This window comes from Macadamia integrifolia, unplaced genomic scaffold (genome assembly GCF_013358625.1).
Source record: "Macadamia integrifolia cultivar HAES 741 unplaced genomic scaffold, SCU_Mint_v3 scaffold1814, whole genome shotgun sequence".
Lineage (NCBI taxonomy): Eukaryota > Viridiplantae > Streptophyta > Magnoliopsida > Proteales > Proteaceae > Macadamia > Macadamia integrifolia.
In genome coordinates, this window is record NW_024868365.1 from 69,339 (window position 1) to 140,504 (window position 71,166).

At 41.3% G+C, this 71,166-nt stretch overlaps 2 non-coding genes across 2 annotated transcripts; one reads left to right on the forward strand and one right to left on the reverse strand.

Annotated features, from left to right (window-relative positions):
* The first annotated feature begins 48,386 nt into the window (after nucleotides 1–48,386).
* LOC122064906 lies at nucleotides 48,387–48,493 on the forward strand. The gene has a single exon (XR_006135859.1). It is a non-coding gene; the product is annotated as a small nucleolar RNA R71 (small nucleolar RNA).
* Nucleotides 48,494–60,594: 12,101 nt separating this feature from the next.
* LOC122064905 lies at nucleotides 60,595–60,701 on the reverse strand. The gene has a single exon (XR_006135858.1). It is a non-coding gene; the product is annotated as a small nucleolar RNA R71 (small nucleolar RNA).
* Nucleotides 60,702–71,166: the final 10,465 nt, after the last annotated feature.

Below are 71,166 nucleotides of genomic sequence, written 5' to 3' on the forward strand. Positions count from 1 at the left end.
GTATTGGTGGACAATATAGTAGGACATGCCTTGTTATCATTTATGGATGGGTTCTCAAGATATAACCAAGTAAGTATGCACCTAGACGATCGTGAGAAGATAGCCTTCACCACTCCATGGGGGACTTATTATTATAAGGTGATGCCTTTTGGGCTAAAGAATGCTAGGCAACTTATCAAAAAGCAGCGACAACCATATTGCATAACATGATGAACAAAGATGTGGAAGTCTATGTGGATGACATGATAATGAAGTCAAAAGATCGATAGGGGCATATTCCCACACTAAGGCGATTCTTTGAAAGGATCAAGAAGTATCAGCTAAAATTGAAACCTCAGAAGTGTGTATTCGAGGCACCAACAGGAAAATTGTTGGGTTTCTTGTGAGTGAAAGAGACATTGAAGTTGTCCCTATCAAGATCGAGGCAATTCAGGAGATGCCCACTCCTCAGACTGAGAAGCAAATACGAGGATTTTTGGGTCACATCCAGTATATCAACAGATTCATAGCTTTGTTGACTACAATTTGTGAACCAATTTTCAAACTACTGAAGAAAGATCAACCCACAGAATGGAATAACCAATGCCAACAAGCTTTTGACAAGATCAAAGGATACCTCATGAACCCACCAGTATTGACACCACCAATGGAAGGAGAGCCACTTCTGTTGTACTTATTAGTGGGAGAATATTCCATGGGCTCATTGCTAGCATAAAAAGAGACAGAAAAGTGGGCAGAGCATGCCATATATTACCTTAACAAGAAATTCCTAGAGTATGAGACCTGATACACATCTTTAGAAAGAACTTGTGCCGCATTGATTTGGGCAACAAAAAGGTTACAACACTACATGGTAGCTTATCCAGTACATTTAATCTCCAGAATGGATCCAATCAAGTACCTCTTTGAGAAATCAGCCCTAACTAGAAGAATGGCTCGTTGATTACTTTTGTTATCAGAGTTTGACATCACCTATATTACTCAGAAGTCTATCAAGGGGCAAGTTATAGCCGATTATTTGGTTGTACACTCCATGGAAGATGGAAGGGCCCTAGATGATACCTTTCCCGATGAAGAGATCACAGCAATAGAAGAAGAAGACATAGCTAATGAATGGCAATTATTCTTTAATGGAGTGGCTAATCTAAAGGGGTGTGGTGCAGGAATATTACTTGTCACTCCTGACGGCCTTTATTTGCCTTCATCATTTCGCCTCGATTTCTCCTGTACCAACAACATTGCTGAATATGAAGCTTGTGCTTTGGGACTAGAAATGACCTTGACTATTGAAGTGAAAAGGATCAAGGTGTATGGAGATTCATCCATTGTCATTTGTTAGACAAAGGGAAAGTGGAAGACTAGAGATGAAAAGTTGAATCCATATCAAGAACATCTAGAATAGGTGGTTGAAAACTTTGAGAAGATCTCGTTCGAATACTTCCAGAGAGATAATAATAGGTTTTCTGATGCCCTTGCAACATTGGCTTACATGGTAGAATGCAACCCTATGGCTAGGGTTCGACCGTTCTTGGTGGAACAAAGAAGCTGGTCCATTTATCAGAACTTGGTGAACTCCCTCACTACGGATGGTCAGTCTTGGTTCGCTCAAGGAAAGGAAGTACCTAGTTGAAGCAATTGAAAGTGGAAAGAAATTTTTGAGAAGATATGCCACCCAGTTTATCCTTTAGGAAGATTTATTGTACAAAAGATCCTACGAAGGAATACAGTTGTTGTGTGTGGATGAAGAACAAGCTACAAATATCATAAACAAAATTCATGAAGGTCTCTGTGTACCCCACATAAATGCTAAGATGTTATCTAAGAAGATCTTTAGGCTGGGATATTACTGGAACACAATGGAAGCGGACTGTGTGGACTTTGTCAAGAAATACCACAAGTGTTAGATATTTGCTAACATCATACATATCCCACTAATGGAGTTACATTCACTCAGTTCTCCATGGCCATTTTCTACTTGGGGCATTGATATCATAGAGAAAGTTAACCCCAAATCATGGTCACAAGTTCATCTTGGTAGCCATTGATTATTTCACCAAGTGGGTCAAAGCTCAGTTATATGTGGTCCTCACATCTGCTAAGGTAGCCAAATTCATCCAAGAAAATATCATTTCTCGATATGGAGTACGTCAAGAATTGATATTGGATCAGGGATCCCACTTCTGGGGAAAAACTGATAAGATCTGTGCAAAGTTCGATATCAAAAGGCTCTACCACTTACATGCCACAGACCAATGGGGTAGTAGAAGTAGCCAACAAAATCATCAAAGTCATCCTATAAAATAGCAGAAAAATATAAGGGTTGGGTGTATAAGTTACCCCTTGCCTTGTGGGCATATCAGACCTCTGTACGATCCTCGACAGGGGCAACTCCGTTCTCTTTGGTGTATGGGGTTGAAGTGGTGCTACCCGTAGAAATCTTAGTACCATCATTAAGAGTACTCTAGGATAGTCAGCTACTTAAAGGAGAATGGGTGAAGGCCAGACATGACGAGCTTAACTTCCTCGATGAAAGGTGTATGAAGGCCATAGATAATCTAAAGAAATATCAACTAAGAATGGCAAGGGCCTTCAACAAGAGTGTAAAGCCCCGTCACGTAAAAAAAAGTGAACTTTTTCTTAAAGAACAAAGAGCCCCAATTCAGGACCCAAGGGAAAAATTCAGGCCCAACTGGAGCGGCCCATTCACTGTCAAAGAAATTCTACTAAGCAAAGCTGTAAGACTTCTAGACCACAATGGTGAAGAAGTGCCTGGACTGGTCAACATGGATCAAATCAAGAGATACTATATCTAAAAGGGTGAATAGCCTGAACTATGTCAGACATAATTCCTTTCGAGGGATACGTAGGCAACTTGATATGTACACATGCGGTCTCAACCATCTAAAGGCATAAATTGGTTATTCGATTAATAATCAAAGTATCTTAAAAGATCATCATAGTTTGTGTACCCCAAGAATTGCCATCTATCATGCAAGGCCATTAGGTATTTTTCATTCACCTACGATCCATCAAACTCTTATCCTGGATTTCATCCCCCAAAAGAAAATCGCCACCCGACACTAGTTTATCAAGGCCAGTTTATCCCCCATCCTTGATTAGTCGAAGAAAAAAAAAGAGCTTGATGCAACAGTGTTAAAGGCTTGGTTGTGCCAGTGGTTAATGAGTAATGTTTTGATAAATCGTTACATCTTTTGTTTGTTATGGTTGCAAGAAAAGTCATGGGTTTGTTGGATGAAACATTAAGAAAATGGACCTTGGACATAAACATGAAGGCACCAGGATTGTTGGAATCTATGAATTTTTCAATGCTTGGTTGGATTGGGTGTGTAAAATTATATCACCAATTGCTCTGACAAGTGCCTCGGCTTTGGGATGCTACTCTGCATGTATTTTGGTTTGGATTAGTTAAAATCTGCCCAACTCTCGAAGAATTCCAAGTTTGTATGCTATTTCCACCCAAATGTAGGTTATTCCAACCATCTTTGAATAAAGATTACTCAGAGGAAATTTAGGACTTCCTCGGATGGAAAGAGGAAGAAGTGAAGCAATTTGTTAGATATGGGAAGATTTTTATTCTGAAGGTGGCCCAGATCTTCGCCCAATACCTATCAATGGGTGGAATTCATCAACAAAGATTATAAGATGCTTAACTACTTTCCATGATAGCTCGCTATGTTCTCCAAAAACCCGGGCGTGGTGCACCGCTTGTTCTGATTGGAGTAGTAAAACAGTTGAAGAAAAGGGGTGACATTGTCCCTATGGTTCTTGCAGAAACATTCAAGAGATTCGATGACATGAACCATGGCCATAGATTTGGACTAGATCATTATCAAGGGAGTCCTGCTTTTTTTCAAATTTGGCTCCTTGAGAAACTGAAGTTAACTAAGCCATTAAAAGAAGGCCCACTCGGAGCTCTTTGCTACCAGGATAAGAGGGAAGTTCTAGAATTTAACCTTATTATTGACTAGGAGAAGTACCTGGAGGAAAGGACTGTGTAAGATATTGCATGGAGATTCCCAGGGAGGCCACAAGAATATTTTCTGAAGAAGACCCCTAGCTACAATTATGTCAGGTTGATGGGATTGACTCACACATCCTTTTATTTGCCTACGTATATCAGTCGACAATATGGGCTCAAGGCAATGGACCCAGAGGACTTAGTGAATTTTTACCCACCCCAAGAGTTGTCTCCCCACCTTGTTACTTACCTATCTTATCTATGGTAGGGAAGTTGTTCCCCTCCCATGTAATTCGCTTGGTAATAGAATGAGAAAATATTTGGACTTTCGTGTTATCCCGATTATTCTAATTTTGACTTGAGTTACGGAATTGACTATACCTAAACATTTCAAACAAAAACCAAAAGAAAAGATTCTCTTTGTGTCAAAGATAGACTTTTATTCATAAGATGCCAAAATAAAATGATGAACGAACAAGGGGGAGGAAAAAAGAAAAAGAAAAAATGTGCTTATGTTTACACTTGCAGGAGCTGCAAGAACAGGTCTCTAAGAAGCAAAGTCATCATCTGAACCTTACTCTAAATCATCCTCGTGGAATACCGGGGAACTCGTGGTTGCCAGTCCAATATTCTCTAGCCTCTGGGTCAAATCCTTAATCAGTGCCTGCTACTGGGCATTATCCTGCTGGTAGGAGTTAACTTGGCTCTCCAAGGCAACAATTCTTTCATCCTAAGAAATATAGGAGAGGGTCAAGAAGAAGAATGATGAAAGAAGAAGGGAAAAAAGAAAAGAAAGAGGTAGAAAATACCTTGGCGACCATCGCCTCACACAAGCCATGATGCATCCTCCTGATCTCATAATAGACCTATAGTGACACCTAAGAAAGAGCATATTGGCCAAAGGAGGACGAAAGTCAATTGAGGGATGGTCAGATACTCAGATAGTCATAAGGAATGGGCAGCCCAAGAGAAGCATCTACATTTGTTCTCTATTCCAAAAGATGAGGGAGGCTAGGATTAGCTGCGTTAGGATAGCCCCAACTTGGGAAGCCATAGAAAGGGATGGTGGCTATTGTAATACCCTACTTCTTAAACCTGGTCTGATTACACGGTTGACCCGGTTTAACCATGCAGGACCCAAACCGGAGAGAGTTAGAGTGGGTTCCTTATGGACTATGATGGCAAGGGTGACCTTAAACACCGGATGGCCCAACAAGTCTGAGCCAGTGCCAAAAGAGACGGGTGTACCCAAGCCGTGTACATACACCTATCATAAGGCCATGTACGGATAAAGCAGGTACGTAGCCGTATATTAAGGCGCATACGTATATTACATCGTATGCCAAGAGTGAGATTCGTGCCGAGGGCCGAATCCTGTTAAAATCCCAAGTTTTGGCGGACAGGTGGGCGGACAGGTGGGCGCATCCACCCACCTGAGTGACCCACCCGTGTGAATTACTTAGTTATTTAAGAAGTATATATATAGCATTTATGATTTTCTTTTCTTTTCTCATTTATGACACTCGGACATTGGTGAGAAGAGTAAAGAGGAGAGAGAAAAGAAAGGAAAGAAGAGGAGAAGAGAAGGAAGAGGAAGAAGAGATGGATGTCAAAGGTGCCGAGGCTTGATCTTCCCATTCCGATGCGGGAAGAGTGATCTCCAACACTAGATCCACGTTTAGAGGTGAGCAAAGGTTGGGGTCCTTAAACTTTCACCTTACCCAAGTAAAACCCTTGATTTGGGTAGGGTTTCTTGAGATCTTGTAAATCCCCCTTGAAATGATGAATCTAAGGTTTAATAGATGATTTATGTGTTGATTTTGAAGGATTCGAAGAAGTATTTACAAGGTTGGAGAAGCATTGTGGATTTGAAGTGATTTTGGGGTTTTGAAGGTGTTCTTGAGCAAAGAAGGTAAGATGGCTTTCCATTCCTTAAATCTAACCTAGATATAGGTTAGAACCATCTTATGAGACCTTGAATGTGTGAAGAATGGGTTTGAAAAAGCCCCATTTGAATCCCCAAAGGTTGGGAAAAGTTTGGGAAGAAACAGCAGGTTTCCCACCAAGACCGGTGGGCAAGACTGGTGGGCCATCTGGCCCGCCTGTGGGCACCCGCCTGAGAGGGCAGGGCCCTCGGGCACAACCGGCGGGCCAGACCGACGGGCCGATCGGTGGGCCACCCTGCCCGCCGGTCTTAGCAGGGCCTCGGGCCCAACCGACAGGCCAAATCGATGGGGTAATCGGCGGGCCGACCTACCCGCCGGTCCAGACCGATGGGTCTGACAGGTCGGCTGTCCGACCCACCCGAGAGGCTCTGAATGTGATTTTTACGTCCAATTGGACCCAAATCAGACGTGTGACCTTCTTTGAGGATTCTAAACATGATCTTGTCATTGGATCATGTTAATCTTAATCCCAAAATGGTGAAATACTAACCCCGCTCACTCATGATAGGTTCACCAAATCCCACGCTTCTCGCATCGGATCTCACCCGTACCGAGCGTGAGTCCTTGTACACTACAAGTAAGTGGGGAGAGGATGTTTGGCCTTGTTTAGGCATTGTTTGACATTCACTTAATCGTATCTAGTCTAGCCATGCCATCATGAAAATGCTATGTAGATTAGTCATCCTCATATTGTTATGCATGGGTGTTGTGTTTACTTTCTAAATGCCAAGTGATGATATGCTTATGTGATGAATGTTGACATCATTGTGCATGATGCATTAATAGACTAGATGCCATAGTTAGCTTGGAAATGAGTGCATTGGTGGCCCGTGGTATGGGACGCGGTGGTACTATGCAATCGTACTATTGTCATATAGGAGCATGCGGTTTAGGATTATCACCTTCCCGTGCTACGACCCTTCCCAACAGGGGTTAAGGTGTTGGGTTACCATTTGGGGGGAAGTAGTGGTAGCGGTTGTCGGGTCACTGTGGCCGTTAGACATTACGCCCGGCTGGTCATTAGGACAGTCGGCAACTCCGATGATATATTCAAGAGGGCCAATCGTACTGCTTTTAAATTGCTGGAGTCAGCACCTTTAATTTTTGTCATTTATTTTATGTTGAGAGTTGGTGGTCGGCATGTTTTATTTTTCTGAGTACTCACAGTGGGCCTTCTCCGACAGCCCAATGGGCGTATCGCGGGATGGAGTTCGTGGCTCGTACCCAAAGTATACGCGCACTGTGGTTGTAGTAGCACTAAACCAAAGACTTAGTAATGTTGCTTAGGTGGATGTGATTTAAAATGTATTGCATAGCATATAGTGCATATGGTTGTGATTTTTTGTGTGGACTGCTGTGTGGTCCATCTTTCCACTTACTGAGCTAGTGAGCTCATCCCATGTGTGCACCTCTTTTAGATGATTTTGTAGGTCATCCATCTGAAGAGATCGGGGCGGGTCCCATAGTTGAGTTCCCTGAAGAGGACTGGTGGGCCCCTGGGGAGTTAGAGCACGACACTGATTGCTCGTGCGAGAGTTGTGCTGTGGGATCGCAGTTCTGATGCTGAGCTGAGCTCCACTTTTGATGCCGAGCCGAGCTCTACCTTGTGAAGCCGAGCTGGGCTCAACCTTTGATACCGAGCTGAGCTCTAGGCTTTGATACTGAACCGAGCTGTATACTCTGATTTTTGATGATTTCTTTTATGTACTTGATACGTGAATTGTACTCTTATTTGTGTAAATATCATGCCTTCATACCCACATGTATTTAACTATTGTATCACAATTCGGGTATCAAGTGTTATGGGAATATTCATAGGTAAACCAAGTCTTCCGCTAAACTGATAAGCTCTTTCTTTGTTGTGGGTATGTTGTGGTCGAATACTATATTAGATGATCCTGGCAGGTTTGGGTTAACCGGTGTTAACCCGATCATTGGCCCGGTTCTGTGTGAACGGGGTGTGACAACGGTGGTATCAGAGCGTGATGCTCTGCTCCACTCACAGCATACCATTAGAATCCCGTAGAATCTATAATGGAAAAATGGGATTGGGTTAATGTAAAAGCTTTAAAGAGTTAAAAGCCAAAGAAAGAAAGGAGTAAAGATAGTTGCATTTAGATATTGCATTCATGGCATGCATGAGAGTAGATAAAAGGTAAATTAAATTGGTGTCATAACCCATCGAGTACAGAGTTTAACAAAATTTCGGCAGCATAACGGCGTAAAATGAGATTTCCAAAAATTTTCACACAAACACCTGATAAACAACAGATATATATAATATAACAATGATCACAAATTTACAAAGACACCACAACTAAATTACACAAGTCATCACACATACGAATTCACCATAAAAACCACTATCAAAGTACATTATCCCATAAATAAGTCCAGTTACAGAGCAAGTACAGAGAATGAGAAAAGAAAGGAAAAAATACAATAGGATAGATAACATGGAACAAATGAGAAGCTGGTGTGGACGAGCTAAGTCCTCACTGATCATCGTCATCGTCGTCTATGATTACTACGTTCGCCGGAGGTCTAGAGTTGGCGTTGAGGCGATGGTCGTAGTAGTCAAACCTCGAGTTCACCAGTCGTACCTCCCTCCGAAGTCGGCCAAAATCTACTGAGATGGCATTGGCCGTGGTGTCCAAATCCTGGCCCAGTTTGAGGAAGGAATCCTCCAAGGTAGCCTGCCTCTCCAGGATACATTCCTCCCTGGAAGCACTCTCGTCCAGCCTTCTTAGCAGCTGATCTTGGCCATCCTTCAAGCCCTCATGGTGGACATCATGCCCTCAAAATCATATGCACCACTCTCAGGTGGTGGGGCTCTATGCTGTGGGGCCGCAGCTCTGGTGAAGCCAGGGTCGGTACCTCTCGAATCTTGAGGCACCTCCTCAGGAATGTCCTCATCCACCAAATCATCATCCTCATCCTGAGGAACATAGTCCTCATCCTCCTCACTGAACTCCTCCTCCATGGGAACATCCTCCATAGGGGCAGCTCTCCTATCCCTACCTCTCTGAGCTCCTGCTCTTTGAGGTGTATCCATAAGGGTGTGGAGACCCATCCTCAAGAGGGTACCCCTGTCGAACTTGTTCGCCAGAGTCTTCCCCTCCTCGCCACTCAGGTCCACTCCAAAGAACTCAAAGATCCTAGTGAGGATCCTGCCATATGGGAATCCTCCATCCTCGGGGTGAGAAGTGTGGTGCTCCATGGTCTTGAGGATGACATAGGGTAAGCACAAGTGCTCATCACCTCCCTCTAAAGCCTTATAGATGCTGAAGGCTAAAAAGGCTGCCATGACGCCCATCTGGTTCCGGTGACCTCCTCTGGGGAGCAAGTTGAACTGGACTAGTCGGGCAAATACTTGAACCTCTGGGAAAAAGGATGTCTCGGACTCTGGATGGGCACTGCTGCGACAGATGGTCTCGTAGATGTAGTCTGGTGTCTCCAAACTCATGAATGGGCCCAGGGGCTTACTCCTGGGAGGACTGTAGTAACGGTGCCCAGCTGTAGAGGTGCCCAAAATGCTGGCCAAGGTGTCCACGGTCAGCTGGATGTCCACCCCCTTCACCATGCTGACTATAGCATACTCCCTGTACCGATAGGAAACCTCCAGGTTACACTAGAATCTACGAACCAGCTGCTCGTAGCACGAACGATCTACCTGGAGGATGGACTGCCAGCCCAGTGCTGTAAACCTCTCCCGGAGCTGAACCTTGTGGAAGTCATCGACTACCACGATCTTCTCCATCATCACCGACCTCTTCAGGAAGGCCGGCCAGTTGGTTACTGCCTTTGAACTGTGGAAGAGCTCCTCATCGTAGTCAGAAGGATCAAACCGGGCAGGTCTGGGTCTCCCTGTGCGAGGGGATGGAGAACTAGTCCCCACACTCTTCCCCTTAGAAGCGGTGATCTTACGCCGAGTGCCAGAGGATGCGGGCTCCTTGCCTTTGCGAGATGACATCTTGGCAAGAAAAGAGGAAAGCAGGGTGAGTAAAGAAAAAAAAAAAGAGAATAACAAAGCGAATAAAAAGAGGGGTGAGCAAGAGGAAGCCCCAAAACTCAATTTTCACAAAACAAAAAAGTGACAAGATAGAGAGTAGGGCAAAACAACAAGGTAACAAGAGGCATATAAGGCATGACAATTAAGGAAGTAGAAAACCCTAATTCTCAAGGTGAAAGTCCAAGCTAAGAAAAAGTGCAAAAGACTCACAACAGAGAAAGCATGAAGCTTACATGTTCATGGATGAAATGCCGTCAATCTACCAATTAGAATATGCAAAAACATCTACTACTATGCTATTGAGGTCCACAAATATCAAAGAATGTAAAGAAAATCAAAGAAAACCTAACACAAAAGATGGATTTTCATGGGAAGAAATGGGATTTCACACATAAGGTACTTTCTATGATCTCTACAGTATGTTAAGTACAAATCAAGCATAATGCATCGCAATTGAGTCATTAATTGGGGAAAAAGAGCAAGAAATGAAGAAATCCCCAAATTTGAGAAAAACTAGGGCACGGTTGGGGTTTTTCTCAAAATGGAGAAGTAAATCCTAGAAACTAGAAATAAATCACATAGAGAACATCAAAATCATATGAAATCACTATTCTATGGAAAGAATCATGGAAAGGAAGTGAGAATTAAGACAACTCATGAGTTGTCTGAGAAGAAAAGAGGAAGAAAAGAGGAAGAAACTTAATTGGAAGTGGAGGAGTTGAATCTTCTCAAAAATCGCCGGGTTGTTGAGTGGGATCGCGAGTGGAAGTGTCAAGGAGACCTCCAAAATCGCCTGGGAGAGAGAGAGAGAGAGAGAGAGAGAGAGAGAGGAAGAAAAGGAGGAACAGAGCTTAAGTGCCCTGTTCGCGATTTAACACTCGGTTAGGACCGGCGGGTCGACCGGTGGGCCATCCTGCCCACCGGTGTCAGCCCGCTGGTTGAAGTTTTGGACCAGCGGGCCGACCGACGGGCCAACCTGCCCGCCGGTGTCACCCGCCGGTTGAGTAAAAAACTTAAAAAAAAGATGGAATTTTTTTTTATTGTTATTATGGTTATTATTAATATACTTATTATGATTATTGTTATTATTCTTATAATGATATGTTATGGTCGAGTGGGACCATTGTCATACTTGTTGGAGCACTAACCCTGTATTTTTGAAATCAAGTTGCGGGTAGTTGCAAACTATCATACACTATGATACCCTACGTGTTGGCATATAATTATGTGCCGATATCAATTCTATGGTGTTTAACCAATGTGATGTATGATATGCTCCAGGTGCAGGGATACGATGGTACGTACTAGATCCGGTAGCCATGCCCGAGGTACCCCGCGTGGTCCTCGTCCGGTCGGTCGACCACCGAATCCCAGGAGGTCCCGCTCTGTGGGGCAAACCTCACCTCCACCACATCCAGAGACCCTTGATCAGGGTGGGGCACATGGGGACCCACCTATGACTACACTCTCGGACCCTCCATCGGTTATTACTCCGGGGGATGTTGCTACCATAATTCAGCAGTCACAACAGGCTTTTCAGCAACAAATGCTTCAGCAATAACAAGCATTTATGACTGCTATTCAGTAACAATTGGACTTTTCTCAATCGGGTCAACCTCCCCGGATACTTACTCCCCAGGACCCGCCTGTAGGGTCTGGAACGGGGCCACAAGTGGGAGATACACCTCCAATTCCACCATTCAGTATTCCTCAGTATGGGATGCCCCCTCCATACTCTTACTATCCGGCTTATGCTCCTAACTTCCCGCCGACGAATAATACGTCAAAGGTAGTGGAGTCATTCAAGAGGAACTTACCACCTGTATTCTCTAAGGTGGGGAGTGATCCTCTGGAACCGAACCAATGGATCCAAGAATTAGAGAAGATATTTGAGGTGCTTGAGTGCACGGATGAACAGAAACTCATTTGTACTGGGTTGCAACTTAAGAAGGAGGCAAATTCTTGGTGGCAAGCCTCCAAGCCCATATTGTTGGCTGCCCATCCAGAACCCACTTGGGAGCAGTTCAAGGAGTTGTTCTTGGACAACCACTATCCTCGCAGCTTCAGAGACCGCAAGGAGACTGAGTTCATGGCCTTAACTCAAGGAGGTAAGACTGTCCTTGAGTACCAACAACAATTCGAGAGTTTGTTCCATTTTGCCCCAAGGCATATAAGGACAGCTGAAGAGAAGGCTGCGAGATTCCTAAAAGGCCTAAAAGCATCCATTGGGTCTGTACTTGAGGTCTTGGATTTGACTGACTATGGCCAGATTGTGCAGAAGGCCAAGACCATGGAGGATAAGCAAAAGGGAGAACAATCCCTCACCCCTGGACTGTGGAAGAGAACAAACCCATTTCTGGATATGGGAAACTCCTCCAAGGCATACCGCGGATCGTACAGTTCTGGGCCTATGTATAGGCAGCCCTATAGGCCATCTGGCTACCCTCCTAGACGAGCTGGTGGTTCGGGCTCCACATCTTTTCGCCCGAACACTAGTGCGACACCTACAGTTCCAAGGCCGCCCCGACCTCCATCTTCAACGGGTCAAGTGCAGAGGGGCCCCACCCCAGTTCTGACATCTCAGATTCGTTGCTTTAACTGCCATTCATATGGGCACTACGCAAAAGACTGTCGGGTCAGACCAGCCTTGCCCTCCAATCAGCCCTTGGCGTACCGACCTCCCTTAACTCGGGGAAGTCAACCGCAGGGAAGGATGCATGCTCTATCAGCTGAGGAAGCTGAGGCCAGTACAAAAGTAGTAGCAGGTACATTTTAAATTAAGAATTTCCTTATGTTAAATAATGATGACTTGCTGAAATTATATGCATTGTTACACTAGGTGTCCTAGGCATACCAGCCTACGTTTTATTCGATTCAGGAGCTACTCCTTCATTTGCATCTAAGAGATTTGCAGAGAAACTTGGGATGCCACCCTAGATCCTGGATCACGAAAAGGTTGTTAGTATGCCTACTGGTAAAGTTACACAGTTGAAGGAGGTGTATGAGCTGGGCCCAGTGGAAATTAGTGGGAAGAACTTTGATGCACAACTCATTAAGTTCAATATGCAAAATTTTGATGTTATACTAGGTATGGATTGGTTGTCGGCTCATCGAGCTAATATGATGTGTGCTGAAAAGCTGATTAGGATGACAGATGACGAAGGGAAAGAATTGGTATACCGAGCAGATAAAATGAAACGGGGGAGGAAGGTCCTTGTCTCCGCTCTTCAAGCGATAAAGTTGTTGGAAGACGGCTGTCAGGGCTACTTAGCATCGGTACTTGATGTTGATGCCAGGATTACACCTCTAGAAGAGGTAAAGGTGGTTAAAGAGTTTTCCGACGTCTTCCCAGATGATCTGATGCATTTACCACCTGATAGAGAGTTGGAGTTTGCCATAGATTTGACTCTTGGAGCAGCTCCAGTATCTAAGGCTCTATACAGGATGGCACTAGCTGAATTGAAGGAGTTGCAGATGCAGTTGCAGGAATTATTGGAAAAGGGGTTTATTCGCCCAAGTGTTTCACCTTGGGGTACCCCAGTATTGTTTGTCAAGAAGAAAGATGGCAGTTTGCGTATGTTCATTGATTACCGGGAGTTGAATAAGCTAACCATTAAGAACCGGTATCCATTGCCACGCATTGATCATTTATTTGACCAACTGCAGGGTGCAAGGGTATTTTCAAAGATAGACCTTAGATCAGGCTATTATCAGCTCAAGATAAAGAGCAACGACATCCCCAAGACAGCATTTAGGACTCGGTATGGTCACTATGATTTCCTAGTGTTATCTTTTGGGCTAACCAATGCACCGGCAGCATTCATGGATTTAATGAATCGAGTATTTTAGGATGTACTCGATAAATGAGTAATTATTTTTATTGATGAAATCTTGATCTACTCCAAGACCGAAGAGGAGCACACTCAACACTTGAGAATGGTGTTACAGAGGTTGAGAGAACAACAGTTGTTTGCCAAATACAGCAAATGTGAATTCTGGCTTGAGCAAGTTGGATTCCTGGGGCACGTAGTGTCAAAGGCCGGAATCAAAGTGGATCCTGATAAGGTGAAAGCAGTAGTAGAATGGGAAAGCCCTAAGAATGTCACTGAAATTAGAAGCTTCTTGGGTTTGGCTGGATATTACTGGCGCTTCATTGAAAATTTTGCTCGAATCTCAGCGCCAATGACTAAATTGACCAAAAAGGGTGTGAAATTCGACTGGGCAGAGGAATGTGTGAAGAGTTTCCAAGAATTGAAGAAGAGGTTGGTGTCAGCCCCTGTGTTGACCATCCCTGAAGGCACAAGTGGAATGACAGTCTACACTGATGCTTCCAAAGTTGGGTTGGGTTGTGTTCTCATGCAACGCGGAAAGGTAATAGCGTATGCATCCCGATAACTAAAGGAGTATGAGAAGAACTACCCCACTCATGACTTAGAACTAACCGCAGTCATTTTTGCCCTTAAGATTTGGCGACATTATTTGTATGGGGAGAAGTGTGAGATATATAGTGATCACAAAAGCCTTAAGTACTTTTTCACCCAAAAGGATTTGAACATGAGGTAGAGGAGATGGCTTGAGCTCATGAAGGATTATGACTGCGACATTCAGTATCATCCCGGCAAAGCTAATGTAGTAGCAGATGCGTTGAGTCGGAAGGCACAGACTGTGTCACTCTCATGCTTAGCAGTCAGCCCACCACTCATACAAGAGGCGACGCTAATAGATGAAGCTCTCTTATATGAAGGAGCAACCTTAGAATTGGAACGTCAACCAGAAAACCTTAAATGGTTAACTGTATCCTTGACGGCTCTACAGGTGCATCCGACTATTAGGCAAGAGGTAATAATGAAACAACCTTTGGATCCTGAATTGCAATGGATTAGAGTTAAGGTTCAAGATCAAACAATGAACGACCCAGATTTTGTTTTAGCCGGTGATGGGGCATTGATGTTTCGAGGCAGATTGTGTGTACCCAATGATTTGGATATACAAGACAAGATAGTGCGAGAGGCACATAACTCCGAGTACTCACTCCACCCGGGAAGTACAAAGATATACAAAGACCTCAAACAAAATTACTGGTGGCCAAGCATGAAAGTCACAATAGCTCTATATGTGGCGATTTGTCTCACATGCCAAAAAGTAAAAGCTGCGAGGCATCGACCTTATGGTACTCTTCAACCACTCCCAGTACCATAATGGAAGTGGGAAAGGATTACAATGGACTTCGTCACCGGAGTACCATGTACACCTAAGGGGATGGACACGATATGGGTGATCGTTGATCGGCTTACTAAGACTGCTCAATTCATTCCCATCAAGACCAAGTTCTCTATGGCCAAACTAGCACAACTTTGCATGGACAACATAGTGCGCTTACATGGAGTTCCAGTGAGCATTGTATCAGATAGGGACCCAAGGTTCACTTCCAGATTTTGGAAAAGCTTCCAGCGTGCCTTAGGATCACAGTTGAATTTGAATACTGGTTTCCACCCACAGACTGATGGTCAGTCGGAGCGAACCATACAGATATTAAAAGACATGCTCAGGGCATGTACAATGGAAATGTGTGATAGTTGGGAAGAATATATACCCCTTATGGAGTTTGCCTATAACAACAGTTACCAAGCTACAATTGGGATGGCTTCGTATGAGGCATTATATGGCAGGAAGTACAGAACTCCTTTGTATTGGGATGAGGTAGGTGAACGTCGAATGTTAGGACCTGAAATGATACAGATGACATGTGACAAGGTCGACGTTATTCGAAAACAAATTAAAGCAGCTCAGTCTCGTCAAAAGAGCTATGCAGACACCCGCAGAAAAGATATCGAATTTCAGCCAGGAGAAAAGGTATTTCTCAAGATCTCTCCTACTAAAGGGTTGCAAAGGTTTCACAAAAAGGGAAAGTTGAGCCTAAGATACATTGGCCCATTTGAGATCTTAGCCCGGGTTGGCTCAGTAGCCTACATGCTTGCTCTGCTGCCTTCACTCAGGGATGTTCATAACGTATTTCATGTATCCATGCTGAAGCGATACGTTCATGATCCCTCTCATGTATTACCCGTGGAACCAGAATACCTAGAAGCTAACATGACCTATACAGAGCAGCCGGCTGAAATTTTAGACCGAAAGGTGAAGACCCTTTGCAACCGCTCCATTTCCTATGTAAAAGTGCGATGGGCTAATTATTCACTTGAAGAAGCATCTTGGAAGAAAGATGATGAAATCCAAGCCAAGTACCCTCATCTCTTTGAACAACCAGGTATACCAATTTCGAGGACGAAATTTTCAGAAAGGGGGGGGGGTAAATGTAATACCCTACTTCTTAAACCCGGTCTGATTACACGGTTGACCCGGTTTAACCATGCAGGACCCGAACCGGAGAGAGTTAGAGCGGGTTCCTTATGGACTATGATGGCAAGGGTGACCTTAAACACCGGCTGGCCCGACAAGTCCGATCCAGTGCCAGAAGAGACGGGTGTACCCAAGCTGTGTACATGCACCTATCATAAGGTCATGTACGGATAAAGTAGGTATGTAGCCGTATATTAAGACGCATACGTATATTACATCGTATGCCAAGAGTGAGATTCGTGCCGAGGGCCGAATTCTGTTAAAATCCCAAGTTTTGGCTCTCAGGTGGGCGGATAGGTGAGCGCATCCACCCACCTGAGTGACCCACCCATCTGAATTACTTAGTTATTTAAGAAGTATATATAGCATTTATTTCCCTTTTTCTTTTCTCATTTATGACACTCGTACGTTGGTGAGAAGAGTAAAGAGGAGAGAGAAAAGAAAGGAAAGAAGAAGAGAAGAGAAGGAAGAGGAAGGAGAGATGGATTTCAGCGGCGCCGAGGCTTGATCTTCCCATTCCGACACCGGAAGANTTTTCTTTTCTCATTTATGACACTCGGACGTTGGTGAGAAGAGTAAAGAGGAGAGAGAAAAGAAAGGAAAGAAGAGGAGAAGACAAGGAAGAGGAAGAAGAGATGGATGTCAATGGCGCCGAGGCTTGATCTTCCCATTTCGACGCCGGAAGAGTGATCTCCAACACTAGATCTACGTTTAGAGGTGAGCAAAGGTTGGGTTCCTTAAACTTTCACCATACCCAAGTAAAACCCTTGATTTGGGTAGGGTTTCTTGAGATCTTGTAAATCCCCCTTGAAATGATGAATCTAAGGTTTAATAGATGATTTATGTGTTGATCTTGAAGGATTTGAAGAAGTATTTACAAGGTTGGAGAAGCATTGTGGATTTGAAGTGATTTTGGAGTCTTAAAGGTGTTCTTGAGCAAAGAAGGTAAGATGGCTTCCCATTCCTTAAATCTAACCTAGATCTAGGTTAGAACCATCTTATGAGACCTTGAATGTGTGAAGAATGGGTTTGGAAAAGCCCTATTTGAATCCCCAAAGGTTGGGAGAAGTTTGGGAAGAAATAGCAGGTTTCCTGCCAAGACCGGTGGGCCATCTGGCCCGCCTATGGGCACCCGCCTGAGAGGGCAGGGCCTTCGGGCCCAACCGGTGGGCCAAACCAGTGGGCCACCCTACCCGCCAGTCTTAGAAGGGCCTCGAGCCCAACCAATGGGCCAACCGATGGGCCGACCTACCCGTCGGTCCAGACTGGTGGGTCAGACAGGTGGGCTGTTCGACCCACCCGAGAGGCTCCGAATGTGATTTTTACGTCCAGTTGGACCCAAAATGAACGTGTGACCTTCTTTTAGGATTCTAAACATGATCTTGTCATTGGATTGTATTAATATTGATTCCAAAGTGGTGAAATACTGACCTCGCTCACTCATGATAGGTTCACCAAATCCTACACTTCTCGCACCGGATCTCACCCGTACTGGGCGTGAATCCTTGTACACTACAAGTAAGTGGGGAGAGGACGTTTGGCCTTGTTCCAAGGCATTGTTTGGCATTCATTTAATTGTATCTAGTCTAGTCATGCCATCAGTAAAATGCTATGTGGATTAGTCATCCTCACATGGTTATGCGTGGGTGTTGTGTTTATTTTCTAAATGCCAAGTGATAATATGCTTCTGTGATGAATGTTGACATCATTGTGCATGATGCATTAATAGACTAGATGTCATTGTCGGCTTGGAAATGAGTGCATTGGTAGCCCGTGGTCTGGGACACGGTGGCACTATGCAATCATACTATTATCATATAGGAGCATGCGGTTTAGGATTATCATCTACCCGTCCTACGACCCTTCCCAACAGGGGTTAAGGTGTTGGGTTACCATTTGGGGGGAAGTAGTGATCACGATTTTTGGGTCACTGTGGCGGTTAGACATTACGCCCGGCTGGTCAATAGGACAATCGGTAACCCCGATGGTATATTCAAGAGGGCCAATCGTGCTGCTTTTAAATTGCTGGAGTCAGCACCTTTAATTTTTGTCATTTATTTTATGTTGAGAGCTGGTGGTCGGCATGTTTTATTTTCTTGAGTACTCACGGTGGGCCTTCTCCGACAGCCCTATGGGCGTATCGGGGGATGGAGTTCATAGCTCGTACCCGGAGTATACGCGCACTATGGTTGTAGTAGCACTAAACCAAAGACTTAGTAATGTTGCTTAGGTGGATGTGATTTAAAATGAATTGCATAGCATATAGTGCATATGGTTGTGATTGTTGCGTGGACTGTGGTGTGGTCCATCTTTCCACTTACTGAGCTAGTGAGTTCATCCCACGTGTGCACCTCTTCTAGATGATTTTGCAGGGCATCAGCCAGATGAGCATGGGGCGGGTCCCACGGTCGAGTTCCCTGAAGAGGACTGGTGGGCCCCTGAGGAGTTAGAGCACGGCACTGATTGCTCGTGTGAGAGTTGTGCTGCGGGACCGCAGTTCTGATGCCGAGTTGAGCTCCACTTTTGATGCCGAGTTGAGCTCTACCTATTGAAGCCAAGCTGGGCTCAACCTTTGATACCGAGCTGAGCTCTAGTTTTTGATACCGAGCCGAGCTGTATACTCTATTTTTGATGATTTCTTTTATGTACTTGATATGTGAATTGTGCTCTTATTGTGTAAATATCATGCCTTCGGGCCCACATGTATATAGCTATTGTGTCACAATTTGGGTATCAAGTATTATGGGAATAGTCACAGGTAAACCAAGTCTTCTACTGAACTGATAAGCTCTTTCTTAGTTGTGTGTATGCTGTGGTGGAATACTGCATCAGATGATCCTGGCAGGTTTGGGTTAACCGTTGTTAACCCGGTCACTGGCCCAGTTCTGTGTGAACGGGGTGTGACACTTAGCTTCTTTAGTTTTCCATTTTCCCTATGTTTGACATATGACAATAGATGAATCTCTATAAACCTTGGTCCTTTTAACCCCAATGGTCAGGGCCGATTCCAGTCATAAAGCACAAGCTTCATACTTAGAAATGTTGTTGGCACATGGGAAGTCAAGGTGGAATGACAAAGGTAAATAAAGAGCGTCAGGAGTGACAAGCAATACTCCAGCACGACGCCCCTTTTGATTGGTTGCTCCATCAAAGAATAATTGGCATTCATTAACTGTATCTTCTTCCTCTATCGTTGCGATTCCTTCATCGAAAAAGGCATCATCCAAGGATCTTCCATCTTCTATGGGGTGAGCAGCCAAATGATCAGCTATGGCTTGGTCCTTGATAGATTTCTGAGTAACATAGGTGATATCAAACTCTGATAGAAAAAGTAACCAATGGGTCATCCTTCCTGTTAAGGTCGGTTTCTCGAAGAGATATTTGATAGGATCCATCTTTGAGATCAAGTCCACCGGATAGGAAACCATATAGTGTCGTAACCTTTTAGTTGCCAAAATCAATGCAACGCAAGTTCTTTCCAAATATATGTATCAGGTCTCATATTCTAGAAACTTCTTGCTGAGGTAATATATAGCATGTTCTGCCTCCTTTTCTTTTTTCCTTTTGTGCTAGCAAAGAGCCCATGGAATATTCTACCACGGACAGGTACAATAGAAGTGGTGCTCCTTCCACCGGCAGTGTCAATATTGGTGAGTTCATCAGGTATCCCTTAACCTTGTCAAAAGCTTGCTAGCATTGGTCATTCCATTCCATTGGTTGATCCTTTTTCAACAGCTTGAAAATTGGTTCACAGATTGTAGTCAACTAAGCTATGAATCTGCTAATATATTGGATGTGACCCAAAAATCCTCGTAGTTGCTTCTTAGTCTGAGGCGTGGGCATTTCCTAAATTTCTTTGATCTTGATAGAGTCGACTTCAATGCCTCTTTCACTCACTAAGAAGCCTAACAACTTTCCCACCGTTGCCCCAAATACACACTTATGAGGGTTCAACTTCTGCTGATACTTCTTGATTCTTTCGAAGAATTGCCTTAGTGCGGGAATATGCCCCTGCCGATCTTTTGACTTTGCTATCATGTCGTCTACATAAACTTCCACGTCTTTGTTCATCATGTCATGTAATATGGCCATGGCTGCTCTTTGATAAGTTGCCCCGGCATTCTTCAGTCCAAAAGGCATCACCTTGTAACAATAGGTTCACCATGTAGTGGTCGAGGCTGTTTTCCCATGATCCTCTGGGTGCATGCTTATTTGATTGTATCCCGAGAATCCATCCATGAATGATAACAAAGCATGTCCTGCCATATTATCCACCAATATGTCAATGTGAGGTAATGGGAAATCATCCTTAGGGCTTACTTTGTTAAGATCTCGGAAGTCTATGTACCTTTCCATCTTTCTTCGCTATTAGTACAATATTGGCCAACCATTGGGGGTCCTTCACCACTTGTAGGAACACTACATTCTATTGCTTCACAACTTCTTCTCTGATCTTCTCACTCCATTCTGGCCTCATTCTTCGGAGCTTCTGTTTTATCGATTTTGCCCCAGGGTAAGTTGGTAATCGATGCTGCATAATATTAGGGTTGATACCAAGCATATCCTCATAAGACCAAGCAAAGACCTCGGTGAATTCCTTCAGAAGATTACTCATCCATTCTACTTCTTGATCATCAAGGGTAGTGCTAAGTTTTACCTCTCGAAGGCATTGGTCGGTTCCTAGATTAATAACCCGAGTATCCTCACGGATGTGTTAGGCTTTCTTTGGTTTGTATTGTTTAATTAATTCTTGATATTTATTAAGATCATCATCGGAAAAAGGAGGCATGTCATACTTGGAATCAGAAATTTCATTCATGAAAGAAGGAGTAACATACTCGACATACAAGGACTCTGGACTCTTCTCAAGTGGGGAAATTGACACATAATCATAAACAACAGACTCCACTACAGACTCGATAACTGGCTTGATGATTTCACTAGGGGTAATCACACTGGTTGACTCAGAAACATTAGCAAACTTGAAGTTTTCCCCAATGCTTGTCTAGTTCAGAAGTGGTTCAGTGGCTTGATAGATGAGGAGGCGTGGCAAAGGGCCTTCTTCGCCTTCAGAGAAAGTTACTGCTATTTCTTTAGTGGCGCAATGATTCCTCTACACAGGTGCCTGCTTCTTCATGAATACCAGCTGATCAATCTCATGCTCTCAGAAGCCAAACTTCCTCAGGGGTGAAGATCGATGGAGACTTCTCAATCCTTTTTCTATGAAGTCTATCTTTTCGAGCCTATTAAGGGATGCCATCCTTGTACCTTGGTCACATCTTTGACCACCTTCACGAGCCTTCCCATTGTAGTTGGTTAGGGCTCAGTACATACAAACCATCATCCTCTGTGCTCTCCTCTATTTTGCATACTCACTTCTTCCTCTAAAAGGATGGGGCTTGAGCTCATGAAACTCTCGGGTTCTTGGCTCTTGTAGGAGGGAGCAAATTAAGCTGTTCAAATTAATAGAAAGCGGCATACTCCAGGTGAGCCTTATCTTCTTCTCCCATTCTCTCTTCATGAGAACTTGAGGACTAGGTGCCTTCTTTGATTGGATCAATGTTGTAGGATCATCAAAGGAAGATCTAATCTCAATCAGTGCAATTTTTGCTATCCAAGTGATGCAACTGTCTTGGTCACCTTCATTAACTAGCATTTTCTGTTGTTCCACTTTATGAGTCACCCAATCGAACTCATCTTGGAAGAAAATTTTAAGTCCTGGTTGCATCTTGGTGGTGGTTTCATCAAACCCCGGCTCTACATTCCTATAAAGGTGAAATCATCTCCTTCCATAAAGTATCCATTGAGGTAGGGTAGTAAGTGATGGAGATCTTCCTAGTCATCCTCAGTACTTTCTGCCCTTTGACAGTTGAGGAGTGTACCCGAGATCATTCTTTCCATTGTTCACTGTCAAACTAGGCTGTTTGAGAACTCCTTAGTGATATTTTCCCAGTCCCATGCCTGAAAAATACTGCATGTACTTCATCATCTGATTCACTGGCAAACTCCAGATGGCTTCATAGTTAGCTGGGATTTTCTCCTTTGGAGCTTCTTTGGCAATGGCTGTGCAAGTGGTGTCTATTTCAAAACCACTTAGTTGCACCTCCTGGTCTTATTCTTCTCCATTTTCAATGTTGGCCAAAGTGTTAACCACTTCAGGATCTCCGGCCACTAAGACCACCTTCCCCTCATGAATGAACTTCATTTTTTGATGGAGACTAGAGGACACCGCCTTCTCAGGATGCAACCAAGGCCTTCCTAAGAGCATGTTAAAAGCTACCCTTAGATCAATGACTTGGAAATCAACATCAAACTTCACTGGGCCAATCTTTACAACAAGGGTAATGATGCCAAGGATCTTCCTCTTGGTATTATCGTATGCCCTTATGGTTTGGGTGGTTGGCCTCATTTCTTCAAAGTTGACACCGATACTCTTTGCTAATCTCAATGGCAGCACATTCAAAGCGGATCCATTGTCAATAAGAACCTGGGGAACTACTTTGTCAAGGCATTCAATTGTAATGTGGAGAGCCCGATTGTGTTACATTTCCCTAAGAAGCTCATAATTTGAGAATATCAGGGACTGCACCGCATATGTTGCTCCTACTATATGTTCGAGGTGTGTTGGATTTATCTCGATCAACACTTGCACATTAATGAGAGACCTCAAGACTGCTTCACGGTATGAAGGAGACACCATCAACAATCCCCAAATGGAGATATTTGCCTGGGATTTCTTGAGTTGAGCCAATACTGGGTTCTTTGGCTCTTTCTTTACGCTATTAGTTCCGACTTTATTAGCCCTTGGTTGCTCTACTGCTAGAGCCTTGCCCTTGTAGTCTTTCCCACTTCTAGTTTCCATCACGTTGATTTGTTTTTTCACAATAATCTTGGTGGGATAACTATCTTCATTATCACTATTGGTTAGGGTGATTATCCCCACCATAGAATCATCGTCTTTTGATTTCCTTCCCTGCTTGGGGTGGGAAGTCAAGGACCTCCACAAATATCCACCACCTTGGCTCATAGCTTCTTGACTGCATTGGAGAGCTATTAGAATGCAGCATCTACCGCCTCTACGATTGTGTTATCTGGTCCTGTTTCTTCCAGATCATCCAATTGCTCCCAGTAGTAAAGATCACTGACGGTTACTTCCCCTAACATTTTGTCAATTTCTTCTACCCTTTCTTGCATTCTCAATGTGTTGGAATACACTTCACACAATTTTTCTTCCAACTCAAATGTGGAGTATTGTTCATCCATGTAAACTTACGTCAGCTCTCTAGATTCCCCCTCATTTTCTAAATCTGATGTAGAATCATCTCCCTCTATGGATATGGAAGGGTAAATGCTATTTGTTGGATCAGTATTAGGTCATCATTGCCAATGGCGTAGACTAAGAAACATATTGGATGTCTGTTGAGTAATATTCTAACTTATCATCATAATCATTGTACCAAGGCCCTTGGTAGTCATCCCAGTCTGGATACCCATCATCCTCTTAAGAATCAGAGTCATCTCCATTATTCTCATCTTCATTTTCATCCTCATCATCATCGTCATCATCCTCTTCTTTGTTGATTTCACTCCCACTTGATTCTTCATCAGATTCCTCAGAGCCATCAAATTCTCCAACATCCAAACACTCGTAGTATTCAGAGTGTATGGATTGGAAGATTTCCATAGGATTGGTCCTATAATTATTGGCTCAAAGTTAGACCAGTCCTGACTCATCATCCTCTGTGTCACTCCCTATGTGGATTAAGGAAGTTTATTCTTTGATATGCTCCCCTATAGCCAATGTGGTTACTGCTCTAAGATGATTAGCTGTAATCTCTTCAATTACCTCTGGATTATCTTTTTAAGTTACAGTAGGATAAATTAGAGAAGTGGGATAACTCTCCTTGTCTTCCCCCAATGCATTTACTGACCTTGTTGATGAAGTCATCTTTGGAGAATCTGGTAGTGCAAGCATATCCTTCCAATCATACCTATCCGTCCATCCTTCTTTTGGGTTATACACCGAACCTTGAGAATGGGATTGGTATGAGGGTGTTGAGGGATATAAAGTGGGATGGTATGAAGATGATGTAATGTGAGAGGTAGGATATGAAGATTGGGGGTGATAGGATGAAGAGGTTCCTCCACTTTGATGGTGGGGGAAAGGTTGATGATATGGCAGAGGTTGATAATGTGGTGGAGGCTGGTAATGCGGTGTGATGGATTCTTCTGATGAGGAGGGATGGATGGGGGGCACCTGATCTTCTGACTCTTCCTCTGATGATTCTCTTTTTCTGGGGGTTCTTATGACTCTAACCCTTTGACTCATGATTTTCCTATAAGCGTAGGCATTTATATGATTCTTCCAAGGTCTAGGTACAATGAGTTGAGTAGGGTCATTCTCTGCAGTTTCTTCATCCAGATTGTTCACATGATCAGGGAGTGGATTGGTATTGACATTGGGAGGTTGTTTGATCTTGACCTCAATGGTTCCATTGTCTACCATATCCTGAATTGCATGCTATAAACCCAAACATTTGTCAGTATTGTGCCCCTTTTAAGTGTGATAGGCACAATACTCATGATCCCTATACCAAGCTGGAGGAGGATTACTAATCACTCTTGGAGCCACTATCCCTAGCAATTCTTGCTTCTTTAACATCTCATATATGGCTATTATGGGCATTCCCAGATTAGAAAACTATCTTCTTGGGCGAGGAACCTTTTGGGCAGGTGCATCTATTTGTATTATGAAGGGTTGTGAAGAAGTGGCTGGTGAGACTGACTGTTGAACTACACTCATCATATTAGTTTCCAAACCCTTTCCCCATCTGACTCAGGTGTTCTTACTCGCATCTTGGGAGGATCCTTGATATTGAGCCTCTCTCAGAATTCTGTACTCCACCCATGTGTTGGTGGCTATCAAGGCATCAAAAGTTTACAAATGTTGATAGTAAAGAACATCATAATAGGAATTTGACAAATTCTCTATTAACATTTCTACCTGCTCTACTTTTGAAGGCCTATCTGCCATCTTGGCAGCCTTGTCTCTCAACTTCATCAAGAAGGTGGTGAATCCTTCTTTAGGTTGCTGCCTCAATGTCTTAAGCTCCCCGACGTTTCACATCCACATCAATATTGTAGGAGTACTGTTTGGTGAAGGCCTTCACCACCGTCACCCAATTCTGAGTTTGTGATGACTCCAACTGTGTGAGCCACCTTAGTGCTGGTCCCAATAGGGTTAATATGAAGGCTTTTCCCATCTGGTTATCTGCAAGTTGCCATGACTTGGCGATGTTGAGGAAGACCTTGAGATGAGCCTTGGGGTCTCCTAACCCATCAAACCTATCAGTCTGCCACTTGAATTTTTCTAGAATTCTTGCTCTAGAGAAGAAACTCATTTCCTCAGAATCCACTACTTGGCCTTCTGAGCCTTTTCCTGCTTGAATCATGTTCTCCAGCTTCTTTAACTGCTCTCTGAGCTTCTTTTCTTTCTCCGTATCTAGAGATTCAAAGCAGACGTATGCTGCAAATTCCTCTTCTTTATCTTCGATCACTACCCTAGGAGGAAGGGCCTTGGAATAGGCCCCTCATTGACCATTCAGGTGCATAGGTGAAGATCCTCTCTGACCGATTGGCTAGACATGCTTTGTTTCCCCTGAGTCAACTCAGGAAGAATTTCCACGATGACCTATAGTTCTATTATGGTCTACATCTCCTGTTGTCAGTGCCAGCTCATTCTTGGGATCAACTCTGGGAGGGTTCTAAAGTGTATGCAATATCTGAGCTATCCCTCTTTTGACTTCATCCATTCCTGTTTGCAAGGTCTCCACAGGACAGATCCAGGCTTGTTCGGGTGTTTCTATATTGGGTGGATCAATTCTTACTGGGCTATAATCACCTGGTAGTAGACAATCTTGAAGAGATGATGGAGGTGATTCTGGAATTAGGCAAGTCAACCGATTATACTAACGCGTCCAAAGGGTCTGTGACGAATACTTGAGGTGTGGAATTGTGCTTGAACCAAAAGTGGTTTATTTTAGGATTCTTGAATTCCCAACCCATTATTCATACATTCACTAAATTAACAAACATTAATTCAACCAAGTTTAATCCACTAAACGATAGGGGTGGATAGGGTTAGATGCCCTTGGTCCACCTAATGCCATAAGCGGGAAGTTCATACAAATCGCTTATTGAGAATATTCCCATAAGACATTCCATGTAATAAATTCATACTTTCCTTGCTCTTTTCCCACTAGGTGTCCTTCCTCCTGATTTTCTTGGGACTTCTCGGGACTTGACATGACTTTGACGAGATTGCCCCTGAGTCACGTATCTGGACTTTTTCCTTAAGATGGAGGAACACCTTTTATCCGAAACCCACTTTAGGAAAGGAATTCTTTACAACGGGAATATAGTGTAGGAACATTCATTTTCAAGACCACAAACAAGTTCTACAATTAGCTTGTGGTGCTCCTAGCTTCTTCATCTATTTTCTACATGATGCGAACATATGGTGGATGCAATAGGACCGACAAGGCTTCCTTGATAGGATCTATATACGTAAGGTACGTGATCCTTTTGATATACACGTAGGTACGAGATCAAAAGGATAAATTTCTTGCCCATTACTCGTGACTACACATGAGGTTAAGCAATTGGCCACAGGGTGGTGGAATCGTGAGTGATTGTTTACAAAAGTGTAATGTAGGGTAACCATCATTTGATCTCAGAATGCCGTAAAGTGCTCGGACCTCCCCGAGGGTGCTGGCACAAATACGGACATCATCACAGTTTGATGATGCATTCGATCTCAGAATGCTATAAAGTGTATAAACCTCCCTGAGGGTGCTGGCATAAATACAACATCCACATCGTTTGACGATAGCTTCCACTCTTGTACAGGAAGCGGATATCATTTTCTCTTAGAGTACTCTCCAAGACATACACTGACCTCCTCGAGGGTGCGGGCATGATAGGGAGTCCCTTGTCAAATGATTTCACTTCGAGCACGATGCATGACGTGGTTAGTGAATACGATTACGAACATAGGGTTAGCCAAACACGTTTTCAAATAAATATGGTGGAAAATGTTCTTGCATTTAAAGGTAGCATCTAGTATTAAAAGCTTGACATTTATCCCCAATGGAGTCGCCACTGTGAGGGTAGTGGCCGAAGATGGGCTATGCATCCCCGTCCTCTCTCCTCTCCCTCTCTTCACCTTCATGTGAGGGGGAGGGGTTTAAGTCGTATGTGCTTTGTTTATGGGCCCCTTATCACCGTATCACCGCTTGGAGATATAGGGAGGCCTATTTCGTAAGAGTGTAAAATTCATCATTTGAGATGGAGGTTTTGATGATGGTCCAATTTGGGGATCGGGATCATGCAAATGGGGTTTGGAGTCTTCACCTAGGGTTATGGGCCTAGGACCCAGGTGTGGGCCTGATTCTTGAGAAAAGGGCCAAAAATTTGGTCTGGTCTAGAGATTTAGGGTAAGTGTTAGGTTACAGAGTTGGGAAGGTGTTAAGCATCTAATCTGCTCAGTTCAATTGGTCTTCTTACTAGATACTTGAGAACGAACATTTTTCACAATTATTACTATTCGACATGTATGGCTAAGTTATCACACATATATACATTAATTGAATTTAATCTATTATATACACTAAAACAAGGCTTATTAGATATCTACATTATGCTTAAATGCGGAGAGAGATTATACCTGAATTTGACCCCTGTTTCGGGTCAAGAGGAGTGGGCCCCTAATTGGTACCAACTTGGACTATCTTTTGTGTTCTCTCAGCTCAAGGGAAGATGGTCTTGACCTCTAACTTCTTTCCTTGAGAGATGCTGATTGTGATGGTATTCGGACAGAGTTCTGGTTAAGAACGGTCGCTTTTGGATTTGGATTTGGATAGAGCTTCAGCTAGGGAAGGCTATTTTCAGTTTTGAATTTGGACAAAGCTTTGGCTAGGGAAGGCTATTTTTGGCTTTCGATTTGGATAGAGCTTCGGCTAGGGAAGGTTATTTTTGGGTTTGAGATGAGGTGGCACTCCGACAGAGCTTCCACTGGGGATAGGCTAAGGGAGGGCTAGGCTAAGATGGCACTTCAGAAGAGATTTCGTTGGGAATGGCTATTTCTAGAAATATTATAGGGACACTTGGAAAGGGGTTCAGCTAGGAAAGGCTATTTTTGAAAAGAAACAGGCCGACCTAAAAATGGATTGAAGAACTCCAAAGTCCTGAAGAACACTTTGAAGATCCGAACAGAGTTTCAAATCTTAACAAAGATATCTTCGTAGACCCGAAGAACCTCAAAAGGGGGAGTCTCTATCTCAAGAACGCTCAAGAACACTCAAGGGAGGTGGCTTAAGAACATACTATTTTTGCCTAAAAACTGGATCTAACTAAGAATTTGGATTGAAGATCTTTAAGATCTTAAAGAACACTTTGAAGATTCGAATGAGTTTTTGAATCTTGACAAAGATTGCTTGGAAGATCAGAAGAAAATCAAGAGGGGGGAGGGGAGGAAAATTTCACTCTGAAAGGGGATTCTGGTGTGTTGGTGTGTTTTTTTCTAAGGGAGGGGGGTATTTATAGTTTTTTCTATCCAAATAGGAGAGGGAGAATCCCTTTACCCAATGGACGAAAAGGGGGGGCTCTTGCCTAAAGTGAAGAGATAGGATTTTTGTCCAGTAGGCAAAGGGGGGGGGGTTGAAGACAAAAATGGGTGGGGAGGGCTTTTGTCCAATGGGTAAAAGGTGGTTTTCAGAAAAAAATGGGAGGAGAAATTTTAGCTGAAAAAATGTGATTTTCAAAAAATGGGAGGAGAGAGAAACTTTAGCCAAAAAAAGGTGATTTTTAGAAAAGCGATAGGAGGGAGAAGGTTTAGCCAGAAATTTTTAGAAAAGCGGGAGGAGAGAGAAGTTAGCCAAAAAAGGTGATTTTTAGAAAAGCAGGAGGAGAAAGAAAGTTTAGCTAGAAAAAGGTGATATTCAAAAAAAGGGAGGACAGAGAAACTTTAGCCGAAAAAAGGTGATTTTTAAAAAAACAAGAGGAGAGAGAATGTTTAGCCAAAAAAGATAATTTTCAAAAAAGCAGGAGGAGAGAAGGTTTAGCCAAAAAAGGTAGTTTTCGAAAAAGCAAGAAGAGAGTGAAGGTTTAGCCAGAAAAGGCAGTTTTTAGAAAAAAGGGAGGAGAGAGAAGGTTTAGCCAGAAAAGATAGTTTTTAAAAAAGTAGGAGGAGTGAGAAGGTTTAGCCAGAAAAGGCAGTTTTCAAAAAAGCAGGAGGACAGAGAAGGTTTAGCCAGAAAAGGCAGTTTTTAGAAAAGCGAGAGGAGAGAGAAGGTTTAGCCAAAAAAGGTTGTTTTTGAAAAAACAGGAGGAGAGAGAAGGTTTAGCCAGAAAATGCAGTTTTTGAAAAAGCAGGAGGAGAGAGAAGGTTTAGTGAGAAAAGGCAATTTTCAGAAAAAGTAGGGGGAGAGAGAAGGTTTAGCTGAAAAAGACAATTTTTGAAAAAGCGGGAGGACAGAGAAAGTTTAGGCAGGTAGTGAGGGTGATGTCACGGTTGCACGAATGCATGGGTGTGCGAACAATGTGCACAGCGGGTGTGTGCATGCACTGGTGTGTGGGGAATGTGCATGGTGTGTGGGCCACTTATGCATGGTGCAGGCACAGTGTGCGGCGGGGGCTCGCACACTGTGCAATGGGGGTGCGCACATGATGTACAACGGGGGCACGCAACATGCGGCAGGGGTGTACAAGGGTCTGTGCATGGTTGTGTGTATGGCCATGGGGCTGTGTGCGTTGTTGTGTGCATGGTTGTGTGCCTGGCATGGCTACGTGCAAGTGTTGTAGCCTGTGGGCAGCGAGCAAGCCAGAGCGCTCAGCTCGTACGTGAATATGGGTTTTTTCGATGATGATTATGGGAGATCAGTCGGTCCAAGTTTGGCATATCATATATCGTCGAAATCGTATTTCTAAGCCCTATTCATCTGCATGGTCATCTTGACCGGATTCCTTTATATATGAAAAGCCAAAATTGGAACCCTTCTCTTTCACGCGGGGATTTCCAAGGTTTTAGGTAGGGGAACGTTTCCATTAGCACCTCTATCTGTCGGAGTCGAAAGTTGCGTCCAAGATCCAAATTTCATCATAGCCAGAGGAGGGTAACAAAATTGGGTGTCTACAGAAACAACTTTCCTACCATTGGCAAGATAGGTAAGTAATAAAGTGGGGAGACAACTCTTGGGGTGGGTGGAAGTTCACTAACTCCTTTGGGTCCATTGCCCTGAGCCCATATTGTCAACTGATGTAAGCAGGAAAATAAAAGGATGTGTGAGTCAATCCCATCAATCTGACATAGTTGTAGACCAGGGTCTTCATCAGAAAATCTTCTTGTGGCTTTCTTGGACATTTCCATTCAATGTCTTTTGTAGTTTTTTCTTGTAGGTACTCTTTCCAATCATCAATGAGTTTGAATTCCGAGGCTTCCCTCCTTCCTTGGTAAACAAGAGCCCCAAGTTGACTTCCATTTGATGGCCTGTTCAGCTTCAGCTTATCAAGTAGATATATTTGGAAAATGGCAAGACTTCCACGATGATGATCAAGTCCGAATCTATGGCTATGGTTCATGTCATCAAGCCCTTTGAATATTTCTGCAAGGACTGTGGGAATGATATCTCTTCCTTTCGTCAATTGCTTTATCACTTCTATCAAGACAGTTGGTGCACCACGTCCTAGAGTTTGGAGAGTATAGCGAGCTATCATGCATAATAGATGAGCATCTTGTGACTTTTACTGATGGATTCCTCCTAGTGGTAGGTATTGAATGAAGATCCTAGCCACCTTAAGAATGTCAATCTTTCCATATCTGACGAATTGCTTCATTTCCTATTTTTTCCATCTGAACAAGTCTTGAATCTCTTATGAATGATCTTTCTTTAAAGATGGTTGAATCAACTTGCACTTAGGTGGAGATAACATGTAAACTCGGAATTCCTCGAGAGTTGGACATATCTCAATCAACCCAAAAAGAAATACATGTAGATTGGCATCCCAATGCTAAGGGATCTATTGGAGCAGATTGTGATGTAGCTCTATACACCCAATTTGATTAAGCACTAACATATTCATGGATTCTAGCAGTCTTAGTGCCATTATACTTATGTCCAAGGTCCATTTCCTCAATGTCTCATCCAAGGAGCTCATGACTTATCCTGAAGTTATCACGAGCAAAGTGAAGATGTGGTGATTTATCAAAGCATTACTCATTAACTACTAACACAACCAAACCTTTACCACTTTGCATCAAGTTTTTTTTTTTTTTTTTTTTTTTTTAACTTGATCAGGGATGGGGAATGAACTGACCTTGATAAATCGGTGTCGGGTGGTGACTTTTGGGGAGATAGAATCTTGGATAAGAATTTGAAGGAGCATAGGTGAATGACAGATACCTAATGGCCTTGCATGCCAAATGGTGATTCTTGGGGGACACAAACTATGATGATCTTTTAAGATACCTTGATTTTCAATTTAGGAACCAATTTAATGCCTTGAGATGGTGGAGACCGCACTTGCACACGTCAAGTTGCCTACGTGTCCCTTGAGAGGAATCAGGTTTGACGTAGTTCGGGCTATTCACCCAATTAGACATAATATTTCTTAAGTTGATCTATGTTGACCAGTCCGGGTATTTCTTCGCCATTGTGGTCTATGAGTTTCACAGCCTTGCCTAGTAGAATCTCTTTGACAGTGAATGGGCCACTCCAATTGGGCCTGAATTTTCCTCTTGAGTCATGAATTGGTGCTCTCTGTTCTTGAAGAACGAGCTCATCTCTCCTATGTGATGGGGCTTCACATTCTTGTTGAAGGCCCTTGCCATTCTCAGTTGATATTTTTTATGATTATCAATGGCCTTTATACTCCTTTTATCCAAAAAATTGAGCTTGTTATGCCTAATCTTTACCCATTCTCCTTCAGTTAATCGGTTATCCAAAAGTACCTTGAAAGGTGGTACCAGAATCTCTTCTGGTAGTACTACCTCAACCCCATATACCAGTGAAAAGGAGTTGCCCCCAGTCGAGGATTGTATAGAAGTATGATATGCCCACAAAGCAAGTGGCAACTTGTCTGCCTAATCCTTATGAATCTCAGCCAATTTCTTTGCTCTCTCTTTTTTTTTTTGTTTTTTTTTCTAAAAGGGTGGATTTGATATTCTTGTTGACTGCTTCCACTGCCCCACTCAGTTAGTGGCTTGTAGGTGATGGACCGGTGCCTCTTGATGCTTTGCCTCAGAAGTGGGATCCTTGATCAGAGATTAGTTCATATAGCTGATAAGTTTCCCCAACATTCTTTAGCCCAAAAGGCATCACCTTGTAGCAATAGGTTCCCCATGAAGTGGTGAAGGTTGTCTTCTCACGATCCTCTAAGTTTATGCTCACTTGGTTATATCCCGAAAATCCATCCATAAATGATAACAAGGCATACCCCGCCATATTGTTCACCAATACACCAATGTGAGGTAATGGGAAGTCATCTTTAGGGCTTACCTTGTTAAGATCTCGGAAGTCTACACACATCCATATCTTGCCATCTTTCTTTAGTACTGGTACTATGTTGGCCAACCACTAGGGGTACCTTACTACTTGTAGAAACCCCGCATTCTACTGCTTCACAACTTCTTCTCTGATCTTCTCACTCCATTCTGGACGCATCCTTATGAGCTTCTATTTGACCAGCTTTGCCCCAGGGTTGGTCGACAATAGATGTTGCACGATATCAGGGTCTATACCAGGCATATCCTCATATGACCAAGCAAAGACTTTGACAAACTCCTTCAAAAGACTAATCATCTGTTTTGCTTCTTCATTGTCTAGGGTGGTACCAATTTTTACCTCTCAAAGGCATTGGTCGATTCCTAGATTTATAACCCAGGTATCCTCACGGATGGGTTGGACTTTCTTTGGTTTGCATTGTTTTATTAACTCTTGATATTTATTAAGATCATCATCAAAAAAAGGAGGCAAGTCATACCCGGAATTAGAAATTTCATTCATGAAAGAAGGAGTAATAGACTCGACATACACGGACTCTGGACCAGCCTCGAGAGGGGAGACCGACACGAAATCATAAACTACAGACTCAACAACTGACTCAACTAAAGACTTGACAACTGACTTGATGCTTTTATTATTGGTATCTAGGTTGGTTGACTCAGTAGCATAAAAAAACTTGAAGTCCTCTCCAATGCTAGTCTCATTCAGGAGCAATTCGGTGGCTCGATGGATGAGGAAATGTGGTAAAGGGCCTTCTTCTCCTTCTAAGAAAGTTGCTGTTGTTTCTTCAATGGTGCACTGGTTCTTCTAGATAGGTGCTTGCTCATCTCCTTCTATGTGAATCATGAGTGCTGATTGAATTGCATCTGTGGAATCAACCATTAGGTCATTCTCGCCAATTGTATACACAAAATATCCTCCCGAATCCCTAGGTGAGTAGTACTCTGATTCATCATCATCATTATTGTGCCAAGGCCCCTGGTAATCATTCCAGTCTAGATATACATCATCATCTTGAGAATTAGAGTCATCTACTCTCATCCTCATCGTAGTCATCATCCACTTTTTCACTGATTTCCCCCTCACATGATTTTTCATCCGATTCATTATCTTCTATGTCACTCCCTATATGGACTAGGGAGGTGTGCTCTTTGATCTATTCTTCCACTACCAAAGCTATCACTGTTCTGAGGAGGTCATCTGTGATTTCTTCAATTATCTCTAGATTGTCCGCTGAAGATATAGTGGGCTGAATTAGAGAAGTGGGATCATCTTCTTCGCCTTCTCCTAAAGCATTCACCAATCCTATTGATGAAGTCATCTTTGGGGAGTCTGGTAGTGTAAGTGTCTCTTTCCAATTGTACCTATCTGTCCATCCTTTTTTTGGGTTGTACACTAAACCTTAAGAATGGGGTTGATATGAGGGTGATGAGGGGTACGAAGTGTGGTGATATGAAGGTGATGTGATATGAGAGGTAAGATGTGAAGATTGGGGGTGATAAGATGGAAAAATTCCTTCTCCTTAGTGGTGTGATGAAGGTTGATGATATGGTGGAGGTTGGTAATATGGTGTAGGTGGAAGGTACGGTGGAGGTTGGTAATATGGTAAGGTGGATTCTTCTGTTGATGAGGAATGATGAATGGTGGGAGTCCAATCTTTTGATTTTTTTTTTTTTATGATTCATTCCTTTTGGGAGTCCTCATGGCTCTAGCCCTTTGACTCATGATTTTCCTATAAGCGCGGGCATTTATGTGATTCTTCTGAGCTCTGGATACAATGAGTTGAGTGTGATCCTCTGTGGCTTCTTCATCCAGATTGTTTACATGGTCGGGGAGTGGATTAATGATATCATTGGGAGGACATTTGGCCTCAACTTTAATGGCCATATTGTCTATCAAATCTTGAATGGCATGCTGTAAACTAAAACATCTTTCAGTAGTATGTCCCTTTTGAGTATGGTAAGAGCAGTATCCATACTCTTTGTACAAAGCTGGGGGAGGGTTACTGATCATCCTTGGAGTCATAGTTTCCAAAAGACCTTGCTTCTTCAACTTTTCGTATATTGTGTCCGAAGACATTCCCAATTCTGTGAATTGTCTCTTGGTTGAGGAACTTTCTGGGAAGGATCATTTAATCATATTACAAACGGCCGTGAAGGTGAAGTGGTTGCAGATGATATTGACTGTTGGACTTCACCCACCACATTAGTTTCAGGATTCTTGTCTAGCTCGCCCTTGGCATTCTTCCCCATGTCTTGATATTGTGCATCCCTTAGGATCTTGGTCTCAACACATGTCCCGGTGGCTATTGCGGCATCAAAAGTCTATAGATGTTGATAGTAGAGAACATCATAATAGGCTTTGACAAGTTCTCAATCAATATTTCTACTTGTTGTACTTCAGAAGGTCGATCTGCCATCTTGGCAGCCTTGTTCCTGAACCTTGTTAAGAAGATGGTGAATCCTTCTCTAGGCTGCTATCTCAACATCTTAAGCTCCCGACATTTCACATCCACCTTGGTATTGTGTGAGTACTGTTTGGTAAAGGCTTTCACCAATGTTGTCCAATTCTGAGTCTGTGTGGATTCCAACTGCATTAGCCACCTTAGTTCTGGTCCTGATAATGTTGACATGAATACCTGCCTCATATGATTGTCAACAATTTTCCATATCTTCATGATATTGACATCCAAATGAGCCTTAGGATCCCTTGACTCGTCAAATCTGTCGGTTTGACACTTGAACTTTTCAGGGATTCTTACTCCAGAAAAGAAACTCATCTCATCAAAATCTACTGTTTGACTCTCCTTACTTTTCCCTATTCGGATCATATCATCAAGCTTCTCCAATTGTTCTCTCATTTTCCTATCCTTCTCTGTCTCTGGAGGTTCCTTTTGAACATGTGCCAAAAATTTATTTTCTTCATTATTAATTATAGTCGAGGGGGATCCTTAGAGGAAGTCTCTTGATGACCTGTAGGCCTAGTTGGTTCTGGCTCTGCTGGTGGAGGAGTTTGTGTCAGCCCCAAGATTGGTCCTAGGTAGGCTTTGTAACTAGTGCGACACTTGAGCTAATCCATTCTTAACTTCAGCAACTTCAACTTCAACTTGCAATGTCTCTACTGGGTGGAACCACACTTATTCCTGTGTTTCATTGTTGGGTGGATCCATGTGAACTGGGCTGTAATCACTTGGGGTAGAATATCTCGGAGAGATGACGGGGGTGACACTAGACTTAGACGAGTCAACCGATTATCCTGACGTGTCCAAATGGACCACGAAGAATACTTGGGTGTGGAATTGTGCCTGAACTAAAATTGGTTTATTTTAGGATTCTTGAATTCCCAACCCCTTGTTCAAACATTCACTAGATTAATAACCAAAGATCCATCCAAAGTTAGTTTGCTTAATGGTAGGGAGTAAATAGGGGTCGATGCCCTTAGTCCATTCAATGCCATAAGCGGGAGATTCAAACAAATGGCTTGACCAGAACATCCCTATTGATATATTCTTTGCCAATAAAGTCATGCTTGCCTTTCTCTTATCCCACTAGGTGACCTTCCTCCTAGTTTCCTTGGGTCTTTTGGATAACTCGACATTCTGTGGGATTTTGACAAAGGTTAGTCCAAAGTGCTTATGCCAAATCATCCATATTTCATTTCTAAGGAGGAAGGACACCTTTTATCCAAAACCCACTTAGGAGAGCATTCCTTTATAACTAGAATATATCATAGGAAAATTCGTTTTCAAGACCGCAAACAAATTCTACAGATTAGCTAGTGGTGTTTCTAGCGTTCTCCATCTATTTCCTACATGATGCAAGTATGCAATGGATACAATAGGACCGATAAGGCTACCTTGATAGGATCTATATACATAAGGTACATGATCCTTTTGATATACCCGTGGGTACGAGATCAAGGGGGTGACTTCCTTGCCCATTACTTGTGACTGCACATGAGGTTAAGCAACTGGCCATAGGGTGGTGGAACCGTGAGTGATTGTGTGCAAAAGTGTAATGCATGAATATCATTATTCGATCTTAAAATGTCATAAAGTGCATGGACCTCCCTAAGGATGCTGGCATAATTATGAAAATCCTTACCATCTAACAATACCCCACACCCTTATACAGGAAGTGGCTACCATTTGCTCTCAGAGTACTCTCCATGACATGTACTGACCTCCCTGAGGGTGTGGGCATGACAGGGAGTCCCTCGCCAAATAATTTCACTTCAAGCACGATGCACGATGTGGTTAGCGGATACAATTACAAAAATGGGGTTAGCCAAACATGTTTTCAAACAAATGTGATGGTGGAAAATGTTCTTGCATTTAAAGGTAGCATTTGTGTCGGAAGCTTGTCATTTATCCCCAGTGGAGTCACCACTATATTGTTGATTCCGTCCTCTCTCCTCTCCTTCATCTCTTTCATGTGAGGGAGGGAGTGTGTTGTGTGTGCTTACCCTGCGGGCCCCACACCACCATATCACCACTTGGAGATACGTGGGGGCCTGTTTCGTAAGAGGGTAAAATTCATCATTTGAGACGAGGGTTTGATGATGGTCAATTACGGGGATCGAGATCATACAAATGGGGGTTTGGAGTTTGTAGATACCCAATTTTGTCACCATCCTCTAACTATGATGAAATACAGATCATGGGCCCAACTTTTAATTTCTGATCAACAGAGGTGATAATTGACTGAGAAAACCCGAAAACATTCCCCACCTGCCTGAAAACCCTAGAAATCCCACATGGGAAGGAGGGTCCAACTTTGACTTTTTATATATAAAGGAATCCGATCAAGATGACCGTACAGATGGATAGTACACAAAAATATGATTTCAACAATATATGGTACGTCAAAATCAAATCGTCAAATTTCCCCAAGCTCCCTTGGAAAATCACATTTTTTTCGTATATATGTCGCGCACACCGACCAGCCAAGCTAGCTAGCCAGCCAGCCAGCCAGCCAGCTAGCCAACCAAGCCAGCCAGACCCAGCCTGCCTGCCCGTGCGCCCCCACTATATGACCTTCACACCCCCACCGCATGGCATATGTGTCCCTACCGTATTGCCTGTGTGCCCCCACCCATGCTGGATGTGTCCCTGCTACATGGGTTGCGTGCCCCTATTGCCTGCTTGTGTGCCCCCATCGTATGCTGTGCGTGCCCTTACTGAATGGTCATGCACACCTACCTATTTGCCACATGCACCTTGCCTGCACCATACACATGCTGCCCTACATAATTCAACCTGCCCCATGCGCCATATGCAGCACACCCTTATGCCTAGCCTGTGCCCAGCTACACACCATTACCCGCACACATTGTGCATATTTCCTGCACACCCATGCCAACCTCCTCGCACACCCTTATGCCTAGCCTGTGCCCAGCTACACAACATTACCCGCACACACTGTGCACATTGCCTGCACACCCATGCCAACCTCCTCGCACACCCTTATGCCTAGCCTGTGCCTAGCTACACACCATTACCCGCACACACTGTGCACATTGCCGCACACCCATGCCAATCTCCCTGCACACCCTTATGTCTAGCTTGTGCCCAGCTACACACCATTACCCGCACACATTGTGCACATTACCTGCACACCGATGCTAATCTCCCCGCACACCCTTATGCCTAGCCTGTGCCCAGCTACACACCATTACCTACACACACTGTGCACATTACCCGCATGCCCCATGCATTTCAACCTAACCTTGTGAGTCACTGTCAATGGGCGGGATTGGTGTTCCCCTGACCCGGTGAGTGAAGAAGTTCCCTCTCCAAGAACTCACTTTTTACACATTAGACAAAAACCTTCCCCCACCCATTTTGGTCTGAGGACCTCTTTTACCCAGTGTATAAAAGCCCTATCCCCCCACTTTAGGCAAGAACCCTTCTTTCGTCTGTTAGAAAAAGATGTTTCCTCATTCCCATTGGCTGAAAAAACCTATAAATAGCCCCTCCTTTGGATTTGACACAAAAAAACCCCACCTCACTCCCTTATAGTGAAACTCCCTTCCCCTTCCCCTCTTGATTTTCTTCGGGTCTTCGGAGCAATCTTCGTCAAGATCCGAAATCTTGTTCGGATCTTCGAAGTGTTCTTCGGGACTTTGAAGATCTTCAATCCAAGTTCTTAGTCTGATCTAGTTTTTTCTTGTAAAAGTAGTATGTTCTTCAACCCCCTCCTTTGAGTGTTCTTGAGTTTTACCCAAAGTAGAAACCCCCACCTTTGAGGTTCTTCGGGTCTATGGAGAGATTGTTGTCAAGATCCGAAACTCTGTTCAGATCTTCAAAGTGTTCTTCGGGGCTTTGGAGCTCTGCAATCCATTTTTTAGGTCAATCCATTTCTTTCCAAAAATAGCAAATCCTAGCAGAAGCCTTGTTTGAGTTCCCCTGGAATCTTTCTAAAAATAGCCATCCCCAGTGGAAGCTCTACTAAAGTGCCACCTCAATCTAGCCCTCCCCTAGCCTATCCCCAGTGGAAGCTCTATCGGAATGCCACCTCAGCTTAAGCCCAGAAATAGCCTTCCCTAGTAGAAGCTCTGTCCGAATCCACACCCAAAAGTAACCATTTCTAGCTGGAACCCTATCCAAATACCATCACGATCAGCATCTCTTAAGAAAGGAAGTTGGAGGTCAAGACCATCTTCTCTTGAGCCAAGAGAATCCGAAAGACAATCCGAGCCAGTACTAATCGGGGGCCCACCCCTTTTGACACAAAACAGGGGTTAAGTTCAAGTATAATTTCTCAACCAACTTGTCACAATGCAGACTTTATATAGACCTTGTTTTAGTGTATATAGTAGTTTAAATTCAATTAATGTATATATGTGTGATAACTTAGCCATGCATGTGGAATAGTAATAATTGTGAAAAATATTCGTTCTCAAGCATCTAGTAGGAAGACCGGTTGAACCGGACAGATTGGGTGCCTAACACCTTCCCAATTCTGTAACCTGACACTTACCCTAAATCTCTGGACTATACCAAATTTTGGGCCCTTTTCTCAAGAATAGGGCCCACCCCTGTGTCCTAGGCCCATAACCCTAGGTGGTGACTCTAAACCCCATTTGTATGATCCCGATCCCCGTATTAGACCATCATCAAACCCCTATCTCAAATGATGAATTTTACACTCTTGATAGGCCTCCACATATCTCCAAGCGGCAATACGGCGGTGCGGGGCTTGCAACCAAAGCACACATGACACGAACCCCTCCCCTCACATGAAAGAGAAAGAGAGAGGAGAGAGGAGAGAGGTCGGGATGCAAGTCCTTTTCCCCCCAAGGGAAGAGAGACATCTCACCATCTCTGGCCGCTACCCTTACAGTGGCGACTCCACTGGGGATAAATGTCAAGCTTCCGATACTAGATACTATCTTTAAATGCAAGAACATTTTCCACCACATTTGTTTGAAAACGTGTTTGGCTAACCCCATGTTTGTAATTGTATTCACTAACCACATCAAGCATCATGCTCGAAGTGAAATCATTTGGCGAGGGACTAAATAGAATATTGTCCAAATCCAAACAAGAAAAATCAGCCAAAGGGGATTTCTTGCGCAAGAAGAGAGAGAAAAATAGAAAAAGGGAGAAAAAATAGGAAAAAAGGCAAGAAAAATTGTGGGAGATCTCTCTCCACATATTTTCTCTCTTCTCTCTCCTCCACTTCATCAACAGGATAAAAAAAAATCTATATTTTTAGAAGCTAAAATTGTTAGCTTCCCTCCCCCATTCTCTATATAATAGAATTAACACAAGGGGAGGAGGGACTTCATTTTTCTTCTAGGGTTTTTTCTTCGTTGCTCTATCTCTTTCTCTAGCTCTAGTTCTAGGTTTATATTTTAAATACTTTTATAAGTTCTTTTTACTCAATTAATGCAAGCACTTTTGTTTTTGATTCAGTCTTTTATTTTTATTGTTTAAATAATTGAAGTTGTAATTTTCAAGTTCTAGTTCTAGGCTTAGTTCTAGGTGACAAGACACTAGCCATGAAGCATGTCTTTCAAGTTCAATTTGTTACGATTAAAATTAAAATCCTAAAAGAAGGAAAGGGTAGTCAGAAGAGGGAATGAGAGGGGGGAGAGAAGACTACTGAAGGAGCCTACTTACTTGAACTTCAACCCTTGAACTGAAAACTTAATCGATTTGAGAACTACCAGTACTAAAAATCAGATCTGGAATAAACCAAATCTAAAATTTCTAGTACTAGAGAAAACAAATCTGAAGAAACAAATTGAACTTGAAAGACATGCTTCATAGCTTGTTCTTGTCACCTAGAACTAAGCCTAGAACTAGAACTTTATTGTTTTTATTTTAATTGTCTCCCTTTCCCTAAAGCCAATTAGACTAACCCTTGTAAGAGTGACTCTCTGGTCAAGTAGGGAAGCTCGTATTATGATGTATCCCTCGGGCTAAGTAGAGAAACCTACTTGTGATTCTCTCTCTAGCTTTATCCCCTTTTTTTTTACTTTTTTTTTATTTCAACATTTTTTTTATTGCTTTTTAATTGCGTGGGGTGTTTATTTTCAGCTATTTATTTATTTAATTTTAAATATGCGGCTTGCATATTTAAATTATTAGATGACAAATGGTTAGGATATTATTTTAGATACATATTTTTAGGATGGTAATTAGAATTAGATCACAATCATTAATCGATTCACTTTCACATTATTAAAAAGCAAAAAAAATGAAGTGGCTACTCTCCCAGTGTTTGACCCATAGCTACACTGAACCGTATGCTTGCGGTTACATTTTGAAACCTCTAACAACATACGTTGACCTCCCCAAGGGTGCAGGCATGATAATGAGAAATTCCATCCATGCCCTTGTCTTTCTTTCTTTTTTTTCTTCTTTCCTATTTTTTCTCTTTATTATCTCTCTCTCTTCTTCAAACTTGCGTACAACCATCTTGGCCGACCTCCTTTGAGTGATGAGTAGGAGAGAGAAAATCTTCTAAAAAAAAACCTCAACAAAATGGCTGCTAAGAGGTTCAAACTTGAGACCTCCTAACAAGCAAGAGATTTTGCACACCACAACTCACTAACTATGCTAGGTAGTTGTTGTTACCAAAAACGAATCTTTAATCACTTAAGGATGTGATCTATCGATCCTTATTGGCATTTAGAATATTCCTTATATCCTTGGGACAACTGTAGATGGGATGGTTATGCATCTCGGTTCAGTTCTGATCCATTATTCTTTTTCTGTCCCAAAAAGAATAATCACTTGTACGGTTGACCAAACGAATGTGCACTTATAATTGAACACATCCATCTTTCTCAGAATTTCATCCTCTTCACAATCATGAAAAGGAATAGGACCTCTTTACTTGTAAAATTAAAGATATAGTGCCCGATAGTCCTCAAGGCCTTGAAAATATAAAACCTGCAAAAAAGAGAGTAAAACCCAAGGTAGCTCTATTCTAAATATGTAAAATGCATGTTTTACTACACTAGATTTTACACATAAATGTGCTCATCAGAATTCCCCACATTTAGACTTTACTAATCCTCAAGCAAAACAAAAAGAAAAAGAATAAAAACAAAAGAACCTAACTCACTTTTGTAGCAATCACGGTTGCACTTAGCATGTGCAACAAGCCTTTAAACCCGTAGGTCACCCCTAGTGGATGAGTTGTGCCTCATGGGTGTTTACAGTGAATATACACTAAAATTCAGAATAAACAAATCCCAACCTTGGCTAAAGGTAAGGGCCATACCGATCCAGAGCAAAGATAATTCTCTTAGAAGGGACCCCCACACTTAAACTTTATTGCCCTTTATCAATTCCACGCACTAGCATATTTCTTAATTTGGAACTCACTTCATCTCTTCCAAAACATCCTTATCTTAAGGCAAAACCACTTGTGAAGAAACAGGGAACCAATGACTAAGGCATTGGTGTGTTTTTGACCAAACATGTTTCCTAGCATTAATGACATTTGCACATTTTTTTTCCTTTTTTCGCTTAATAAACTCTATTCTCCTCCACTAATTTTGGCCTGAATGACATGGTGGAGCAAACACCAGACACCCAAGTTACTATGTAGCTTCGCTTTTTGCATATGCCCACAAAGACAGTGATGCTAGAGTTCTTTCAGAAGTTTTCTCCCTAGGAATTTTAATCAAGACACCACGCTTCCTGAGGAGCAATGCCTTGTCAAGTACCAAGGGAATCAACTCTTATTCTTCTTTATACCGTATTTCACACTTCATTTAAAATTGTGCATTTGTCAACTCATGCTAAATTAAAAAGAATTTCTCAACTCCAAATCAAAAGTACAAGTAACCCACAGACTTACATCTGGTCCAACACCATAAAACAAGGGTCTCTTATTTTTCAAAAGAAAGTCCCATCTCAAGACACAGGCTTGTTTCTTTCTTCTCAACAGGGTTTTTATATATTCAAAATGGGTACCTTAATAAAAAAATTCATTTTCATACATCAAGCAACCAAATGGTATGATCATTAGCTAAAAGCCAAAGTAGGACTTCATCCTTAGCAAGCTCAAAAATAAAAAGAAAAACAAACAAAAAAAAGTGGAAAAAGCAAAAACTGGTTTCCCTCCCCCACACTTGTCATGCAATGTCCTCAATGCATGGAAAGAATCAAAAGCGAAGACAATGCAAGGGGGTCATACCTGATTAAAAGTTAGTCATCAGTGTAAAGAAATTCATGGAGATCCATGGCCTCTTCACTACTAGTAGTAGGAAGCTCGAGGAACGGTGTCAAACACTGACCATTAACCTTCAAAATTACCTTTGTTCCTAGATTTATAATCTCCACAGCCCCATGGGGATATACATTATGGACAATAAATGGTCTATCCCATCGAGATCTAAGCTTACGAGGAAAAATATGCAATAGAGAGTTGTACAATAAGACCTTATCACCAATTGCAAAAGATTTACGTAGAATGTGCTTATTATGGAAAGCTTTGGTCTTTTCCTTATAAATCCTAGAACTTTCATAGGTATTATTTCTAAGTCCTTCAACTCAGATAGTTGGAGCCTACGATGATTTCCCGTATCAGACAAATCAAAGTTGAGCTTCTTGATGGCCCAAAAGGCCTTATGCTCCAACTCAACTGGTAAATGACAAGCTTTTTCATACACCAAACGGAAGGGAGATTGACCAAGGTCGGTCTTGAATGCAGTCTGATGGACCCACAAGGCCTCAATGAGACTAAGGGATCAATCCTTACAGTTGGGATTAACAGTTTTCTTCAAGATTTCTTTGATCTACCTATTAGACACCTCTACTTGGCCACTAGTTTGGGGGTGATAAAGGGAAGATAACTTATGGGTGATCCCATACTTTTTCATTAAGGCCTTAAAAGGCTGATTACAAAAATGAGTACCCTTATCACTAATTATTGCACGTGGTGTACCAAAGCGGGAACAAATGTTCTTTTTGAGAAACTAGACCACCACTTTGTGATTATTAGATTTATAAGGTATGGCCTCTATCCATTTAGAAAAGTAATCAACAGCCAAGTGTATGTACAAATTCCTAAAGGAATTAGGGAATGGTCCCATGAAATCGATGCCCCATACATCAAAGATCTTAACTACCAAAATAGGGTTGAGAGGCATCATGTTTCTCTTATTGATACGGCCAAAAGACTGACAGGTGGGACAAGCCTTGTAAATATCAAAAGCATCTATAAAAAGAGTGGGCCAATAAAATCCGCATTGGAGAACCTTTACAGCAGTCTTCTTAGGTCCGAAGTGCCCACCACATGCATAATCATGGCAAAAAGAGAGAATAGAATGTTACTCATGATCAGGAAAACATCATCGGATAATCTGATTCGGATATATCTTAAACAAATAAGGATCATCTCAGAAAAAATGCTTAACTTGGGAATGAAACCTATACTTATCTTGGGTGGACCAGTGATCCAGAGTCACACCTAAAATTAAGAAGTTGACAATGTCAGAAAACCATGGTTCACTAGACACTGCAAATAACTGTTCATCTGGAAAGTTCTTGTTGACTGGAGAATCAACAATCAAGGAATTGGGAAGCCGAGATAAATGGTCTGCAACTAGGTTTTCAACTTCTTTCTTATCCCTAATTTCTAAATCAAACTCTTACAAAAATAAGACCCACCTAATGAGATGGGCTTTGGCATCCTTCTTCTGAACTAGGTATCTAAGAGTAGAATGATCAGTATACACCACCACATGTGAACCAACTAAGTAAGACTGAAACTTTTCTAATGCAAACACAACAGCTAAAAATTCTTTTTCAATGGTTGTATAATTGAGTTGTGCATCATTTAAGGTCCTACTAGTATAGTAAATGATAGTGGGTAACTTATTAATACTTTGACCCAAAACTTCTCCTATAGCAAAATCCGAAGCATTACACATCAATTCAAAAGGTTCAGTCCAAACAGGTGGTTGAACAATGGGTGCATTGGTCAATTCCTTCTTAAGTTGTTTAAAGGATTTTAGGCACTCTTTAGAAAACTCAAAAGTTTGATCTTTGGCAAGTAATGAAGTGAGAGGTCTAGCTAACTGACTAAATTTCTTAATAAACCTTTTGTAGAAGCCCGTATGCCCTAAAAAAGATTGGACATCCTTAACAGATTGAGGAGGTGGTAAATTATCTATTAAATCCACTTTGGCTCTATCTACCTTAATTCCTTCCTTGGATATTACATGGTCTAAAATAATACCAGATTTAACCATAAAATTGCATTTCTCCCAATTCAAAACCAAATTCTTAGATATGCACCTTTTCAAAACTAGAGAAATATGACGAAGACATTTAGAAGAGGAATTCCCATGAATTGAAAAGTCAACCATAAATACTTCTAAGAATTTTTTGACCATGTTAAAAAAGATGCTCATCATGCATCGTTGAAATGTAGCAGGGGCATTGCAAAGCCCAAATGGCATATGCCTATAAGCAAATGTTCCATATGGGCATATAAAAGTGGTCTTATGTTGGTCCTCTAAAGAAATTGGGATCTGGTTATAGCCGGAATATCCATCAAGAAAACAATAGTATTCATATCTGATTAATCTCTCTAACATCTGGTCAATGAATGGCAATGGGAAGTGGTCCTTTCAGGTTATCACATTAAGTTTCCTATAGTCTATACACACTCTTCACCCTGATTGGACACGAGTTGGAATTAGTTCGATATTGGCATTGGGAACTACAGTCATCCCAGACTTCTTAGGCACTACGTGAACTGGGCTTACCCATTGGCTGTCATAAATAGGATAAATTATTCCATTATCCAAACACTTTAGGATCTCTTTCTTAATGGCTTCCATCATCATTGGGTTAACTCTTCTTTGGGATTCTGTGGATGGTTTGGAATCCTCCACAAGATATATATGATATTGCACAATAGAAGGGCTTATACCCTTGATATCAGCCATGGTCCAACCAAGGGCTTTCTTATTATCTTTTAACACTTTAAGTAACTCCTCTTCTTGGCTAGGATTCAAAGTTGAAGAAATTATTACAGGAAGAGTCTGGTTAGGCCCTAGGAAAGCATATCTCAAATTAGATGGCAACTCCTTAAGATCTAGCTTAGGGGGCTCAACTATGGAAGGTTTGGGAATGGAATTGGAAAGGGGTCCTAAGGGCTCCACAAGTATGTGAAGACTCAAGACTTCAGAAAATAAATTTTCACTATCATCATCCAACTCATCCATACACTCTTGAAATTCTGAATCAAAATCAATATCAAAGTTGGTAATTAAATCATCAGAAAAATCTAGAAAATCCTCAAGCATATTGATCTCTTCTTCCATATGTGGTTGCTTGCCTATCCTAAACATGTTAAACTCAATAGTTTGGTTGCCAAAAGATAACCTTAGGAAACAATTCCGATAGTTGATTAATGCATTACTGGAAGCTAAGAATGGTCTTCCTAGAATTATTGGGATCTTATCCTTGGTTGAGAAGGGCTTAGTATCTAACACAATGAAATCAACAGGGAAAATAAATTCCCCCACCTTTAGTAAGACATCCTCAACCATCCCTTTAAGAATCTTAACAGACCTATCTGCTAACTGAAGAGTAGTTTTAGTGGCTTTCAATTCTCCCAATCCTAGTTGCTTGTACACATGGCAAGGTAAAAGATTCACACTTTGCCAAGGTCAAGTATGGCATGCTCAATGTAGGTGTTGGGCTATGACACAAGATATGGTAGGGCTCCTGGATCCTTATACTTGGTTGCTATAGGCTGAGTAATTATGGAACTAATGTTACTTGCCAAGAACGCTTTTTTGGGCACACTAGTGATATGTTTGTGAGTACACAAATCTTTCAGTACCTTTGCATAGGCGGGGATCTGGGATATGGCATCCAAAAGAAGGAAGTTCACTTCTACCTTTTTGAAGACTTCTAAATTTTTATCCATAGAAGTAACCTTCTTTTTGTTTACTAAGCGATTAGGAAATGGGACAGGATGAACATAAAGACTGTTAGAGATTTTCTTTTTCAGAAGAATCATTTTTGGTTCATCAGACGAACCTGGAACAAGAGGCACACTTGTGTCCTCAACTGAAGGAGAGTTAACAGGAGTAATAGATGGGGAAGATTTAGGAATGCTCTGTTGGTACCCTCTGCCACTCCTAAAGGCATAAACAATATTACATTGGTTAGAGGGCTCTTGTTGGGTCTGGCCTTGTACTATATTCAGTGGTGCATTAGTTGGTGCTTGTGAACTAACAAGTTGATGATGCCTAGGGTTAGGCTCTGGTTGACTAGGTAAAGTTCTTTTCTCCCTCTCACGCAAAATTAAGATAACTTGGGTGAGTTCTCTCGTAAGATTTTGATGGCTTGTCATGAGGAGGGCCATATTTTTTTCCAAGTCACTTATTCTACTTGCATCTCCAGTGTTGGTAAACCCAAGGGGTTGCTTATAAGATGATAGGAGAGGGGCCCTAGGAAAACTAGCCTGAGGTCCTACATTTGACCTAGGAAAAGTATTTTAAGAAAAATATTATTGTGCAAAAGGAGGCCTTTGGGGTCCAAGTTGACCTTCATTATGAAAATTGGAAGGCCCTGCTTGGTTGCCCTGATTCCAAGAGAAATTTGGGTGATTTCTCCATCGTGGATTGTAGGTGTTACTATATGGATTATTCTGGTATAAGGCATTAACACTATCATTAGAAGTGCCCCCAGAGGTGTTGGGGCATTCTTCTATCACATGTCCAGGGGACTGGCACCAAGCACAAATCTTAACCAAATTGATTGATGATGGCTCTCTAGGAACAATAGCCTCAATCCTCTTGATTAGGCTATCCAAATGGGATTCCTTAGCTACTATCCCATCCACAAAATATCATTTTCCACCTATAGTTCTTTCACTCTCTTGGTTTGATTCCCACTCACGGGTTTTGTCAGCTAAGTTAAGTAAGAATTCCCATGCCTTTCCTTCATCTGTAAAAGATGTAAATCCCTCCTATGGTTCTTTCACTCTCTTTGTTAAGTTGGGTAATCAATACCCTCATAAATTATTTGACATAAATGCCATAAGTCTAGGCCATGGTGAGGGTATTCTTGGAGTAGATCCTTGAATCTCTCAATAAGTTTGGAAAAGGACTCACTAGGCTTTTGCCTAAACTGAAGGATATCACTTCTAAGCTTATTGGTCTTATGAGTTGGGAAAAACTTCTTAAGGAAGATAACTGTGAACTGTTCCTATGAGGTTATGGAATTAGTGGGTAACCCATACAACCACTTCTTAACTTGGTCTTTTAATGCAAAAGTGATAAACCTAAGCTTAACAGCATCATCAGAAAGCTGTTGGATCTTAATTAGAACACATACCTCTTCAAAAACCCATGGAAGTGGACAACATAGTGATGTATTGAGATTTAAGTTCAAAATTATTGCCCTAGGCTTGTGGTAGAACTATGCAGGAAGGTTGGGATGTTCTAGCAGGGTAGAACCTATCTTTCAGAGATTTAGGTGAAGGGTTTTGATGTTGGTCTCCCATATTGAAAGGTTTTAAAGAGAGCAAACGTATAGGGTTACTACTTGTTGGATCTCTTCTTTCTAACCGATTCTTAGTATTATGTGCCTACCTAACACTCATGTAATAGAAAACTACCCACAACTAGAGTAAGACAAGCACAAAAGAATGGATAGTAAAACCTTTTTTTATGATTTTTTTTATTTTTTTGATTTTTTTTGGCTTTTTGGGAGCCTATCGGCAGGGATCCAAGGTTGCTCAGGTCAATTCCTGAGGTACTGCTATAGGGCGAAACCTATCTTTATTATACTATGAGGCATAGTGACCTCCACCGATACAACTATTGTTGCAATTTGTTCTTCTCAGGAATTCAATAAAAGAAAAGGAAAAACAAATCAAAGCAAACAAAGCACTCTGATTTACCAGAAGAAAGCGAAAAATAACATGGAATTGTCTACCCGGCAACGGCGCAAAACTTGTTAGAGGTTTTAAAATGTAACTGTAAGCGTACGGTTCAGTGTAGCTACGGGTCGAACCCAGGGAGAGGAGTCACTTTATTATTTTTGTTTTTTTTAATAATGCAAAAGTGAACCGATTAATGGTTGTGATCTAATTCTAATTACCGTCCCAAACATATGTATCTAAAATAACGTCCTAACCATTCATCATCTAAGAATTTAAATACACAAGCCACATAATTAAAATTAAATAAATAAATAGCAAAAAATAAACACCCCACGCAATTAAAAAGCAATGAAGAAAAAAAATACTGAAATAAAAATAAAGTAAGAGAAAGGGGATAAAACTAGAGAGAGACTCACAAGTAGGTTTCTCAACTTAGCCCGAGGGATGCATCATAATATGAGCTTTCCTACTTGACCAGAGAATCACTCTTACAAGGGTTACTCTACTTGGCTTTAGGGAAAGGGAGACAAATAAAATAAAAATAATAAAATGATGGTTCTATGGCTAGGAGGGGCAAAGCCAACACATACACTAGCCATGAACCTTGGGGGAAAGGGATAGCAAATAATGTAATGACTGAAATTAAAATCCTAAATTAAGAAAGAAAGGATAGTCAGAAGAGGGAATGAGAGGGAGGAGAGAAGACTACTGAAGAAGCCTACTTACTTGAACTTCAGCCCTTGAACTGAAAACTTGATCGATTTGAAATACTACCAATACTAAAAACCAAATCTGGAATAAACCAAATCTGAAATTTCTAGTACTAGAGAAAACAAATCTGAAGAAAAAAATTGAACTTGAAAGACATGCTTCATAGCTTATTCTTGTCACGTAGAACTAAGCCTAGAACTAGAACTTGAAAATTACAACTTCAACTGTTTAAACAATAAAAATAAAAGACTGAATAAAAAAAAAAGTGCTTGCATTAATTGAATAAAAAGAACTTACAAAAGTGTTTAAAGCATAAACCTAGAACTAGAGCTAGAGAAAGAGATAGAGCAACTAAGAAAAAACCCTAGAAGAAAAATGAAGTCCCTCCTCCCCTTGTGTTAATTCTATTGTATAGAGAATGGGGGTGGGATGATAACGATTTTAGCTTCTAAAAAAAAAAAGATGTTTTTTATCTTGTCTTTTTTTTTCCTATTTTTTCTCTCTTTTCTATTTTTCTTTCTCTTCTTGCGCAAAAAACCCCCTTTGGCCAATTTTTCTTGCTTGGATTTGAAAAATATTCTATTTTAATGAAAAATTCCATCCATGCCCTTGTCTTTTTTTTTCTTTTTTCCTATTTTTTCTCTTTATTTTCTCTCTTTCTTCTTCAAACTTGCGTACGACCACCTTGGCCGACCTCCTTTATGTGATGAGTAGGAGTGAGAAGATATTCTAAAACAAAAACCTCAACAAAATGGTAGCTAAGAGGTTTGAACTTGAGACCTCCTAACAAGCAAGGGATTTTGCACACCACGATTCACCAACTACGCTAGGTAGTTGTTACCAAAAATGAATCTTCAATCACTTAAGGATGTGGTCCATCGGTCCTTATTGGCATTTGGAATACTCTTTATACCCTTGGGACAACTACAGATGGGCTGGTTCTGCATCTCGGTTCAGTTCTAATCCATTATTCTTTCTAGCCCAAAAAGAATAATCACTTGTACGGTTGACCAAATGAATGTGTACCTGTAATTGAACACATCCATCTTGCTCAGAATTTCATCCTCTTCGCAACCATGAAAGAAATAGGACCTCTTTATGTGTAAAATTGGATATATAACGCCCGATAGTCCTTAAGGCCTTGAAAATATAAAACCTACAAAAAGAGAGTAAAACCCATGGTAACTCCATTCTAAATATGTAAAATGCATGTTTTACTACACTAGACTTCACACATAAATGTGCTCATTATATGTCATGGATAGTACTTTGAGAGCAAATGATACCTGCTTCCTGTGCAAGAATGGAAGGTATCGTTAAATGGCGAGGATGTTAAATTTATGCCAGCACCCTAGGGGAGGTCCGTGTATTTTATGACATTCTGAGATTGAATTTGTCATCAAACAACGAGGATCCATAATTGTGCCAGCACCCTTAGGGAGGTCCGTGCACTTTACGACATTCTGCGATTAAATGATGGTTACCCTACATTACACTTTTGCACACAATCACTCACGGTTCCACTACCCTGTGGCCAATTGCTTAACCTCATGTGTAGTCATGAGTAATGGGAAAGGAAGTCACCCCCTTGATCTCATACCTACGGGTATATCAAAAGGATCACGTAGCTTGCATATATAGATCCTATCAAGGAAGCCTTGCCATTTCGATTGCATCCACCGCATACTCGCATCATATAGGAAAAAGATAAATAAGCTAGGAGCGCCACAAGCTGATTGTAGAACTTGTTTGCTGTCTTGAAAAGGAACGTTCCTACATTATATTCCCATTGTAAAGAGTTGCTTTCCTAAGTGGGTTTGGGATAAAAGGTGTCCCTCCTCCTTAAGGAAAAAGTCTAGACACGTTACTCAGGGGCAATCTCATCGCAGTCATGTCAAGTCCAGAGAAGTCCCGAGAAAAATCAAAAGGAAGGACACCTAGTGGGAAAAGAGCATGGAAAGCATGACTTTATTACATGGAATGTCTTATGGGTATATTCTTAACAAGCTATTTGTATGAATCTCCTACTTATGATATTGGGTGGACCAAGGGCATTGAACCCTATCCACCCCCTATCATTAAGCGAACTAACTGATATTGGGTGGACCAGGGGCATTGGACCCTATCCACCCCCTATCATTAAGCAAACTAACTTTGGATGGATCGTTGGTGGTTAATCTAGTGAATGTTTGAATAAGGGGTTGGGAATTCAAGAATCCTAAAATATAAGCCACTTTTGGTTCAAGTACAATTTCATACCTCAAGTATTCTCTGCGGTCCCTTTGGACGCATCAGGGTAATCAGTTGACTTGCCTAAGTCTAGTGTTACCTCCATCATCTCCTCGAGACTATCTACCACCAAGTGATTGCAGCCCAATTAGTATGGATCCACATGACTCTGAGTCACCCGAATAGGCCTAGGTCCATCCCATCGAGACCTTGCAAATAAAAATGTCTGAAGTCAAGAGAAAGATAGCTCAAATATTGCATACACTTTAGAACCCTCCCAGAGCTGATCCCAGGAATGAACCGGCATCGGCTACGGGAGATGTGGAATAGAATGGAGCTACTGGTCATCGCAGGAACTCTTCCCAAGCTGACTCAAGAGGACCTGAGCACTTCAGACCAACTGGTCAAAGAGGATCTTCACTTACCCATCCAAATGGTCAGTGAGGGGCCTATTCCAAGGTTCCTCCTCCAAGGGTGGTGATTGAAGATGAAGAAGAGGAATTTGCAACACACGTTCGCATTGAGTCTCTAGAGACAGAAAAAGAAAGGAAACTCAGCGATCAATTAGAGAAGTTGGAGAACATGATTCGAGCGAGAAAAAGCTCAGAAGGCCAAGCAGTGGATTTAGAGGAAATGAATTTCTTTTCTGGAGTAAGAATTCCAAAAATGTTCAAATGGTAGACTGACAGGTTTGATGGGTCAGGAGACCCAAAGGCTCACCTCAAAGTCTTCCTCAGCATCGCTAAGTTGTGGCAACTAGCAGATAACCAGATAGGGCAAGCCTTCATACTAACCCTATCAGGGCTAGCACTAAGGTGGCTCACATAGTTGGAGTCATCCCAAACTCAAAATTGGGTGACGATGGTGAAAGCCTTCACCAAACAATACTCATACAATACCAAAGTGGATGTGAAGCGATGAGAACTTGAGACTTTGAGGTAGTAGCCTAGAGAAGGATTCACTACCTTCTTGATGACGTTTAGAGATAAGGCCGCCAATATGGCAGATTGGCCTTCAGAAGCAGAGCAACTGGAGATGTTGATAGAAAACCTGTCAAAACCCTATTATGATGTTCTTTACTGTCAACATTTGAAAACTTTTGATACCTTAATAGCCACCGAAACACGTGTGGAGAATAGAATTTTGAGAGAAGCCCAGTATCAGGGGTCCTCCCAAGATGCAAGCAAGAACACCCGAGTCAGACAGGGAAAGGGTCCAAAAACTAATATTGTGAGTGCACTTCAGTAGTCAGTCTCACCATCCACTCCTTCATAGCCCTTTATAATACAAGCAGATGCACCAACCCAAAAGGCCCCTCACCTAAGAAGGCAATTTTTTGATCTGGGAATGCCTGTAATGGCCTCATATGAGAAGTTAAAGAAGTAAGGATTGCTAGGGATAGTGGCTCCAAGAGTGATCAGCAACCCTCCTCCAGCTTGGTATAGGGATCATGAATATTGTGCCGACCACACTCAGAAGGGCACAATACTGAAAGATGTTTGGATTTACAACATGTAATTCAGGACTTGGTAGACAATGGAACTATTGAGGTCAAGGTCAAGTTGCCTCCCAGTGTTAATACCAATCCACTCCCTGATCATGTGAACAATCTGGATGAAGAAACTATAGATAGTGATCCCAATCAACTCATTGTACCTAGAGTTTAGAAGAATCATATGAATGCCCAAGCTTATAAGAAAATCATGAGTCAAAGGGCTGGAATCGTAAGGACTCCCAGAAGAGGAGAATCATCAGAAGAAGAATCAGAAAATTAGACACCCGTCGTTTATCCTTCCTCATCAACAGACGGGTTTACAGCACCACATTACCAACCCCCACCGTACCTTCCACCTTCACCATATTATCAGCCTCTGCCATATCATTAATCTTTCCCCCACCATGAAAGTGGAGGAACCTCTTCATCCTATCACCCCCAATCTTCATATCCTACCTCCCATATCACTTCATCTTCATACCATCCCGCTTCATATCCCTCATCACCCTTATACCAATCCCATTCTCAAGGTTCGGTGTATAACCCCAAGGAAAGATTGACGGACGGGTACGATTGGAAGGATATACTTGCACTACTGGATTCCCCTAAAAAGACCTCATCAATAGGGTCTGTGAATGCATTAGAGGAAAACCAAGAAAGTGATCACAGTTCTCTAATTTAGCCCATTATATCTTCAGAGGATGATCCAGAGGTAACTGAAGAGGTTACAGTTAATTTTCTCAGAGTAGTAACCGCATTGGCCATAGGGGAACAGGTTAAGGAACACATCTCCATAATCCACATAGGGAGTGACACAGAGGATGATGAGTTAGGATTGGTCCAAATTCAAGCCATTGATGTCAAGGCCAACTGTATGGAAATATTTGTGGAGGACCTTGACTTCCCACCCCAAGCAGGGAAGGAGAATAAGAAGAAAAAGGTGATTATATAGTAGGGATAATCACATTAACAAATAGTGATGATGAAGACTGCTATCCCATGAAGATTATTGTAAAGAAACCTATCGATGTGATGGAAATTAGAAGTGGGAAAGACTAAAAAGGCAAGGCTCTAGCAGTAGAACAACCAAGGGCTAATTAGGTTGGAACTAGAAGCTTAAAGAAAGATATGGAGAACCCAGTCTTGGCTCAACTCAAGAAGTCCCAAGCAAGCATCTCAATTTGGGGATTGTTGATGGCATCCCCCACACACCGGGAAGCAGTCTTAAAATCTCTCACAAATGTGCAAGTGCCGATCGGGATAAATCCAGCACATCTAGCACATATAGTAGGGGCAACATATGCGGTACAATCCTTGATGTTTTCAGAATCAGAGCTTCCCAAAGGAGCCTAGTACAATTGAGTTCTCCACATCACAGTAGAATGCCTTGAAAAAGTGGTTCCCCAGGTTCTTATTGACAATGGGTCCACTTTGAATGTGCTACCATTGAGGTCGACAAAGAGTATTGGCATCAACCTGGAAGAAATGAGGCCGACCACCCAAACCATACGGGCATATGACAATGTCAAGAGGAAGACCCTTGGCATCATTACCCTTGCCATAAAGATTGGCCCGATGAAGTTTGATATTGATTTCCAAGTCATTGATATACTGACAGCCTTTAACATGCTCTTGGGAAGGCCTTGGTTGCATCCTATGAAGGCGGTGTCCTCTAGTCTCCATAAAAAAATGAAGTTCATTTATGAGGGAAAGGTGCTCACAGTAGCCGAAGATCCCAAAGTGGTTAACACTTTAGCCAACATTGAAAATGGGGAAGAACATGAACAAGAGGTCCAACTAAGTGGTTTTGAATTAGATACAACTTGTGCAGCCATTGCCAAAGAAGGGCCAAAGGAGGAAGTCCCAGCTAACTATGAAGCCATCTTGAGTCCTTCAATGAATTAGATGATGAAGAATATGTAATATTTTCCTAGCATGGGACTGGGGAAATATCATCAAGGAGTTCCAAAGCAGCCCAGTTTGGCGGTGAACAAAGGAAAGAATGGTCTTGGGTATACTCCTCCAACCACCAAGGGCCAGAAAGTGCTGAGGATGACTAAGAAGATCTCAATCTCTTACTACCCTACTCTCAATGGGTATTTTTTAAAATAAGGAGAGGATTTTCCCTTTTGTGGAAATATGGAGCCATGGTATGATGAAACCGCAACAAAGATGCAACTAGGATTTGAAGTGTTTTTTCAAGACAAGTTCATGAAGTGGAACAATAGAAGATGTTAGTCAATGAAAGTGACCAAGATATTTGCATCACTAGGATAGCAAAAATTGCATTGATTGAGACTGGGTCTTCCTTGGGTGATCCTACAACAATGATCCAATCAAAGGAGGCACCAAGTCTTCGAGTTCTCCTGAAGAGAGAATGGGAGAAGAAGATACGGCTCACCTAGAGTTTGTCGCTTCCCATTGATTTGAAAGGCTTCATTTGCTCCCACTTATGAGAGCTAAGAACCTGAGAGCTACATGAGATTAAGCCTTGCCCTTTCAGAGGAAGAAGTGTGTATGCAAAGCAAAGAAGAGCACAGAGAATGATGGTTTGTATGTACTGTGCCTGAACCAATTGCAACGAGAAGTCTCGTGAAGGTGGTCAAAGATGTGATCGAGGCACCAGGATGGCATCCAGCAACAGGCTGAGAAAGATAGACTTCACAGAAAAGGGATTGAGCAATCTTCACCAATATTCACCTCTTAGAAAGTTTGGCTTCCGAGAGCATGAGATTGACTAGTTGTCATTCGTGAAAAAGCAAGCACCTATCTAGAAGGACCATTGTGCCATTGTAGAAGTAGCAGTAACTTTCTCAGAAGGAGAAGTGGGCCCTTTGCCACACCTCCTCATCCATCAAGCCGCTGAACTGCTCCTAAATTGGACAAACATTGGAGAAAACTTCAAGTTTGCTCATGCTCTTGAGTCAACCAGCCTGAATACACCTGACAAAAGCATCAACCCAGTTGTCAAGTTTGCAGTCGAGTTTGTTGTTAATGATTCTGTGTCAACCTCCCCTCTTGAGGAGTTCTAGAGTCCTTGTATGTCGAGTCTGTTACTCCTTCTCTCATGAATGAAATTTTTGATTCCGAGTATGACTTGCCTCCTTTTTTTGATGATGATCTTAATAAATACCAAGAATTAATAAAACAATGCAAACCAAAGAAAGCCTAACCCATCTGTGAGGATACTCGGCTTATTAATTTAGGAACCGACCAATGCCATCAAGAGGTAAAAATTGGCACTACCCTTGATGACGAAGAAGCGAAACAAATGATTAGTCTTCTGAAAGAATTCACCGAGGTCTTTGCTTGGTCTTATGATGATATGCCTAGTATCGAACCCAACATCATGTAGCATTAATTATCGACTTATTCTGGGGGTAAAATCGATAAAGCAGAAGCTTCGAAGAATGTGGCCAGAATGGAGTGAAAAGATCAGAGAAGAAGTTGTGAAACAGTGAAATGTAGGGTTTCTATAAGTGATGAAGTACCCCCAATGGTTGGCCAACATCGTGTCCGTACCAAAGAAAGATGGCAAGGTATGAATGTGCATGGACTTCCAAGAACATAACAAAGTAAGCCCTAAAGATGATTTCCCATTACCTCACATTGATGTATTGGTGGACAACATGACAAGGCAAGCTTTGTTATCATTCATGGATGGATTCTCGGGATACAACCAAATAAGCATGCACCCAGAAGATTGTGAGAAGACAACCTTCACCACGCCGTGGGGAACCTATTGTCACAAGGTGATGCCTTTTGGGCTAAAGAACACCGAGGCAACTTATCAAAGAGCAGCTACGGCCATATTGCATGACATGATGAACAAAGATGTGGAAGTCCATGTGGACAACATGATAGTAAAGTTAAAAGATCAGTAAGGGCATATTCCCGCGCTAAGGCATTTCTTTGAAAAAATCAAGAAGTATCTACTGAAGTTGAACCCTTAGAAGTGTGTATTTGGGGCAACAGTAGGAAAGTTGTTAGGTTTTTTGGTAAGTGAAAGTGGCATTGAAGTCGACCCTATCAAAATCAAGGAAATTTAGGAAATGCCCCCACCTTAGACAGAAAAGTGATGAGCACATTTATGTGTGAAATCTAGGGTAGTAAAACATGCATTTTTCATATTTAGAATAGAGCTACCTTAGGTTTCACTCTCTTTTTGCAGGTTTTATATTTTCAAGGCCTTGAGGACTATCGGGCACTATATCTTCAATTTTACACGTAAAGAGGCCATATTTCTTTTCATGGTTGCGAAGAGGACAAAATTCTAAGCAAGATGGACGTGTTCAATTAAAAGTACACATTCTTTTGGTCACCCGTACAAGTGATTATTCTTTTTAAGGCAGAAAAAGAATAATGGATTAGAACTGAACCGAGATGCAGAACCAGCCCATTTACAGTTGTCCCAGAGGTACAAGGAATATTCCAAATACCAACAAGGATCGATGGACCACATCCTTAAGTGATTGAAGATTCGTTTTTTATAACAACAACTACCTAGCGTAGTTGGTGATCTATGGTATACAAAATTCCCTTGCTCACCAAGAGGTCTCAAGTTTGAATCTCATGGTTGTTTTTTTTAGAGAATTTTGTTGAAGATTTCCTGCTTTTCACTCACTTAAAGCACTAAGGGCATGGAGGGGATTTCCACATCAAATTAGAAGCAAGGAAAATCGTGGAAGGGTTCCTGCGCAAGAAGAGAAGAAAAAAAAAATGAAAGAAAAAAAAAGGGAGAAATAAAGATTGTCCAAATCTTCTCTCTCCTCCACATCATCACCAAAATATTGTCCAAATCACACAAAGCAAGAAGAAAATCGTCCCTTGGAGGGAGAAAAAGAAGAGAAATAAATTAGAAAAAAAAAGGAAAGAAAATAAGCAAAAAATTATAGGAAATTTCTCAAAGTTTATTTCTCTCTTCTCTCTCCTCCACCTTAGCACTTTTGGTCTCAAAAGATCTGACAATCAATTGTGGGTTTCTCTCTTTTAGGAAAAAGAAAATTGTTACCCTACCTCCCCATTCCCTATAAATACAACTCATGTAAGAGGAGGGGAGACAATTCATTCTTCTTCTAGTTTTTTTTAGTTGCTCTCTCTTTCTCTTGCTCTCTCTTTAGTTTTAGTTTTTCTTTATCTTTTCTTTAATCACTTTTGTAATAGATTTTTTTTTATTATTTCAATTAATGCAAGCACTCTTTTATTTTTATTCAGCCCTTTTATGTTTATGATTTATGCAATTGAGTTGTAATTTTTTAAGTTATAGTTCTAGGCTTAGATCTAGGTGACAAGATCACGAGCCGTGGAGCAATTTTTTTTTTTCAAGATTTGTTTTCTCTAGTACTAGAAATTTCAGATTTGGTTTATTCCAGATCTGGTTTTTAGTACGGGTAGTATCTCAAATCGATCAAGTTTTCAGTTCAAGGGTTGAAGTTCAAGTAGGCTCCTTCAGTAGTCTTCTCTCCCCCCTCTCGTTCCCTCTTCTGACTACCCTTTCTTTCTTAATTTAGAATTTTAATTTCAGTCGTTACATTATTGTTATCCCTTTCCCCCAAGGTTCATGGCTAGTGTATGTGTTGGCTTTGCCCCTCCTAGCCATAGAACCATCAATTTATTGCTTTTATTTTAATTGTCTTCATTTCCCTAAAGCCAAGTAGAGTAACCCTTGTAAGAGTGACTCTTTGGTCAAGTAGGGAAGCTCATATTATGATGCATCCCTCGGGCTAAGTAGAGAAACCTACTTGTGAGTCTCTCTCTAGCTTTATCCCCTTTCTTTTACTTTATTTTTATTTCAGCATTTTTTCCTTTATTTTTTTTAATTACGTGGGTTTTTTATTTTCACTTATTTATTTATTTAATTTTAATTGCGTGGCTTGCGTCTTTAAATTCTTAGATGACGAATGGTTAGGACATTATTTTAGATACATATGTTTAGGACGGTAATTAGAATTAGATCACAACCATTAATCGGTTCACTTTCGCATTATTAAAAGAAATAAAAAATACAGTGGCTGCTCTCCCTGTGTTCGACCCGTAGCTACACTGATCCGTACGCTTGCGGTTACATTTTAAATCTCAAACAAGTTTTTGGTGCCGTTTCCGGGGAGACAATTCCATGTTATTTTTCACTTTCTTTTTGTAAATTGGAGTGCTTTGTTTGCTTTGTTTTATATTTTTCCTTTTCTTTTATTGAATTCTTGAGAAGAACAACTTGCAATAGTAGTTGTATCAGTGGAGGTCGCTATGCCTCACAGTATGATAAAGACAGGTTTCGCCCTGTAGCAGTACCTCAAGAATTGACTTGAGTAACCCCGAATCCCTGCCGGTAAGCTCCCAAAAGGCAAAAAAAAAAATAAAAAAAAAATAAAAAAAATTATTAAAAAAAATTTTTTTGCTATCCATTCTTTTGTACTTGTCTTACTTTAGTTGTGGGTAGTTTTCTATTGCATGAGTGTTAAATGGGTACGTAATACTAAGAATCGGTTAGAAAGAAGAGATCCAACAAGTAGTGACCCTATACGTTTGCTCTCTTTAAAACCCTTCAATATGGGAGACCAACAGCAAAACCCTTCACCTAAATCTTTGAAAGATAGGTTCTACCCTGCTAGAACAGCCCAACCTTCCTGCATAGTTCTACCACAAGCCCAGGGCAATAATTTTGAACTCAAATCTCAATACATCACTATGTTGCCCCACTTCCATGGGTTGACCTCTGAGGATGCATACCTATTTCTAAGGGAATTTAAAGAGGTATGTGTTCTAATTAAGATCCAACAGCTTTCTGATGATGCTGTTAAGCTTAGGTTTATCACTTTTGCATTGAAAGACCAAGCTAAGAAGTGGCTGTATGGGTTACCCAAAAATTCTATAACCTCATGGGAACAGTTCACAGTTGTGTTCCTTAAGAAGTTTTTCCCAACTCACAAGACCAATAAGCTTAGAAGTGATATCCTTCAGTTTAGGCAAAAGCCTAGTGAGTCATTTTCCAAACTTATGGAGAGATTCAAGGATCTACTCCAAGAATGCCCTCACCATGGCCTAGACCTATGGCATTTAGGTCAAATAATTTATGAGGGTATTAATTACCCAACTAAACAAATGATAGAGTCTATGTGGCCGGAGGGATTCACATCCTTTACAGATGAAGGAAAAGCATGGGAATTTTTACTTGACTTAGCTGACAAAACCCGTGAGTGGGAATCAACCCAAGAGAGTGAAAGAACTATAGGAGGAAAAGGATATTTTATGGATGGGATAGTAGCCAAGGAAGCCCATTTGGATAGCCTAATCAAGAGAATTGAGGCTATTGTTCCTAGAGAGCCATCATTAGTCAATTTAGTTAAGATTTGTGCTTGGTGCCAGTCCCCTGGACATGTCATAGAAGAATGCCCCAACACCTATGGGGGCACTTCTAATGATAGTGTTAATGCTTTATACCAGAATAATCCATATAGTAACACTTACAATCCAGGATGGAGAAATTACCCAAATTTCTCTTGAAATCAAGGCAACCAAGCAGGGCCTTCCAATTTCCATAATCAAGGTCAACCTGGACTCCAAAGGCCTCCCTTTGCACAACAATCTTTTTCTCAAAATACTTTTCCTAGGTCAAATGTAGGACCTCAGGCTAGTTTTCCTAGGGCCCCTCTTCTATCATCTTATCAGCAACCCCCTGGGTTTACCAACACTGGAGAGGCAAGTAGAATAAGTGACTTGGAAAAAAATATGGCCCTCCTCATGACAAGCCATCAAAATTTTACGAGAGAACTCACTCAAGTTGTCTCAATTATGTATGAGAGGGAGAAAATAACTTTTCCCAGTCAATCAGAGCCTAACCCTAGGCATCATCAGCCTGTTAGTTTACAAACATCAGCTAATGCACCACTGAATATAGTACAAGGTCAGACCCAACAAGGGCCCTCTAACCAATGTAATGTTGTTTATGCCCTTAGGAGTGGTAGAGAGTACCAACAGAGCATTCCTAAATCTTTCTCATCTATTACTCATGTTAACTCTCCTTCAGTTGAGGACACAAGTGTGCCTCTTGTTTTAGGTTCTTCTGATGAACCTAAAGATTTTCTGAAACTAAAGATGATTTGGTTGAGGAAACAAAAAATGATTCTTCTGAACAGGGGCAAATCCCTAACAGTCCTTATGTTCATCCTGTCCCATTTCCTAATCGCTTCGTAAACAAAAGGAAGACTGCTTCCATGGACAAAATTTTAGAAGTCTTCAAAAAAGTAGAAGTGAACATCCCCCTTTTGGATGCCATATCCCAGATCCCCGCCTATGCAAAGGTACTAAAAGATTTGTGTACTCACAAACGTATCACTAGTGTGCCCAAAAATGCGTTCTTGGCGGGTAACATTAGTTCCATAATTACTCAGCCTATTGCAGCCTAGTATAAGGATCCAGGGAGCCCTACCATATCTTGTGTCATAGGCAACACCTACATTGAGCATACTTTACTTGACCTTGGCACAAGTGTGAATCTTTTACCTTACCATGTGTACAAGCAACTTGGATTGGGAGAATTAAAAACCACTGGAACTACTCTTCAGTTGGTAGATAGGTCTATTAAGATTCCTACAGGGATGGTTGAGGATGTCTTACTAAAGGTGGGGGAATTTATTTTTCCTATTGATTTCATTGTGTTAGATACTAAGCCCTTCTCAACCAAGGATGAGATCCCAATAATTCTTGGAAGACCATTCTTGGCTACCAGTAATGCATTAATCAACTGCTGGAATGGTTTCCTAAGTTTATCTTTTGGTAACCAAACTATTGAGTTTAACATGTTTAGGATAGACAAGCAACCACATATGGAAGAAGAGATTAATATGCTTGAGGATTTTCTGGATTTTTCTGATGATTTAATTACCAACTTTGATATTGATTTTGATTTAGAATTCCAAGAGTGTATGGATGAGTTGGATGATGATAGTGAAAATTTCTTTTCTGAAGTCTTGAGTCTTCACACACCTGTGGAGCCCTTAGGACCCCTTTCCAATTCCATTCCCAAACCTTCCATAGTTGAGCCCCCTAAGCTAGATCTTAAGGAGTTGCCATCCAATTTGAGATATGCTTTCCTAGGGCCTGACCAGACTCTTCCTGTAATAATTTCTTCAAATTTGACTTCTAGCCAGGAAGAGGAGTTACTTAAAGTGTCAAAAGACAATAAGGAAGCCCTAGGTTGGACCATGGCTGATATCAAGGGTATAAGCCCTTCCATTGTGCAACATCATATGCATCTTATGGAGGATTCCAAACCATCCACGGAACCCCAAAGAAGAGCTAACCCAGTGATGATGGAAGCCATTAAGAAAGAGATCCTAAAGTGCTTGGATCATGAAATAATTTATCCTATTTCTGACAGCCAATGGGTAAGTCCAGTTCACGTAGTGCCTAAGAAGTCTGGGGTGGCTGTAGTTCCCAACACCTATAATGAACTAATTCCAACCCGTGTCCAATCAGGGTGGAGAGTGTGCATAAACTACAGGAAACTTAATGTGGCAGCCTGGAAGGACCACTTCCCATTGCCATTCATTGATCAGATGTTAGAGAGGTTAGCTGGACATGAATACTATTGTTTTCTTCATGGATATTCCGGCTATAACCAAATCCCAATTGCTTTAGAGGACCAACATAAGACCACTTTTACATGCCCATATGGAACATTTGCTTACAGGCGTATGCCCTTTGGGCTTTGCAATACCCCTGCTACGTTCCAACGATGCATGATGAGCATTTTTTCTGATATGGTCAAAAAATTCTTAGAAGTATTTATGGATGACTTTTCAATTATGAGAATTCCTATTCTGAATGTCTTCATCATCTTTCCCTAGTTTTAAAAATGTGCATATCTAAGAATTTGGTTTTGAATTGGGAGAAATGCCATTTTCTGGTTAAATCTGGTATTGTTTTAGGCCATGTAATATCCAAGGAGGGAATTAAGGTAGATAGAGTCAAAGTGGATTTAATTGATAATTTACCACCTCCTCAATCTGTTAAGGATGTTCGGTCCTTTCTAGGGCATGTAGGCTTTTACAAAAGGTTTATTAAGAACTTTAGTCAGTTAGCCCAACCTCTCACCTCATTACTTGCCAAAGATCAAACTTTTGAGTTTTCTAAAGAGTGCCTAGAATCCTTCAAACAACTTAAGAAGGAGTTGACCAATGCACCCATTGTTCAACCACCTGTTTGGACTGAATCTTTTGAACTGATGTGTGATGCTTCGGATTTTGCCATAGGAGCGGTTTTGGGTCAAAGGATTAATAAGTTACCCACTGTCATTTACTATGCTAGTAGGACCTTAAATGATGCACAACTCAATTATACAACCACTGAAAAATAATTTTTAGCTGTTGTGTTTGCATTAGAAAAGTTTCGGTCTTACTTAGTTGGTTCACATGTGGTGGTGTATACTGATCATTCTGCCCACAGATACCTAGTTCAGAAGAAGGATGCCAAAGCCCATCTCATTAGGTGGGTTTTACTTTTGCAAGAGTTTGATTTAGAAATTAGGGATAAGAAAGGAGTTGAAAACCTAGTTGCAGACCATTTATCCCGACTTCCCAATTCCTTGACTGTTGATTCTCCAGTCAACGAGAACTTTCCAGATGAACAATTATTTGCAATGTCCAGTGAACCATGGTTTGATGACATTGTCAACTTCTTAGTTTCAAGTGTGACTCCGGATCACTGGTCCACCCAAGATAAGTATAGGTTTCATTCCCAAGTTAAGCACTTTTTCTAGGATGATTCTTATTTGTTTAAGATATGTCCGGATCAGATTATCCGACAATGTGTTCTTGATCATGAGCAACATTCCATTCTCTCTTTTTGTCATGATCATGCATGTGGTGGACACTTTGGACCTAAGAAGACTGCCACAAAGGTTCTCCAATGCGGATTTTATTGGCCCACTCTTTTTAGAGATGCTTTTGATTTTTACAAGGCTTGCCCCGCCTGCCAGTCTTTTGGCCGTATCAATAAGAGAAACATGATGCCCCTCAACCCTATTTTGGTAGTTGAGATCTTTGATGTTTGGGGCATCGATTTTATGGGACCATTCCCTAATTCTTTTGGGAATTTATACATACTTTTGGCCATTGATTATGTTTCTAAATGGATAGAGGCCATACATTGTATATCTAATGACCACAAAGTGGTGGTCCAGTTTCTCAAAGAGAACATTTTTTCCCGCTTTGGTGCAGCACGTGCAATAATTAGTGATAGGGGTACTCATTTTTGTAATCGGCCTTTTGAGGCCTTAATGAAAAAGTATGGGATCACTCATAAGTTATCTATCCCTTATCACCCCCAAACTAGTGGCCAAGTGGAGGTGTCTAATAGGCAGATCAAACAAATCTTGGAGAAAACTGTTAATCCCAACCGTAAGGATTGGTCCCTTAGGCTCATTGATGCCTTGTGGGCCCATCGGACTGCATTCAAGACTAACCTTGGCCAGTCTCCCTACCGTTTGGTGTATGGAAAAGCTTGTCACTTACCGGTTGAGTTGGAGCATAAGGCCTTTTGGGCCATCAAGAAGCTCAACTTTGATTTGTCTGATGCGGGAATTCACCGTAGGCTCCAACTATCTGAGTTGGAGGAACTTAGGAATGATGCCTATGAAAATTTTAGGATTTACAAGGAAAAGACCAAAGCTTTCCATGATAAGCACATTCTGTGCAAATCTTTTACAATTGGTGATAAGGTCTTATTTGTACAACTCTTGATTACATCTTTTCCCCGGTAAGCTTAGATCCCGATGGGATGGCCCGTTTATTGCCCATAATATATATCCCCATGGGGCTGTGGAGATTTTGAATCCAGGAACAGGGGTAATTTCGAAGGTTAATGGTCAGCGTTTGAAATCGTTCCTCGAGTTTCCTAATACTAGTAGTGAAGAGGTCATGGATCTCCATAAACTTCTTTACACTGATGACTAACTTTTAATCAGGTATGACCCCCTTGCATTGTCTTTGCTTTTAATTCTTTCCATGCATTGAGGACATTGCATGACTTAAGTGTGGGGGAGGGAAATCAGTTTTTGCTTTTTTTCACTTTGTTTTGTTTGTTTTTCTTTTTATTTTTGAGCTTGCTAAAGATGAAGTCCTACTTTGGCTTTTGGCTAATGATCAGACCATTCGGTTGCTTGATGTATGAAAATAAAAGTTTTGATTAAGGTACCCATTTTGAACGTATAAAAACCCTGTTGAGAAGAAAGAAACAAGCCTATGTCTTGAGATGGGACTTTCTTTTGAAAAATAAGAGACCCCTATTTTATGGTGATGGACCATATGTAAGTCTGTGGGTTCCTTGTACTTTTGATTTGGAGTTGAGACCTTCTTTTTAATTTGGCATGGGTTGACAAACACACAATTTTAAATGAAATGTGAAATGTGGTATAAGAAGAATAAGAGTTGATTCCTTTGGAACTAGACAGGGCATTGCGCCTCAGGAAGCGTGGTGTCTTGATTGAAATTCCTTGGGAGGAAACTTCTGAAGTAACTCTAGCATCACTGCCTTTGTGGGCATATGCAAAAAGCGAAGCTACATAGTAACTTGGGTGTCTAGTGTTTACTCCACCATGTCATTCAGGCCAAAAGTAGCGGAGTAAAATAGAGTTTATTAGTGAAAAAAAAAAGGAGAAAAATGTGCAAATGTCATTATTGCTTGGTAACATGTTTAGTCAAAAACACTCCGACGCCTTAGTCATTGGTTCCTATTTCTTCACAAGTGGTTTTGCATTAAGATAAGGATGTTTTGGAAGAGACGAGGTGAATTCCAAATTAAGAAATATGCTAGTGCCTGGAATTGATAAAGGGTAATAAAAGTTCAAGTGTGGGGGTCCCTTGTAAGAAAAATTATCTTTGCTCCGGATCGGTATGAGCCTTACCTTTAGCCAAGGTTGGGATTTGTTTATTCTGAATTTTGGGTGTATATTCACTGCAAACACCCACGAGACACAACTCGTCCACTAGGGGTGACCTAGGGGTTTAAAGGCTTGTTGCACATGCTAAGTGCATCCGTGATTCCTACGAAAGTGAGTTAGGATTTTTTTATCTTTATTCTTTTTCTTTTTGTTTTGCTCGAGGACTAGCAAAGTCTAAGTGTGGGGGAATTCTGATGAGCACATTTATGTGTGAAATCTAGGGTAGTAAAACATGCATTTTACATATTTAGAATGGAGCTACCTTGGGTTTTACTCTCTTTTTGCAGGTTTTATATTTTCAAGGCCTTAAGGACTATCGGGAGCTATATCTTCAATTTTACACGTAAAGAGGTCCTATTTCTTTCCATGGTTGCGAAGAGGATGAAATTCTGAGCAAGATGGATGTGTTCAATTAAAAGTACACATTCGTTTGGTCACCCGTACAAATGATTATTCTTTTCGGGCCAGAAAAAGAATAATGGATTAGAACTGAACTGAGATGCAGAACCAGCCCATTTGCAGTTGTCCCAGAGGTACAAGGAATATTCCAAATGCCAACAAGGATCGATGGACCACATCCTTAAGTGATTGAAGATTCGTTTTTGGTAACAACAACTACCTAGCGTAGTTGGTGAGCTATGGTGTACAAAATTCCCTTGCTCACCAAGAGGTCTCAAGTTCGAATCTCATGGTTGTTTTTTTTAGAGAATTTTGTTGAAGATTTTTTACTTTTCACTCACTTAAAGCACTAAGGGCATGGAGGGGATTTTCACATCAAATTAGAAGCAAGGAAAATCGTGGAAGGGTTCCTACGCAAGAAGAGAAGAAAAAAAGAAAAAAGAAAAAAAAGGGAGAAATAAAGATTGTCCAAATCTTCTCTCTCCTCCACATCATCACCAAAAGATTGTCCAAATCACACAAAGCAAGAAGTAAAATCGTCCCTTGGAGGGAGAAAAAGAAGAGAAATAAATTAGAAAAAAAAAGGAAAGAAAATAAGCAAACAAATTATAGGAAATTTCTCAAAGTTTATTTCTCTCTTCTCTCTCCTCCACCTTAGCACTTTTGGTCTCAAAAGATCTCACAATCAATTGTGGGTTTCTCTCTTTTAGGAAAGAGAAAATTGTTACCCTACCATCCCATTCCCTATAAATACAACTCATGTAAGAGGAGGGGAGACAATTCATTCTTCTTCTAGTTTTTTTTTAGTTGCTCTCTCTTTCTCTTGCTCTCTCTTTAGTTTTAGTTCTTCTTTATCTTTTCTTTAATCACTTTTGTAATAGCTTTTTTTTATTTCAATTAATGCAAGCACTCTTCTATTTTTATTCAGCCCTTTTATGTTTATGATTTATGCAATTGAGTTGTAATTTTTTAAGTTATAGTTCTAGGCTTAGATCTAGGTGACAAGATCACGAGCCGTGGAGCAATTTTTTTTTTCAAGATTTGTTTTCTCTAGTACTAGAAATTTCAGATTTGGTTTATTCCAGATCTGGTTTTTAGTACTGGTAGTATCTCAAATCGATCAAGTTTTCAGTTCAAGGGTTGAAGTTCAAGTAGGCTCCTTCAGTAGTCTTCTCTCCCCCCTCTCATTCCCTCTTCCGACTACTCTTTCTTTCTTAATTTAGGATTTTAATTTCAGTTGTTACATTATTGCTATCCCTTTCCCCCAAGGTTTATGGCTAGTGTATGTGTTGGCTTTGCCCCTCCTAGAGATAGAACCATCAATTTATTGCTTTTATTTTAATTGTCTCCCTTTGCCTAAAGCCAAGTAGAGTAACCCTTGTAAGAGTGACTCTCTGGTCAAGTAGGGAAGCTTGTATTATGATGCATCCCTCGGGCTAAGTAGAGAAACCTACTTGTGAGTCTCTCTCTAGCTTTCTCCCCTTTCTTTTATTTTTATTTCAGCATTTTTTTCCTTTATTTTTTTAATTGTGTGGGTTGTTTATTTTCACTTATTTATTTATTTAATTTTAATTGCGTGGCTTGCGTCTTTAAATTCTTAGATGACGAATGGTTAGGACGTTATTTTAGATACATATGTTTAGGACGGTAATTAGAATTATATCACAACCATTAATCGGTTCACTTTCGCATTATTAAAAGAAATAAAAAAATAAAGTGGCTGCTCTCCCTGTGTTCGACCCGTAGCTACATTGATCCGTATGCTTGCGGTTACATTTTAAATCTCAAACAAGAAGCAAATTCAAGGATTTTTGGGTCACATCCAATATATTAGTAGGTTTGTAGCTCAGTTGACTACAATCTGTGAACCAATTTTCAAGCTGCTCAAGAAGGATCAGCCCATGGAATGGAATGAACAATGCCAACAAGCTTTTGACAAAATCAAGGGATACCTCATGAACCCACTAGTATTGACACCTCTGGTGGAAGGAGAGCTACTTTTGTTATATCTATCTATAGGAGAATACTCCATAGGTTCTTTACTAGCACAGAAGGACACAAAAGAAGCGGCAGAGCATGCTGTGTATTATCTCAGCAAGAAGATCCTGGAGTATGAGACACGGTACACATCTTTGAAAAGAACTAGTGTTGCACTAATTTGTGCAACGAAAAGGTTACGACACTTCATGGTTTCTTATCCGGTGCACTTGATCTCAAGGATGGATCCCATCAAATATCTCTTCGAGAAACCATCCTTAACTAGAAGGATGGCCCATTGGTTGCTTTTGCTATTAGAGTTTGACATCACCTATGTTACTCAGAAATCTATGAAGTGGTAGGCCATAGCCGATCATTTAACTGCCCATCCCACAGAAGATGGAAGATCCTTAGATGATGCCTTTCCCGATGAAGGAATCGCCGCAATAGAGGAGGAAGACAGTTAATGAATGGCAATTATTCTTTGATAGAGCGGCTAATCAAAGGAATATTGCTCGTCACTCCTGACAACCTTCATTTGCCTTCATCATTCTACCTCAATTTCCCCTGTACCAGCTGTTAGGACTCCCTATGGGTTTGAGTTTAAAACCCTATTGAGGAAACCACACAGGAAAAACAAGAACACGAATCTAATAAAATTATGGAGGATCGATTTGTACCTTTCACCTAGTATGCTGAAGATGATTGATGTTGGTCACTCCCACTTTCGCTCTATTGGCTTGGCTATGGATCTTTTACAACCCCTTAAACCTCCTTGGTTCTCTCACTTTAGTGGTAAAGTGGGGAAGAGTGAATAATAGTTGTAGGGACCCAAAACCTAGTATTTATAATACTGTCCTGCACTCAAAACCCTAAACCACAATGGGTTGAGCCAGCATATCCCTAAGCTTGAGAGTGGACCGAACCGGTTCATGCAATTTGACTCTCACCCATTTAATCAACCCGAATAATTAATTTAGCCCATAAATCCAACAATCTCCCACTTGGGCTACATTAATTATAAAGATGTCTTTTAAATTGGTGTGGCCATAGAATCTTATTACATTAACCACTCTTACTGTGATTCAGTTGAAAAACCACTCACATCGAATAACAGCAGAAGATACACCTCAATATACGGTATACAACTTTCTGTTATTACAAACATAAGTAAGTTTCTTAACACGAATCTATGTGGGATACCATCATAGAAATATTGACATATCCTCAAATTACACTGTTGTCATTCTATGTAGGTCCTTAACTGAGATATTAACCTTCACTGTGGCAAATCGCCTTTGATCTGTGGTTAATATCTAACTGTGGCCTTCCGCCTATAAACTGTGGCAAATATTGCCTATGAACTGTGACAAATACTGTCTTAAAATGTGGCAAACATTACTTTTTGAACTGTGGCAAAATATTACCTATAACCAAGACAATTACTGCCTATAAAAACATTCTTAAATGAAATCATAAACCAACTATTTCAATAAATAACTGTGCATAATGTAAATGCTAAAACTTAACCATAATTCATCAAACTGTGCTCCAAAACATACGGGCTAAGGTTCAAAACATAAACAAATACTAAACAAAATCAAAGCTCCCACTAATCAAGCATTTCAAATAACTGTATGTAAAGAAATCCTAACTATTTGATAGAACCAAATTTTACTTGCTCTCAATTACTGGTGATCATTCTACCTCACCCTTTCTTGGTATCATCCTGCTTATCAGCCCCAGAATTCTTCCTCTTCTCTAACCATTTCTTGAAAATAAAACAGTCCTTCTTCACATGTCCTTTCTTATGGCACCAGAAACACTCTACGTTGTTGGTATTCTCTTCATCCTGAGCCTTTTGAGATGTGTCAAGTTCTTGAGAGCTATTAGTCCTGTCATATGGCTTGACGCTTCCTCTGTTGGAAAAATTTTTGTTCCTTCTGCTTGGTCCACCAGAAGATCCCTTGTGAAAAGTTGCATGTGCACTCTCAAACGTAGTTTGTTTCAATTTTTCTTCCTCTTGAGTGCAAATGGAAATGAGCTCATTTAGGCTCCAATCGTCCTTCAGTACAATGTAGGTAGATTGGATAACCTTATACTGACTAGGGAGGGTATTCAGTGCAATGTGTACAATATATTCTTCATCGATCTGTATTCCAAGATCCTTAAGTTTACCAGCATCAGTAGCT